The 72,089-nt window shown below is 43.0% G+C and overlaps 3 protein-coding genes across 3 annotated transcripts; 1 reads left to right on the top strand and 2 right to left on the bottom strand.

The window, feature by feature from the left end:
* The first annotated feature begins 15,778 nt into the window (after positions 1-15,778).
* bcl2l16 (BCL2 like 16) lies at positions 15,779-18,214 on the top strand. The gene is made up of 3 exons (XM_079221902.1): positions 15,779-15,791; positions 16,385-16,902; positions 17,764-18,214. Exons 2-3 carry the CDS (start codon positions 16,438-16,440, stop codon positions 17,890-17,892), a joined length of 594 nt encoding a protein of 197 aa, XP_079078028.1. The 5' UTR covers positions 15,779-15,791; positions 16,385-16,437; the 3' UTR covers positions 17,893-18,214.
* A 120-nt stretch (positions 18,215-18,334) lies between these two features.
* tubb2b (tubulin, beta 2b) lies at positions 18,335-20,858 on the bottom strand. The gene is made up of 4 exons (XM_079221903.1): positions 20,755-20,858; positions 19,773-19,881; positions 19,585-19,695; positions 18,335-19,492 (listed from the first exon to the last, which is right to left on the bottom strand). The coding sequence occupies exons 1-4, from the start codon at positions 20,809-20,811 to the stop codon at positions 18,432-18,434; spliced, it is 1,338 nt and encodes a 445-aa protein (XP_079078029.1). The 5' UTR covers positions 20,812-20,858; the 3' UTR covers positions 18,335-18,431.
* A 14,298-nt stretch (positions 20,859-35,156) lies between these two features.
* LOC306740134 (Golgi-associated plant pathogenesis-related protein 1-like) lies at positions 35,157-37,293 on the bottom strand. The gene is made up of 6 exons (XM_079222243.1): positions 37,251-37,293; positions 37,065-37,091; positions 36,575-36,784; positions 36,282-36,359; positions 35,829-35,978; positions 35,157-35,332 (listed from the first exon to the last, which is right to left on the bottom strand). The coding sequence occupies exons 2-6, from the start codon at positions 37,069-37,071 to the stop codon at positions 35,328-35,330; spliced, it is 450 nt and encodes a 149-aa protein (XP_079078369.1). The 5' UTR covers positions 37,072-37,091; positions 37,251-37,293; the 3' UTR covers positions 35,157-35,327.
* Between the last annotated feature and the right edge of the window lie 34,796 nt (positions 37,294-72,089).

Here is a 72,089-nt window from a genome sequence, read left to right on the forward strand (position 1 = left end):
ACGCAGATAGTTTAGGTTTTAATTGTTCAAGATATCTTTCAGACACATTGTTGTCCGCTCCAATACATTTTGAGGTGATGTTGTTTTAGGTGCTCACAGTGTTGAACAATTATATTTAAACCTGCATCACGCGTTAACTTGTTGTTTCTGGGGCCAATTAGAGCAACACAACAAGCTATAAACACAACATCCTGACTTTAAGGATTACATTCAGTAGACTGAGCACCATCACATTCATTAAAGTGTGTTTCTGTCCACCTGTTGGTCAACAGTTACTCTCCTTCAACTACTAAACTCCACATCTCTAAATGCTAAATACTCCACTAGGTTCACCAGCTGCTAACTGAGTTAGGAAAGTGATTTAATGTTAATGTATTTTCCTCAATGTAATTATTAGTCATATTTTATAATTAATTATTACTTTTGATCGCCCTCAATATGATCCATATTTATTAAAAGTTGTATTAATATACATGTTATTGATTTGTAATGATTAATAATTATCTTTAATATATATATATATATATATATATATATATATATATATATATATATATATATATATATATATACCCAAGTCCCCAAGAACGGTTAACACTGCATTCTGATTTCTACCACTGGTAGTATTGTTTTAGCCTTTGCTGAATTTCCCAGCAAAATGTTCTTCCACCTACTGAAATATGTTCTGCCATATATTTAAGATGATAAACTATAATTCTAGACTCTAGCGAGCTACAACACCTGCAAAGCATTTCAGAGATGAAGAGAAAATATAGCTAATAGTAGCCGTGCATTAAGACGTTATATTTGACTCATTTAGCGACTGCTAGTTAGCCGGCTAGCTTTCCACCTCTATCATTCTGGTCTTTGGCTTCTCTCCTTCCGCTGAAGTAGTCTGAAAGCATCAGGGAGCCGGGCAGAGACCCAGCAGGGTCCGTTTCTGTAACCAGTGTAGCGTGAAAGCTTGGGGGAATTAGCACGTTAGCTACCTATCTAGCCAGCGGCTAAATAAGTCGAATTTAACAACTTCCATGCTTCCTTTACACACTGAGGTGTGTTTTCCTCCAGTCTTTCCTTTGTTTTCCCTCCAGCTAACACTGTGACTGTGGCTCAGTGGTAGAGCGGGGTCGCCCTTCAATCAGAAGATCGGTGGTTAGATCCCCAGCTATGCTAGCCCGCGTCGATGTATCCTTGGGCAAAACACTCAACCCCAAAATATACATGTCAAAAACAATAAATAATACGTAATCATGTTTGCAGAAAAGACAGAAAAGGGGTCTATGGTTGTACGTTTTCTTGATCCAGGAACTAGATAGGTTTTGTTAGAATCTCTTGTCTAAACAATGCCATTGTTACTATCAGTTTGGGATACATACAGTGACACAGTGACAGTTACAGATGCTCAGGTAGAACAACTTACTTCATACATCATGATGGTATTTACTGGCCAACAAGCTTCTGAGAGTCAAATGGGATTAAACACTGGGAAGGAACTGGGAGTATCGACAATGGCTTGCCGTCAAAGCTAAAATGTTTTAACCGGATAATTTGCTATTGAATATTAAGAGAAAACTTCATGTTGTAGCTACAAGCATTACTAAAATAATTACATCCAATAGTTTTAGGTTATATATATTTATATCACCGAAGCTTATTGTCATGTGAATCACTTTGCCATCCTGCCACTTCTTTGGACTGTTCCTTCGGTGTGTGAATGTCCATGTGAATGCAGCATAGAGAAGACATGGCTTCATAACAGCTAGTGACTGCAATACATTATCCCTTTACCATCTGACATGACAACAATAAAGTTACATTTCCAAAGTCATAAGCTCCATTAACCTTTGCTTAGTTTAAACTCAAATACTGGCACATTTGCCTGGTTCCACTCTGTGGGGTCCAGACCTGTTGGCACCACTTCCCCACCTTTAGCCTCAGATCAATCCCTGCACATCCTGCTTGCTCTGTTTGCACAGCTTGCTGCTCAGTGCTCATACTAATACAATACATCACCTCAAAGCAGAACAAACTATCACAACCTGTCATAACGTGAAGTGGCTGCAGCTGGATGATCAAACAGGTGAACCTGCTGGCTCTGGTGCTCAAGGCTGGATTTAATGCGACTTTGAAGTCTGATGTTAGTAAAGTTAACGGACTGGGTTTACAGTATAGTTGTGTTTCTGACCTCGCTACGTTATCAGCACTACATATTTGGGTTGTATTGATATCCGTCTGTTGAGCATGGCCACATTGACTTAGTAATGGGCCCTGCAGGAAAGATGGTGTTAATTCCCTGTTCCTCCCAGTCTCCAAGGTTTGCTGAGAGATCACAATGATTGCAAAGTAATTAATTCATGAATATGCTAAATGCAAACCACAATACTGAAATAATGGAGGTCTGGAAGTAGACACAAGATCTCAAGATCAGATATTGAAGCAGGGCAGCAGTGGTGATGAAGCCAGTTGTACTTCAGTGATGCATGTTCCCAATTTATGTTATAATTACAACAGCATTAAACCCACAGACACAGTGTTTATAGTTCTGGAGTGTTATCAAGGACATGACCAGAGTTATGCGCTACAGTAATGTGATTACATTAATGCATCAACAATAGAGTAACTTATCCAGCTGGGAACTTTACCTGAAAATAGCTCTTGCCTGAGTTTTCTTTTTTGTGAACAGAGTACAGTGTAATATTGATGATGCTCAACACTAATTGTTCCGTATGTATAAGGAAAGGTGGTCATCAGTGGATGTGAAGCACTCTATAACCTTTGTTACATGCAGGCACACTGCCATCAGCCATAGAAACAGGCAGGCTCAATCATCTGCCTGAAGACTTTGTACAACATATTATTCCTTTACTTTTTGTACAATGCACTGATGCTAATTTCCTCCAGTCAGATTATGAAATAGTTGCTTTTACTGTAATGTTTCTGCTTGATGATTCTTGTCGGTTTCACCACTGTAATGGTATTTTTGATGTCTTATAAGTAATAAATACATATATTTGTTTTGCGTTCCAGTCTAACTAATGCTGTGTTCAAACAAAAAGAGACTGGGTTCAGTAACAGTGGAGCTGTGAGGATGCATGGACCTTCTGTATGTCTGAATACAGGATTGTAGTCTTACAATACCTCTAATTTATGTGATCCAACCATGAGTGACACCCCATTACCCTCCGAGTCCCTGAGGTCGAGATTCCTGCTGGAATAACGTAAAAACAAAGAAGGCGAGAGAGAGAAGCCTCCACTAACAACTGTGTGAGGGTGACAGGCGCTGAAGTGAGAAAACGGGGTGAGCAATTTCATTCCCATTCATTTTAGTAATAGCTGCGGTGTTGTGGAAGGTTTCCACTAATGCATCACTTGCAGGTTACTGACTGACAAAAATAGATTTTTAATCTCATTATCTCTAAAACAGCTATGCGGAGAGAGAGAGAGAGAGAGAGAGAGAGGGAGAGAGAGAGAGAGAGAGAGAGAGAGGGAGAGAGAGAGAGACTCTTTGTAAATGAGTGTGTTTGAGAGGAGGTGGGAGGAGGGAGGGAGCCTGAAGGGTGTAGATGTGCACCCTCGCTTCCTCCCACCCAGGTGCTCTAATTGAGAGGAGGCCTTTGTTACATAAACAAGAGGTACACCTCAAGTTGAAAATTAAACATTTGGAGAGCAGGCGTCATGCTATTGAAAGGGATATGTGTTTCAGTGGGTGAGCCCGGTGTCAAAGGGATCGTGATGAGAGGAGGTTATTGGCATGGAGAGCCTGCTCCTTGCACTATAGAGGCAATCCTCACCTCGCCGCTCCTTCACAACCATGAACACAACATCGCTCTATTTCTGCTGATGATTGTTCTGCATCTCAATAGGCTGTTAAAGTGGGAACCTGAAAGTTCCTTGTCATTTTCCTTTTCCCTTTGTCTCCCTGTTTGGTGCTAAGCGCTCATTACTGCTCTGCACACCCCAGAGATCCATCAGCGTGGCTCGTACTCCAACGGCTTTTACTTTGGGTTTTTTGAAGTTTGAGTTTCTGTAAGTAGCACACTTTTGTGTCTTGGCTATCGCTGCTCATGATCATTTGTGTTACCGAGTCTGACTTCATGTCATGGAAAGTGCAGCAAGTCAGAATTCCAAGTAGTGAGGATGAGCAAAAGGAATTGTAAAGGTAAGATTGTACGATCATGAAACGTTCCCTCTATCAGGCTTTTAAAGGCATTATTTAAATATACCTCAGAGTGATATTTGATCATGGATGTTCAATCTAGACATGAGCAGTTTGTGTGGCAATAACATCTCAACTCAAAGCTCCACGTACGAGCTCTCTGAGTTCAATGTGGGGATGGACACTGGCCGATGCTGAAAGCTCTTCATCAAGTACGTAGAGTATGAGATGTTTCACACAGTGGAAAGCTGCACGGACCTTTGTGAGCGCCACCAGGAGAAGATACTTCTTATGTTTGGATCAGAGATGGAGAGTAACACATTAATAAGGAGTGTTTCTGGATAAATGTAGTAAATCCTCATCATAATGGGGCCAAACTGAAAACTTTTGCTGGGGAAAAGGAAAATATCAGCCTTCAGTTTCAACGCCCACGTTTGTTACTTTGCCTTTGGAAAGATACTGAACCCCGAATTGATCCCCAAGACTGAGCCATCATTGTGGGAGTGTATATTATAATCTGATGACCAGGTGGCACCTGTATGGCAGCCTCTACCATTGGTGTAGGACGATGCAACAATGACGTATTATAAAGAGCTTTGAGTGGAAGTCTAAAATAATGAATATAAATGCAAGACCATATTTAAAAAGTACAGTGGTGATCTAACTATTTCTAATTAAGAAATTGGCATGTCTGTATGAACCAAGCGACGATGCCCTTGCAAAATAGACTAATACACTAACATTAGACTAATACACTGCAGACTTATACCCACAATCTTCATCCTGCCAGTCAAAGGAAGGTTACCATATTTTAACCCCAGTTCTCGAAGCACAGGCGGAGCCCTCTTCTGGATTCTGTGTGTAATACTCTCCACTAATCACAAGCATACATTTGGTCTCCAAAAAGAAAATTATTGCCATCATGTCAGAGGAGAATTTAACCTATGAGAGTTCTCACTCATATTCAATTAAATTAAATACATGTTGTATAGCCCAAAATCACAAAGTACAAATTTGCCTCAGAGGGCCACACATACCCAGAGCCATTTCTGAGACGTCAATCCGATTGACACAGAGCTTTCCTTCCTTCACCTCAACCTCGAGGACGGCGATGGTCCGGTTCCTCTGCTGAGGCAACCTGTGAAGGGTAGAGGTCCTCCCTCGCCAGCGATCTGCTTAACTGTGATTTCTCTTCATCCAGAAGTTTAAAGCGCTGAGTGACAAACGAATCCGATCCAAAGAGCCTCTCCGTTGCGATGGCGTCTCCCTCCTGTCATGGGAGTCCCAGCTACACATGGCGAGAACCTACTATGGCCCAACACACACACGTTGTTAGCAGCTGCAGCTAGCCGTCCACGCAGTTGAAATATTTTGTCAAAATATACTTGAATGCTACACAGCAGTACTTTCATCATTCAATATTTCTAAATGTGTGCTAAGATAATTGTTTCACAACATAAACATACATTTCTAAATGCTAATGTGCACTAAAATTGTTAGCACTGAATGCTAACTGGCAAACTGTTAAAATGTTCCACAAAAACATTGGTGGCTAATGTCGTACTACATAATCCCAACATGATGTCCTCAACAGTTCTGACATATTGTTCAGAGTCCGATACGTCAACAAGCTAATTCTGGACTGACTTTTGAATAAAGCAAAAAACTAAACTAGAAATCATCTCCCGATGAGATCACAACATCCGCAACGCCAAAAAGGTCCCTTTGCTTGGACCACTATCATCTTTGGATTTTGATCAGTGTGATAACATGTATCAGGCTTTTAGGAAAGCTTTGAGATACAAGATTTAATTATTTTTTTATTGTGACAAAAGATAAGCGACTAGCAAAGGTTTGAGCAAAAAAACACGTAAAACACCTTTAATGTTCAGTTCCCATCATATCTGTGGGACCCTGAAATGATCAGTGACATCTTTTTTTTTTAAGTCTCAAACCAACAATTTATCGTATTCTTTAGCTCTGACTTCTCGTTTCTGAGTCGACTCAGTGGCGTTAGGCAGAGAAAATGGTGGGGCAACAACTACTTTGGGCAGACGCAGAACCAAGAAATTATAAAATTGTCACGGTTCAGCGCCACACGTTTCTCTATTAGTTGTTTTCATCCTGTCTACCTGTCTGTTTACTAACTGTCCTGTCATTTCAGATCCTGCTTCACGCCCCCTTCATCAGTCACTCCCTCCTCGTCAGCCCTCATTCCTTGCACCTGGTCTCACCTGGTCTCACCTGGTCTCACCTGTAGCATACTCCCTCATTAGTCGTCACTACTTAGGTCCCCTCACTTGCACTTGTCCCCTGCCAGATTGTCTTGTGTTTTTGAACCTAGCTCTCCAGCGTTCCCTGTGTGCTACCTGTAGTTACCTGTTGAGTAAAGGAATTATATTCTTTACCTCTGTCTTCCTGAGTCGTGCTTTTGGGTCCTTGGGTTATCGGGCCGTTACATTACAATCTGGCCAGTTATGGACTCAGCACAACCTTCTGCAGCAAGCCGGTTCGAGAGGATCGAGAATGCCCTCCAGCAGCACGAGGCGCAGATGGTCCACTTCGCTGCGGAGACACGGCAGTCTGCAGCAGTCCAGGAGCAGGCTATGACGGCGATGACCGCCCAGATGCTACAACTGACGACGGTCCTGACCCAGCTGGTAGCCGCTGCGCCGTCTCCGGCCTCTCCACCTCCGGTCTCACCGGCGCCTGTGCCAACACACGGCGCCTGTACCCATACATCACAAACTGCTCCATCCTGTTCTCTCTGCAGCCCCACACTTTCGCCTCGGAGGAGGCTAAGGTAGCCTTCACCATCAACCACCTGACTGACAGAGCGCGACTGTGGGGTGCTGCTGAATGGGAGAGACGCACGCCAGCCTGCTCTTCGTTCCTGTTGTTTTCTGCAGAGCTTCGTAAAATTTCCGGGGCAGTTTCCAAGGGCCCAGATCCAAGCGGGGGACTAGCGGAGCTGCGTCAGGGAGACCGGACTGTGGTTGATTATGCCTTGGAGTTTCGAACAAGAGCACACCTTAGCGACTGGAATGAGGCAGCACAGTGCGAGGTGTTCTTGACTGGGCTAGCGGAGTATGTTAAGGATGAACTGATCTCTTTTGATTTGCCTGCCAGTTTGGATGGCTTAATAGAATTGACTTCCCGAGTGGACAGACGCATCCAGGCAAGGCGACAGGAGCGACGCAAGGGGGAGACAGATCGCCGCGCTTTCACCCGACGTCGAGCCCCTCCGGCAGCCACCAGCTTCACCTCGGCCTCTCAACCAGTGGAGGTTGAACCCATGGAGGTAGGGCGCACCAGTCTCACCCGCGAGGAGCGGGAGCGCCGTCGCCGGGGAGGTCTTTGCCTGTACTGTGGCCAGGCTGGTCACTTCGTATCCCGGTGCCCAGTAAAAGACATGGCTCGCCCGTAACAGGGGAGGTACTGGTGAGCCGAACCACAAGACTCTCTCCCAACCAAAGACCCCTTTTCCACGCTCAGCTGCTACTCGCGAACGGATCACAGACCCTAACTACGTTCATTGACTCTAGTGCTGATGACAGCTTCATTGACGAGGACCTAGTCCGTCAGCTGGGTATCGAGCGGGTACCGCTGCCATGCCCTGTTCCTGCTAATGCTCTGGACAGCCACCTACTGGGGACAGTGACTCACCAGACCGCACCAGTTCGTATGCTCCTGTCGGGTAACCACCTGAAGACCATTCGGTTTCTTATCCTGCGGTCACCCCAGCATCCACTAATCCTGGGACACCCCTGGCTCCGCCGCCATAACCCCCACATTGACTGGGCCACAGGGGCCATCATGGAGTGGAGTGCATCATGCCATCTGATCTGCCTGAAACAAGCTGCTGCAGTTCAGCAGTCAGCTTGCCCCAGCTCTGCGTCGGACCTGTCAGGCGTACATCAGTTCCTCCCTAGCTGCTGGGATCATCCGTCCCTCTTCTTCACCTGCAGGTGCGGGGTTCTTCTTCGTAGGGAAGAAGGACAAGTCACTTAGGCCATGCATTGACTACAGGGGCCTCAATGACATTACCATCAAGAACCGCTACCCACTCCCACTCATCTCTTCTGCCTTTGAGTTGCTGCGAGGGGCTACCATCTTCACCAAGTTAGACCTACGTAACGCCTATCATTTGGTCCGGATCCGAGAGGGGGATGAGTGGAAGACAGCTTTCAACACCCCCACTGGACATTATGAGTACCTGGTGATGCCCTTCGGTCTGACTAATGCCCCAGCCGTCTTCCAGGCCCTGGTGAACGATGTGCTGAGAGACATGCTGAACAAGCAGGTATTTGTCTACTTAGATTCTCATTCTCATTTTCTCGAGGTCCCGAGAGGAGCACATCCACAATCGGTCAATCGGTCCTCCTACGCCTTCTGAGGAATTCCCTGTTTGTGAAGGCAGAGAAGTGCGAGTGTCACGCCTCTTCTGTCTCCTTTCTGGGCTACATCGTGGGACAGGGGATCGTGCAGATGGACCCTGCCAAGGTGTCAGCGGTGACGTCCTGGCCCATCCCTGACTCGCGCAAGCAGCTGCAAAGATTCCTGGGGTTCGCCGATTACTATCGGCGGTTTATCCGCAGCTATAGCACCGTGGCTGCCCCACTCACGGCACTTACCCCCCCTAGAGTGCAGTTTCGGTGGTCACCTTTGGCTGAGGAGGCCTTCCAGAACCTGAAGGCCCGGTTTACGTCGGCCTCCATCCTGCAAGTCCCTGACCCAGAGAGACAGTTTGTGGTGGAGGTGGATGCCTCCGATGTAGGAGTGGGGGCCATCCTCTCCCAGCGGTCTGCCAGTGACCAGAAGCTCCACCCATGCGCCTTCTTTTCCAGGCGGCTCTCACCGGCAGAGAGGAACTATGACGTAGGGAACCGAGAGCTGCTTGCCGTTAAGCTGGCCCTTGAGGAGTGGCGTCACTGGCTTGAGGGGACCAGTCTGCCATTTTTGTGTTGGACTGATCACAAGAACCTTGAGTACATTCAGTCCGCTAAGAGACTGAACTCTCGGCAAGCCAGATGGTCTCTGTTTTTTACCCGGTTTAACTTTTCCCTCTGTTACCGGCCCGGAACCCGTAACGTCAAGCCGGACGCCCTGTCACGCCAGTTTGTGGACAAGGGGGATTCCACCCCTTGCACTGACAAGATCCTGTCTGCCCCTGTTCTGGTTGCCTCTATCACCTGGGAGGTAGAGGAGAGAGTCAAGGCTGCCCTGAAGGCCCAGCCAGGGCCGAGCTCGTTCCCCAGACCCTGAGGTCCGAGGTCCTCCAGTGGGCCCCATAGCTCCAAGCTCACTTGCCATCCTGGGAGCCAGCGTACTAAGGATGCCTTGCAGCAGAGGTTCTGGTGGGCTACTCTGGAGAGGGACACCCAGGAATTCGTCAACGCCTGTCCTGTCTGCAACCGGCACAAACCTTCCCACCAGGCTCCCGCTGGTTTCCTGCAACCTCTGTCTGTGCCTCATCGGCCCTGGTCTCACATCTCCCTGGACTTTGTGACTGGTCTCCCGCTGTTCAAGCATGCCACCATCCTAACGATGGTAGATCGGTTCAACAAGATGGCCCACTTTGTCCCCCTGCCCAAGCTCCCCTCGGCCAAGGAGACTGCTGAGCTGGTTCTGCTGCATGTCTTCCGGCTTCACGGTCTTCCCACGGATGTAGTCTTTGACCGGGGTCCTCAGTTCACGTCAGTCTTCTGGAGGGAGTTCTGCACACTCATCGGGGCCACAGCCAGCCTGTCATCTGGATTCCACCCACAGTCTAATGGCCAGACGGAGCATAAGAACCAGGAGATGGAGACAGCTCTACGGTGCTTGGTCTCTGAAACTCCAGCATCCTGGTCCCAGCAGCTCCTGTGGGTGGAATATGCTCACAACACCCTGACCAGCTCTGCCACTGGAATGTCCCCGTTCCAGTGTGCCTACGGGTTTCAACCTCCATTGTTCTCGGCCCTGGAGAAAGAGGTTTCCTGCCCCTCGGTCCAGGCTTTCGTCCGCCGCTCCAAGGCCCCCATCTACCAGGTTGGCCAGAAGGTGTGGCTGTCGACCAGGGACCTACCCTTGCGAGTGGAGGCAAAGAAGTTGGCACCCAGGTTCATCGGACCATTCGAGGTCCTGAAGGTCATCAATCCTGCAGCAGTGAGGCTCAAGCTGCCCCGGGCCATGCAGGTCCATCCGTCATTCCACATCTCCAGAGTGAAGCCGGTTCGGGAGTGTCCACTGGTCCCTGCAGTAAAGCCTCCGCCACCACCGCGGTTCATCGAGGGAGGTCTTACCTACACGGTTCGTCGCCTACTTCGTTCCCGCCGTCGTGGGAGAGGGTTACAATACCTGGTGGACTGGGAGGGCTACCGCCCAGAGGAGAGATGCTGGGTCCCGGCCCGACACATTCTGGATTCCCCTCTCATGAGAGAGTTTCACCGCAGCCACCTTGACCAGCCCTCCAAGGGGCCTGTGCCCACGGGGGCTACCCAGCCGAACTCTGCTCCCTCTCTTCCTTCGGCAGCATCAGACATCGAGGAGGAGCCGTCCACCGACCAGGACAATTCACCCGCCGATGAGGAGAGGGCGGAGATAATGCTATTTCACACAGGCGATATCAAACCGGTGATAATCCATACTTGTAATCTTCAATCTACTGTTTTACTTCTTAATTCCCTGAAGTTGGTCGCTTCAGGAAGCTCTGTGTGTTTGCTCTGCTGACCGATGTCCTGCTGGTTCCATGTTTGGTAATCCTCTCACAAGGTTGCTTGACATCCTGAAAGTGTTTCTTGACCAGGTACCATCAAGCGGCTCTTGACCAGGTACCATCAAGCGGCTCTTGACCAGATACCATCAAGCGGCTCTTGACCAGGTACCATCCCTTCAACAGACACAGGTCTTTGGCAGGCAGCGTTCTGTGGTTTTTCTTCTCTGTGGGACTTGACAGACTCACGTACAGCCACTCCAGCCAGGACAATTAAAATACCATTTAACGTTATTCAGTAACTGACCTTGAATTGCAAAATAATAATATACAACAGAAACTGGTTCTAACAGTTTTTACATTTTTGTCTCTAACTTAAAACTCTTTTAACAGCAATGATATTTTCTTAAACCTCACTGAGTTGTGTGAAAAATGTCAAATGTAAATTCATCAGTCAGGTTAGTTGTAAAAACGTTTGTGTGTGTTTTAGTAACTGTCTTTTTTTAATTTACATTACACAACCAACATTACACAACCATTACAGGAACATGTCCTCAACATGTTCCTGTAGTGGTTGGATGGTTGTGTACATAGTTGTGTTATAAATAAATATGGAGGCTGTTTATTTCTTATTATAACAGATGCTGCAATTAATGAGACATTTGAGAGTAGCGCAGCTTTCATTTATTTGAGATGCAGAGAGATCACAACATTTCCTTCCGGCTGCATCGATCAGCCGTTCGGGAGAAGAACATGTGTGCGCATGCTTGGGTAGAACTGAGTAATAGCTCTTAACAATAGGTGTCTCTGCAGAGCCGCTGTCTAAAAAGCGTGCACGCCGTAGCAGAGGGTAAATGGAGCTGCAGAGTCTAGTGTGAATCAATAAAAGCCATCAAACACCTGAGGGGTCCCCCAATTTTCCCACAAACCACTCCACCCCCTGGGCAGGCAGAAACAATGGCAGGGCATCAATACCTGCAATTGGGAGAAGGTGGGCAGGAGACAGCGAGCAAACCAAGTGGGTCACCGCTCCTCCAGGCGCTCAATCGTTTGCATCAATTCAGTCCATGGAGGGCAGGATTGGGAAGGGGTGCCATTAGGGGAGTATTGGTATAGACGGTGGGCGCCGGGCAAACAGGGGTGTGGAGGTGTTTAGAGCAGGTAGAGATGGAGACACAGGGGGATGAGCTGCTTTCAATTACCCACAAATTCAGAAGTAACAATTTCCTCCTCTTTCTGACCACACCTCCCACTGCGAGGCTGATGGAGCCTGAACAAGAGGCGGGGAGATCGCGATTGTTTGACTGCGGGTTGGTGGGGAGGAGCAGTAGGAGGTCGGCTTTCATCCGCCGGCTTTGTTCAACCTTTCTCTGTCACCTTGCAGCTTCTATTGGAGCCTCTCTCTTTTTGCAGTGGGTAAGAACTTCAAAGTGCATTTCAACTTTTGTGAAGATGTTGATAAGCCACTTCCTTAGAGCGAGAGATACTCTTATGCTGCTTAAAGATAACACAAACACACACACACACACACACACACACACACACACACACACTGCATTGTTCCATTCAGCAGAACAAGTCCGTGCTGTACTGTATAGAGATGCACACTTCATCTCATATTATTGCAGCTAATGTGTGGGTGCGTGTATGTGTGCGTGTGTGTGTGTGTGCGTGCGTGTGCATGTGTGTGTGTGTGACTCATCAGACAACATCTCAGCAGGCGACAATCACAGAAAAGGAACCATTGTGTCCATTAGAAGGGGGTGTGGCCTGTCTGGTCCTTATCAACTCATTCTTTGTTGTGAGAAACTCTTTGATTGATTATTGTTACACTCAAATAGATTTATGTATTTTTTTATTTCATTTTCTTCAGGTAAAAAGCCATAAGAAGAAAATGTCATCATTCTTCGACTAATCTTAATTTATTCATCAATGAATCATTTAATACAATGTCAGCAACCTTCCACAGAACCCAAGTTGAAACATTCAAACAGCGTTTTAGATTTTAATTGAGTTTACATTTATGAGAAAAAGAACATGTGTGAATATTCTCATTATTCATGGTGAGAAGCTTACACTGGAGCCTTTTTGCTTTAAAAGCATGTCAGTGGTGAATCGGTGATCATAATGGCTGCTGCTGCACGGCATGAGGCATGACGTCGGGTCAGCGGCGATCAGCTGGAACGCCTCTGTGTTTTAGGGGGCGGCTTCAGTTAGTTGGCTCTGAGCAGACGTTCACGATTCCCAGATGATTAATCCTACGGAGTTTGTAAATCCCCTGAATTGTCCTCTAGCGCCTCCACGAGGTTGAAGTTTTGGGGTTTTAGTCAAATGCCTGAACAACTATTGAATGGATTGTCATGAAATTAGTATGTCCTCCAAAAAAGTACTTTGTGGTTTGTGCAATTTAGCAACTTTTAGCATGCAAACATGCTAAACTAAGAACATGATGAATATAGCAAACATAACACCTGCTAAACAGCACCATAGTACTAGTACTTAGTAAACTAGTACTTAGTAAACTAGTCCGTAGTAACTGGTACTGACCACTGGAGCATGTTAGCCCAACGTCATGAGGAAGCTCTGTCTAAAAGTAAGGAAACAATTTGTTTCACATTACAGACAAAGTTGGTCTAATATTCTTGTTCCGAACAGATATAATAAGGAGAGAAATTCAGCAGCATCATGAACTCACTTTAATTTTATGAGTTTGTCCATTAACTTTCTTCAATAACTTTATGATTTTGCTCAATTTAACTAAAAAAAGGCAGCCATTTTAAAAGCTCAACCTCCTCAAGTGTAAGTGTAACGTTATTACTGTGAAACATATTTTAAGTTTTGGTGCAACAGAACTAAGTTAAATAGGTTTAGAGTACAAACAAAACCAAAATTCCGGTTTTACGACATCACGTTTCCTAATAATCCTGCACGTTGCTCTGCGATGCAACCGTCTGCACATCGAGACGCTCTCTGCAGGAGACAGGAAGTTGCAGATGTTGCCACATGAACATGTGAGAGGCCTGATAGGAGCCGCTATCAACATGTCACTTCCTCTGCTCCCAGGCGCAGCAATGACAAACAAGTAGGTAGCCATTTTGTGTGTGTGTGTGTGTGTGTGTGTGTGTGTGTGTGTGTGTGGTAGGGTTCTTTCTGGATGGTTAGCCTTATCTTCCCTCCCATGCACATTCACAATGTATGCTGCGCCAGATGGCCAGAGAACACAGAGCTGCTAATGGTCCCACTTGATCATGTCTTCGCTCTGCTATAAATCAGTTTATTAACAGCGGACATAAACTCCATACGCAGAGCAGCTGATTGATCTCTATGTGACGCATACAGCCATTTCATAAAAGGAGAGTAAACACTTAAAGGACAGATTTCATCATGGGAGACTTCTCACAGGCAGCATCACACTTTACATGTTTACTTGAATCTGACTCAAATGGCTCTTCATCGATATTATATTTCCTAGTTCATAGAAAGGTACTGATGAGCATGTGGTTCATTGTAAACAAGTGGTTATGAGTTCAAATCCAAGGGAGAGCTATCAGATTCCATGTGTGTGTCGGCCTCAGTTACACACACACACACACACACACACACTAGGGTGTCTCTAGTGATACATTACTGCTCCCATGTGGTGAAAGACAAGTCTTGCTGCACTTTTAAAGGATCATTTCACCCAAATAGGAAAACGCATCTTCAATGTCATGACTGTCATGACTTCCTGCCAATAGCTGACAGTAAAGAACCACCCAAAGCATGGATGTGTGTGGCGCCTGGGTTTGTTCACCAGGAGGGAAGATAACCTCTGGTCTCTGGTCTATAGTTGCCCTCTCTCTGGTTTATAGTTGCCCTCTCTCTAGTATATAGTTGCCCTCTCTCTGGTCTATAGTTGCCCTCTCTCTGGTCTATAGTTGCCCTCTCTCTGGTTTATAGTTGCCCTCTCTCTGGTTTATAGTTGCCCTCTCTCTGGTCTATAGTTGCCCTCTCTCTGGTCTATAGTTGCCCTCTCTCTGGTCTATAGTTGCCCTCTCTCTAGTATATAGTTGCCCTCTCTCTGGTCTATAGTTGCCCTCTCTCTGGTCTATAGTTGCCCTCTCTCTGGTCTATAGTTGCCCTCTCTCTGGTTTATAGTTGCCCTCTCTCTGGTCTATAGTTGCCCTCTCTCTGGTTTATAGTTGCCCTCTCTCTGGTCTATAGTTGCCCTCTCTCTGGTTTATAGTTGCCCTCTCTCTGGTCTATAGTTGCCCTCTCTCTGGTCTATAGTTGCCCTCTCTCTGGTTTATAGTTGCCCTCTCTCTGGTCTATAGTTGCCCTCTCTCTGGTCTATAGTTGCCCTCTCTCTGGTTTATAGTTGCCCTCTCTCTGGGCAACTATAGAATTCCCGAATTGACGTATGTGTCACAACGGTTTTTATCTGATTTGTTTTGTATCAGTTTCTTCAAGAAACGTCCTCACAGCAGGTTCAATATATTGAAGGACATGTTGATTAAGCTTTATGATTCTTAAACGGGTGAATCTTACCTTTAACAACATGAAAAACAAGCTTTTTAAATTTAGCGTTTCCTTCAGATCTGTCACAACCTGGAGCAGCCATCTTGGAAAGGTTGTTATGGGAACATAGAATCACATGACCTGTCACATGACCCACCGAGATGTTCAGTAGGCGTCACTTAGGGGCTTCATGAGTTATAATCAAGGATAAAGCTGGTTATAAAGCTGTTTATGGAACTTTCCAGAGCATTTAAAGGACGTGACACCTGTCACCGTGGGTCCTGACGGGTAAAGAAGCCTCTGCTCTCAGCCCTTCCTCTCGCGTGCCGGTGGCCATGATTGTTCATACAGAGATCAGTTTCCTAGCTCTATATTTAGCCGGGGGACTGGGTGACCAGTCTGACTGCCGCTCTCGTTCTCCTTCTCCTGGACGCGGAGGACGAGGTGAGTTATGAACGGCTGATCTCATGTGTGTATTCCCCTCTTCTCTATTCTGCAGTGGCTCAAACCTTTTCTGTCACGTCCCACTTTGGAGGAAGAAAAATGAAAATGTTTCTTCCTCCAAAGTGGGACGTGACAGTGAAAGTTTGAGAACCACTGGTTTAGTTCAAAATGGTCCATGCTAACTTTTTATTGAAATAACTTTTTGTGACTCCTCCTCTGTGCTTTTCCAAATAATAGAATGAAGAAAATTTAAATCACTTTCAAGTAAACAGGATTGCTCCATCAGACAAAAACTATTAACACGTGCAATCACTTTGCAAATGCAAATAAAGTTCTAATCTGTGCAAAGAAATACTAATATTTGGCAAAAAAAAAGCCTATTGTGGGCTGCAATTAACCTGTTTTGGACTAAATATAAAATCATAACAATAAGGTTCAACTTGGGCCAAACAAAACAAAATGAGTGCAGATATGTGTGAGGATGGGTAAAATATATTTAAAAAAGAAGAAAAAATATCTCCCCGCCCCACTAGAGGGTCGCGCCCCACAGCTTGACCCCTGCTCCACTGTGACGTAGTCTTTTTATCTCCCAGCAGAGGAGGGAATGCCGTCCTGCGTGTCCCGCTGACGGGTCAGTGAAGCGGCCATGAGTCCGCCGGAGGGCCTGAACAGCCCCGACCCGCTGGTGCGGGAGGCCTTCCTGATGGCCCACGACTACGTGACCTACGTGACCTCGGGCGCGGCAGACGGCTGCGCGGGCCCCGCCCCCACGACCTGCACCGCGGCCCTGCGGCACGCCGGAGACGAGCTGCTGGCCCGCTTCCCCATCTTCTTCCGGCGCTGGCCGCGCGTGTTCCAGGACGTGACGGAGGCCACGGCCTGCCCGACCCTCGTGAGCATCCTGGACGAGCACTTCTTCGCGCCCGTCCCCGGGGGGCGCCGCAGGGACCTGGCCTGGAGCGCCGTGCTGTCGGTGTACGTGCTGGCGGGCCAGATGGCGCTGCACTGCCAGGAGAGGGACATGCTGCCGGTGCTGCCGCAGCTGAAGGAGTGCGTGGGGTCCTACGTGGAGAGGGTCATCTGCCCCGAGATACGGGACAAGGGAGGATGGGTAAGAGAACCAGCCGGCTGCCTTCACATGAACACATCCACCACCATGCCACTGGACTTCATTGATTATTAAGGAAGTCACCCTTTAACCCCTAACCCCTGCTGCATCAGGACAAACAAGGAAACCCTGTTCCCTTGAGGTGGCACTCCTATAAATATCCAGGGATGCGAGAGACGGATCAAAAAGAGAGGCAGACATGTCCTTTTAGTCTCTATAGAGGCCAAAACACCGGATCCTACACTTCCCATAATGCAACTTGGTAGCACCCCCATGGCCCCAAGTTTAAAGATTAACATTGCCATTTGTTGTCTGCATGTCAAGCAGAGAAAACTCAAGGGCCACTGAAGACATTTTATCAGAATTGTCAAAACTCCAGTCTCAGACCCGAGGCCCCGTCTGGTCTGGGCTCACGTCTGCTGGCCGGCATCGCTTCACGTTGCTCAGGATGAAAAACAATCCGTCTTTCATCTGTTGGCCCTCCTAGGATCAGCAGGTATAGCCGGTTTGTTCTGGTTACCTTCAGACAGTAGTTAAAGTGATGGTGCAAGCGCTGGAATAACTGGAATATTATTTAGGAATATGCATCATCCTGCACAATGAAATTGATGCCAATATAAATACTTCCATATGTAGTCAGAATGCTACATTAACGCTACATTTCACTTGACATTTGGACGCGATGTATAACATTTTCAATTATTCAAAACGCCACAGAGTGAAAAACTAAGTCGGTCTCCAAATCCAGAACTCGAAAATCAAGTTGAACAACGTCACCGCTTCATTAAACACGTCTCTTCCTGCAGTGAGGAAACTAGTCCCTCCCTGAACCTCATAACCAACTTCAGACTGGTGTTTCCACAGAGCGGCTTTGTGTCTCGCTTCGGGGAGAAGCCGGGCCTGGAGGGCCAGCTGAAGAGAGGCTGCTGCTGGACGCTGCTGGCTCTGGCCTTCAGCATCCTCACCTACTTCCTGTGGAAAAGGAGGCTTTAGCCAACACCGCCCCCTAGTGAGCGTTCTGCAGGATGACTGTCTGCAGAGGTATTTTACAGTGGATCATGTAACGCTGTCGAACTCAGTGACCCTAACATGGCGCCTTCACGGTGATGTCATAGCTGAAGCGTTCAGTCACATGATGCATGTTTGTGCTGCAGTTCATGAACTAATCTGTTCTGAGCTCAAAGTACACAAAGCATTCAGATTACAGAGCAGACTAACGTACTGCAGTTAGGGTACAAGACACGTCAAGTCAACTGACATGTTTACTTGGCCGGTTTATGCTTGCATGTAAAACAGTAAAGTTTATCATAATTGATATGTTTTTATGGGTCAACTCTTTATTTCAGTCACTCGCTGCATTTAAAAACAGTTACGCAGCTGCATCACCAGTATCTGTTCATCATCATATACCAAGTCATAAACCAGGAAAGCAGACTTCAAATATGCAGAAGGACTTTTATTAACATTGACAGTAGACAGAACACTGAAAACTGGAAAGAACTTGGAACATTACATTTCACTGCAACGAGCATTTATGCCAGCTCTTCCTCACCCTCCTCGTCGAACTCGCCCTCCTCCTCGGCGGTGGCGTCCTGGTACTGCTGGTACTCGGACACCAGGTCGTTCATGTTGCTCTCGGCCTCGGTGAACTCCATCTCGTCCATGCCCTCGCCGGTGTACCAGTGGAGGAAAGCCTTGCGCCTGAACATGGCGGTGAACTGCTCAGAGATGCGCTTGAACAGCTCCTGGATGGCCGTGCTGTTGCCGATGAAGGTGGCGGCCATCTTGAGGCCGCGGGGAGGAATGTCGCAGACGGCGGTCTTCACGTTGTTGGGGATCCATTCAACAAAGTAGCTGCTGTTCTTGTTCTGCACGTTCAGCATCTGCTCGTCGACCTCCTTCATGGACATGCGGCCACGGAAGATGGCGGCGACCGTCAGGTAGCGGCCGTGGCGCGGGTCGCAGGCGGCCATCATGTTCTTGGCGTCGAACATCTGCTGGGTGAGCTCCGGCACGGTGAGGGACCGGTACTGCTGGCTGCCTCGGCTGGTGAGCGGGGCGAAGCCGGGCATGAAGAAGTGCAGGCGGGGGAACGGCACCATGTTCACCGCCAGCTTTCGCAGGTCGGCGTTGAGCTGTCCGGGGAACCGAAGGCAGGTGGTGACGCCGCTCATGGTGGCGGACACCAGGTGGTTGAGGTCGCCGTACGAGGGGGTGGTTAGTTTGAGGGTGCGGAAACAGATGTCGTACAGCGCCTCATTGTCGATACAGTAGGTCTCGTCTGTGTTTTCTACAAGCTGGTGGACCGATAACGTGGCGTTGTAGGGCTCAACGACTGTGTCTGATACTTTTGGGGAGGGCACCACGCTGAAGGTGTTCATGATGCGGTCGGGGTACTCTTCACGGATCTTGCTGATGAGCAGGGTGCCCATCCCAGACCCCGTACCGCCACCCAAAGAGTGCGTGAGCTGGAAGCCCTGAAGGCAGTCGCAGCTCTCGGCCTCCTTCCGCACCACATCCAGGACAGAGTCCACCAGCTCGGCTCCCTCCGTGTAGTGACCTTTGGCCCAGTTGTTGCCAGCACCGCTCTGGCCTGCGAGACAAGAATTAAGAATGAGTCAAACACTGCTGCGTGGTTATTAGCATTGGAAGGTCTCTTTAGGAGCACACCAAAATTAAAATTACCAAAAACGAAGTTGTCTGGTCTGAAGACCTGGCCGAAGGGTCCAGACCTCACAGAGTCCATGGTTCCCGGCTCCAGATCCACCAGCACAGCACGGGGCACATATTTACCACCTGCAGAAAGCAGTCACAGGTGAGGGAAAATATATAGAAAATAGTCCAGTTAATCGCGAGGGCAGCTCTGAACATACCTGATGCTTCATTGTAGTAGACGTTGATCCTGTCCAGCTGCAGGTCGCTGTCCCCGTGGTAGGTACCGGTGGGGTCGATGCCGTGCTCGTCACTGATCACCTCCCAAAACTGGAATACAGAGAGCGCAAACCGTCAGTTAGCAGCCAACACACCCCGGAGCCGCGGCCAGCCATTAGCCAGACCCAGCGTTCACAGCGTTTAATGCGCATGCTCCCGTCGGCTGCGAGTCTGTGGCGCGGTGGGAGGGGAAGCTGGATTTCCCGCCGTGTTTGCTTCGGCGCGCGCGCGGCCTGGCTGCCTATTGGCTGCCACTCGGTGGTTATGCGTTCGAAAACGCTTACGTCACTAACCGCCAAGACCGCCTACTTCAGGCAATAGCCGGGCGCAGCGCAAACCGGAGCCAAGAAGAAGGCCTCACCGAGCCGGTTACTGACGTTTAATCATCCTCTGAACAAAAGGTGAGACGTGTTGTCCACACACACACACACACACACACATACACACACACCGTTCAGACTGCAATGGGGAATAAACGATGCCTTCCGGCTCCTTTTTTAGCGGAGTCTCACTTCCTTTTTTCGCATTGCAGTAATTACGTAAACCGTAATAGCAGTGATTTCACGCTTACGTTAATTTGACAACGTAAATCACGTTAGTAGCGTCTGAACTTAACCACATTGTTCACGTTTTAGCGCGTTTTCTAGCACAGATGTGATGACAATTTAAAAATTCCAAAAATTAGTTTAAATTGTTTTTAATCGGATACACTTCGGACATATTACCACCCTCAAAATGAACGACCGGGTAATTTTTTTTTTATTAAACATAAAGTGTCAGCTTCCAGCCGGACACATTGATATGCACAGGGTGTGGTCTGGGACGCGATGAACACAAAGCACGGGCTCAAAGACCAGGGAACACGGCGTTTCTCAAATAAATCACTCCATTTTCCACTGAGAAGGTACATACTGCTTTACTTACCTTAGCACCAATCTGGTTTCCGCACTGGCCGGCTTGAAGATGTACAATTTCCCTCATTTTTCTGTCTGGATGTAGCGGATAGACCTTTTCACTGAATGACTGCCTTTCTTTGTGCGCGTGCTCGAATGCTCAACGCTCTGTTTTATACTCAAACAAGCCCCGCCCTTTACGTCTCAGCTCGACTGTGTATTGGCTGGTTGGCGCAAGTATCCTTTACAGACACCAATTTAAACCAATCAAACGTTCGCTCACTTATCCACCATTGGTCTATTCCGCCTGCCAATCACATTCATCTGAAACGTGTGACTGAAGTCTAATCTGTAGACGTTGGCCTACTTCCTCTCATGATGGCGGAATAGAAACGCAACAGCGACCACCGACTTTATTCTGCAACTCACAGGCGAGCGGAGGCGTCCGAGGAAGAGAGGGACACATTTACTTATGTCCAATAACGGAACATATTTATATTTGATCAATTCTCAAGCAGGAATGTGATCTGCCTGCTAGTTAGCCGCAGTCCACGTGGCTGACTGACTGCATACAATGGTCCAGTACAGCAGAAGCTTTGCTAGCGGAAACTGTCGCAACACAACTGGACGTGACCGGCGTGGCTCCAACATGGTGTCTGTCATGTGTCCTGTCCGAGGAGCAGCAGCTCGTTTAACTTATCATATAGTTCATCTGTCATCTTGTACATCCATTACAATGCCTTTTTGTTGTGTTTTCTACAGAGACTCTCATACATTTGTGTGGAGTTATGACAAAGTCAAGAAAACAACAGACACACTTCTCCACATTGTGTGTGACTGTGAACACGTCTACACAACTATTTCCAAGGCAGACGCCCAAAAAGATCCCTGCATTGCTCTGAGAGATATAAAGGTATTGATCTTGTGTGATACGGATATGCCAATGCAGTATTGACTTAGAAAACAATACAATATAATAATTTGACTCTGATGTGCATCACACACACCCCTGTGTCCAGAAGAGCTCTCCTCCCGTCTGCATGGGGTCCGTTAACCTGTCAGACTCTTCTACTCATGCTCAGACGCAGCGTCTTGCAGAGCCATAGTCGATTCTTAATATAATGAATGCAGCTATTAGCATTCAGCTTCAACGCTAGGTTTAAACTCAACAGAAGCTTTCTTAGACACAGATCACGTCTGTGGGCGTTTCTAATGTATTGTCTGCTGCAAAGCAGAGATATGGAACGATTGCTGATGGGCTTATTAATATTGCATGTGAGTGGCATGACGTCAGCGCTCCTGCATGAGCCGCGGCCGGGGAAACCACTCCCAGGTGGTTGTCGCCACGACGATTAGGCTTTAGGCCTTGTGGACCTCTGAGTACAGGCTTTATATAAGGTTTAGCATACTATGCATACCACACATTTTTATGTAGATTAGTTCTTAAGAATCAGAAACACTGTATTGGTCCTCAGGGGACATTGGTACATCATTGTTCTTATATAGAAGATTAAGGAAATATAAACGAATAGAAGTAAAAGACTATTAAATAACAACATTTCTCAAAATGTACAGTATACATGCAGTTTCAATGGCGGAGAATCGCACAGTTGAGTTCTTGTACAATGTATTGTGCGGCTTAGTGCAGGCTGCAGAATATTAAGACTTTCTGGGGGCGTGTGAATAGTAATTCATTGAGTGAGTCTCATTAAATCTAAATAGCTTTAATATGAATTTGTTTTCACACAGCGTGGGCCTCGATATTTGTAGAGAAACACTGCTATGCTTATCATCGCATACAGTATGTAGGTCACGCTATAGTCTCTTCTGTGTGTGCATTGTGAGCTGACACACAAAGGCCTCCTATGTACGCTCCATGCCGGTCAGAGAGGATGAGTCGCCACCAGCAGCTATCAGCTAGTCTGTGCTCTCTACGTCTCCATGTTGGTTCCAGTGGAACTGTGGGGCAAAATTCGGCAACATGCAGACGTTTGGGCACACTGACCTGGAGGTGCGTAGCTCTGGTACTTTGCACTGTAATCAGTCACTCATGCCTTACTCTCAGGTAACAAGTCAGGACCCTGAGATGTAGTCGTAGTGGGTCAGGACTCTTCAGGGAAACTACATTCCCCACTGGCTCAGAGGATGCTGCTCTGTCATTGGAGTTCACACAGGTCAACCATGCTCTACCAATTGCATAAGTCAGCGCAGATAAAAAATGAATATGATTTGTTTTGCATACATATTTTCGTAGCGCTGTTTCCTCGTAATGTAGCCACGAAGGTTGTAAACGAAGGCGACAGCAGCTTGATTGAAGGGGAACATCCACTACCAGCATATCAATGTTGTTAGCTAAGGTTAGCACATTATTAGCACATTGGTTAAAGCTGTTACTATTTATTTAGTTCGGTACAGAGTTCTTGTTTTTCTTCTTGTGAGATCTGCTCATATCTAAACAATGTCAAAAGATAGGCGTGGCATATATTTGGATCTGTCCAACCTTTAAAAAAACAGATATTTATAGAGGAAACACTATATCATAACATTTTAAAGATCTGCTCCATTCTGTTTTTATGATGCTAATCTGAGCATAAAGTGCGGGCATTTTTCTAGAGTTGTGGGGTCTTTAACATTACGAGTAGGAGTTTGGACTTTTAAACATGATTCTGATCTACAACATTGTTCTTAGGATGCGTTAATAAGTCTGTTGGTCTGTCCCCCACTTGGGTATCATCAAGTCAAAAATCCAAATAGCTAAATTTGTTTCATACTAAATTCCTGCAAAACAAATGACACACCATCAGCATAAGCTGCTTTGTATCGGCCTTCTGCACGTTAAACAGTTACAGATACGATGGTGAACATGGTTAACTCTGCTGCTAAACACAAGTATTGTCCCTGTGAGATTAGCCAAGTAGCCAACTCTGAATTATGTTATTGTAGAGGCATTTTACCACTTTTAGGACCTAATGATTTAAAGAAAGTCTCTAGAAGTGTTCCTACTGGGAGGTGCTTCACCTAAAAAGGACATGCTTTTTACAGACTTCCATAACACGTGTTGGACCGGGAAGTTGTAAATACACCATTTGGCCACTATGTCAAATGTTTCTGCCTCAAAGCTCTTCCTGGGGGCTTGATATTAGCCGTTAGCATGTAGCTCAGTGCAGAGCCTCACAGAGCTAGTGGTGAGGTCATGACTGCATGACTCTTAGACATTTGACTGTTTTAAGAGCTGAATGGATTAAAATGAAGTTAGCTGTCTTTTTCTTGAGATAATAAAGTAGGCTAAATGTTGAATGCATGAATGAACTTGAACATTCTGGGATTTTACAGAATTTGCTTGAACACATTATGGGTGAGGGACTTGACTATACTGTTTAACATGTTAGCATGTCTGAGTACTAATACTGCAGACACGTGTTACGGACAGCCTCAGGACGTACTGGGTCCTCTCTTTGATCTCAGTCACCTTTGTCTCCCTTCAGTCGGTTCCCTTTGAGCTTTTACAAATCAATCATTCATCTCTTTCTCTGGTGATGTGCATTGAGTGGCGGTTTGAAAATGCTTTCTCTGCACTGAAGGGAGATTTTGCTGTTTGATGCTTTGTGTAAGTACAGTACCTCCTGATGAAGCACTTCCCACACTGTGCTTACAGCGCGCTGCAGAGGAGAAGCAGTGAGTCCCATGACTCAGCATCTCTCAGAACACTGCAGCATTCAGCGCTCAGCCTCCAGCAGCTGCTGGGACAGACACACCCGCTTCAGATGCTAGCACTAGATTCCTTGTAGGCGCTGATGCCAATGTTCAGGAAGACCATGCCAGAAACAGTCTGTTGAAGAGGAGAAAGAAAATATTCATTCCAAAGATGTCCACCATTCACTGCATCTGTATCAGCGCCACACGGTTTGGGCCTTCTGGGCTCCGCTGGCAGTCAGAATGGTATTGACCAATCACGTTGGAGCAAATACAGTCTTGTGATGACTTGTTTTTTTATTGGTTTGAAATGAGCTTGTAATTTAATTAAAGCAATCTGGTCGTACACGTTGCTTCTCAACTCCAGTCTCACGTCACAGTTGCTAGTTGGACTGAAAACCAGCAGAGCAGGAAGTCTTGGCCCGGAGGTCTGCCGCTGCACCGGACCCCCAAAAGCTCCGGGACCAACCAAAGCCCCGGGACCCCCAAAAGCCCCGGGACCAACCAAAGCCCCGGGACCCCCAAAAGCCCCGGGACCCCCAAAAGCCCCGGGACCAACCAAAGCCCCGGGTCCCCAAAGCCCCGGGACCCCCAAAAGCCCCGGGTCCCCAAAGCCCCGGGACCCCCAAAAGCCCCGGGACCAACAAAAGCCCCGGGACCAACAAAAGCCCCGGGACCCCCAAAAGTCCCGGGACCAACAAAAGCCCCGGGTCCCCAAAGCCCCGGGACCCCCAAAAGCCCCGGGACCAACAAAAGCCCCGGGACCAACAAAAGCCCCGGGTCCCCAGAGGCGTAGCCGGGGGAGCAGATGGGTTCAGACTTGGCGTCTCCTTCGATATACAGCTTGGTGTTCATTTAGTACATTTTGCTCCTATTGAGGGTAGAATAGGACATACAGCAGGGTATGCTTTAAGGCGGGGCTACCCTGTGATTGACAGGTCACTACCAGGGCGTTGTCTATGTCTGGGAGCTGTCTGTGTTTTCTTCTTGCAACGTTAACCCTTTCAGTGTGTTTTCGCTTCATGCTCGTTCATTGTCACATGTTGGTCATCAGGAGATGATCAGAATGAATAACACAACACAACAGCATGCACCACAGACATAAGACATTGTAAAGCAGTCGCTATGCAGACAAGCAAACCCAAACACTTCAATGCATTTTGAGGACAGTCATGCACCAGCTGGTGCATTGTCCTTCAGTGGGCCACTGCTGTGCTATAGATATTGTGTGGAATGGTATCGGGGAGGACAGGTGTGAGACAGGAGCAGCTGGGCTCATGTACAGCGTGTCTGCTGAGGGAACCACTGATTCACTCCGGGCTCAGGTTACAGACTCCTCACTGCCGCAGCATTCAGCCTCACATTCTGCTGCAGCCACAACCCTCAGCAGAGGCACAGGCCGGACCAGCGGGCTGGTTGGGCTGCAGGTACATGCTCAGCTGGTTGTGTAGCAGATGCTGGAAAATGCAATGGCTCAGAAAGCAGAAGACTGAAAAGAAAAGACTTTTACAGAGAAGGTGGATTCAAGCCACTGATAGCAGATCTTTAAGGAGCATTTAGACGTGCATGACATTCCCAACCGCTCCACTGTGACCAGTCCTGTCCTACAAAGCCATTCACGCATTTAGTCACAAACATGTCGACACATCCCTTGTATACTAGATGTAGCGCATCATTGAATACACTTAGCATAGAGTATGTGATCATCATACATGGGATTGAAATAAAAAGTAAGGGAGAAATCATATTGAAAGTCACAGATGTCTGACATTGAATGATTGAAAATAGCAGAAGGCATTATTATCTATTTCTAAGAGCAGATAGGTTCATTTTAAAACGTCTAATATCTAAGCAAAGCTAAGTTTCACTGATATAGATGCAATGTTAGTTTGCAATGAGTCTTAAAGATGTTATTGTTTAGTTCAATGTCAATTCATTCAATTGTATGATAAATCTCATGATCCTGGTCAATTTCATAAAGACAAATCTAACGTTGTGGTTTCTTCAATAGATTGTATTATGCCTCTAAAACATGCATCAAAACCAATTATTTGGTCAGCTGTCTAATACATCATTTAAAATGCAGTTTATTTGTCTTCACCTCCCTGATGTTTATTTCAGTTTGTCTTTACGATACGGGAAGTCTATTCTTTGTACTTGCTTTTTTAATAAAGGTGAAAAAATAAACCATACAAGCCAATTTGTGCATTCAAATGTACTATAATGTAGATTATTTATCATATTGATTTGAATTCTACAAATACATACTAATAGACACACAGAAAAACATTTGGCTAATTCCTGTGGGCTGTCAATATGAATTACATGTTCTTAATCAAATGGAAAAGAAAACAGAAAGAAGGCGTCATGTCCAGAGCTATCGATGACATCATGCTCCACTCACACACCAGGGCGTGGCAGAACACGGCAACTCCTCTTCACGCCACCAGGGGAACCTCAGCGTGTTCTACTTATTCACCGCTGTGTACGGAGCAGCATGAGGACTGAGGCAGGAGATGTGGATGAATATGACATAAAAAGTCACATTGTAGCATAATACAGCATATATGGTCATTATTATTAATGTCATATTGGAGCATAATACAGTATATATGGTCATTATTATTAATGTCATATTGGAGCATAATACAGCATATATGGTCATTATTATTAATGTCATATAGGAGCATAATACATAATACATATATTTTTTGGGACCGATTAAGTGAAATTGGACATTTTCCCTCGGCACACCTGACCATCTCTCACGGCTCACTGGTTGAACACCACTGGTCGAGTGCGTATGTTTCCTGCTTTTGCAGAACACAGAAGGAGAAATGCTTCCCAACATGTTTTCCCCCATCGTCTCCCTGCGTTGTGTGTCTTTAAGAGCTGAGTCTGTTTGGCTGCTCTCCAGGGAGTTGGACCAGGAAGCATCTGATGATAATTCAGCCAGACAGTCACCAGCAGGCTATGCACGGCCAGCCCACAGTGGACTGGGCGTGCTGGTCAGCGGGGTGCGGGGAAGTCCCCATGCATCTGCCCTCGACAAAGAATATCATGTTACAAAAATACAGCAGTGTCACAATGCTGCAGGCCCAGCTAGCATTAAGACTGTGTCTATGCTGTGTCTTCATCTCTTTTACAGGCATTAAACATACTACATATATATATATATATATATATATATATATATATATATATATATATATATATATATACACATATATATATATATGTATATATATATATATATATATATATATATATATATATATATATATATATGTATATATATATATGTATGTATACATATATATATATACATATATATATATGTGTATATATATGTATATATATCAATATATATATGTGTATATATATATATATATATATATATATATATATATATATATATATATATATATATATATATATGTATATGTATACATATATATGTATATGTATATGAGGCCTGCAGTGCAGACTTCCTGTCAGGCGGCGGCTGACAGGAAGTCTCTTCCAGCATTACAAAATGCCAGCAAAAGGGGGAGGGACCAGGAAGTAGTAGGGTTTATGGGGTTTACTTAGAACTTGAGTTGTCTCTCTTCTCTCAAACAAACTGCATGACATAAGATGTGCTGATCCCTTGACTGTCTGAGTAGCGCCATCATCAGGCGCCGGACAAGTCATCTAATAGTTACATCTGTTGGGAGACGGATTGTTTGTCTCTACGTTGGACCAAATGGTTTCCAGAAGGAACGACAGAAATGACAACAAAGTATCACTATTGTGGGACTTTATTATATATTTCTTATTGATGTTAGATTTAAATGTATGCAACAATGCAATTATTTAATGTTTGCAGATTAAATGAACTATATTGGATAGTAGTATAGTGGATGAAGCTGTTTCAAAAGGTTTCACCCGGAACGCAGAGAGGGTTTCAGTTCCAGAACAGCTGGTCTGAGTTCATTCACTCTCACTTTGTTCACTCTGAGTTGAGCTTATGAATGAATAAAAACATCATCAATGGATTCACAATGCTGCAGGTAAACAACAGGCAGCCTCCATTTTAATTCAGTGGAAGTAAACATATGTATGCATATAAGATATTTATGGACTGCACATTTATCTTTAAAAAAGAGTCAAAGAGTGGGAAAATTAGGTTTTATTCCATATTGTTCATAATAAAATAAGAATATAATCGTTCATAATTTACCAGACTATGATAAAGTGGTGGAATCTGACTGTGTTTAGACTGTAGTCTACATTTTAAATATATATATATATATATATATATATATATATATATATATATATATATATATATATATATATGTGTGTGTGTGTTATCTTTAATCTTATGGAGAATAGCTATATAGCTATAGATCAATAGAGACATGCATGTAACCTCACAGCCTGACACCGTAATCATATTTTGACTGATTTAAAGGTTCAAATACATTTAAAATGTGTATTTATAATAATATAAATACACATTATATTCTATTTAGATCTCAGCTCAACAGCATTCGGTGGTTTTAGTTCAACAGAAGTAGTAAAGTAAAACCAGAAGTAATATAGATATAATCTCCAACATTTCAGTTTCATTTTGACTTGACTCTGTAATATTTAACTTAAAGGCAAATAGATTGTAACTTTGTAATTTCCTGGGTAATAAACTAACATAGGAAAAGGACCTGCAGACAGACAGTGAACCTCTGCTGATCGGTGCACTGAAACGGGCTGAATGGAGGAATGAGAGGATGAATGTATGTGTCTGTCTCTGTAAGGACTTTTCAGAAGTCTCACACACATGCACAGTGCAGTATTTCATATATAACACTAAACACAGAAGTTATTCCTGCTCTCATGTGAAATCAATAACTGCATGTTTTCACATCTTTTAGCATCAGATAACACAACTCTATAGAGAAAGCCTCACATGTCGGCTCTTTGTGCAAGTCCTGTTTCAACATGTTGTGTTATGCTGCCTCTTAGTGGTGACTTCTGGAATTATCTTCACATATACAATTACCTGTTTGTTTTATGAAATGAGCGATACTTAATGTGAATGATCAGACTTTATCACTATACCACATATTTATGATGTAATCAATGTCAGTGATCCTCAGTGTGAGTTAGTCAATGTAAGCCCCTCCAGCTAGAACACACATGGTAGCATTGTTCTGTGTGTTTTCACCTCATTTATAACATTTTTACCGAATAAAGCGTTCTACTTCAAAATATGAGTTCCCTCTTATTATTGACCCTTTCTCTTTGGAAATTAGTGGGAAATTCCTCAGACTATATGTTTTAAAAAAAGTTGACAATTAGCATCTCTACACATGTTATCTCTCACCGACAGTGACTAAACTTTGCTTATTGTGTACTTCTGATTTCATGAAGATGTGACACCAAAGGTTCCTATTGCCTAAAGAATGAGAACCATGTTTACACACACAGATTAAACATGTGATATTCAACGCACTAAATATAGAGTCAGTATGAGGCAAAGGAACGCTTGTTTCATGCTGTGCTGCACAGGAGGAGAGATTTAGATCTGGAGGAAGTGAATCACTTTGCTTCAGGATGGAAATTCCTGCACTCAAAGGATCTGTGAAGAAACAGTGTGTCACACGTCAGAATGCATCAAAGAAGAGGATGATCTTCAAGACTGTGGATCTTAAAAAACACGACTCGATTCAGCCAAAGTCAGGCCCCAAGCTTCTATTTAAGATGTGTGTGTGTGTGTGTATATATATATATATATATATATATATATATATATATATATATATATATATCATCAGGAAAGAGGAACCTGGGTACGAAGAGAATGGAGAAGAAACAGATGGTGATAAACTGTATCAAAGGATGGAAAGGGAAGCCTTTTACAGTATGTATCACAACTGATAAACCAGTGAGTCACGTTTCTAGTCACTAAACTTGAATCCTTCACGGCATCTACAGGGCTCCAGACTAACTTGTTTTACTAGGAGCACAGTGGCCCCGAACCTAAAATGTAGGGGCGCACACTATAAATCGACTTGCAAAGTTTTCCTATCATTTTCACTGAATTACTGATAAATACTTTGACAATAAATGCATAAACTACAATCTTATACACTTGTGCAATAGTTTTAATAACATGCACCAGTTATACACCTTAAAAATACAAAATGAATATTTATGCTCTACAGACAACAACAGAGCAAGTTGTAGACATAACTTGTGCATTAACACTTCCTACAAAAGATCGCCCCCTGGTGGGGGATAAGGTGCCTGTGTTGGCCAGCCCTTGTAATTAGGCCTCCTTGTCCTTGTACGTTGAGCCTGATTGAGCAAAATGTCAACAGCCTCTTTGGCATCAAAATCACCGATGCGTGGTCCCTCCATACTAATTCTGATTAAGTCCTCAACAGTGTCCACATGAAGTGACCCCTGACATCTGACTTAACCCTCTTCTGGGAAGAGAATCCTCTCTGACACACAGCAGAAGACACTGGGAGTGCAAGCATCATGTGTACAGGATGTAGGATGTTCTACAAAGAATAGAATAATAGTTTAGGTTTCAGTCAATCAAAAAGTCATATGCCAATTAAATTAATGAGAATATCATATTTACTTTGTAGCATTTTGGTCAGCATCTTCCCCCACAGGGCATGGTATGACTGGTCCATGTAGTTGGTAACAATGAACATGCTCATTGACTGATACTCCTCTCTTAGTATCACAGCCATTTCTGAAAACAGTGAAAGGAAAAACTTATCAAACTAAGTTTCTGTAGGATCAAGGTAAGTGTTTGAAATGCTGTTCTGTGTTATAATGTTTATATGTTGTCATGATCATTGATGAGAGCTACTAACCTTGTTATGATGGGGGAGAAGTGGTCCAGCAGGAAGTCCAGCTCCTCTGCACCATAACCTGTCAGGAGATGTCTTTGTTCAGGCCAGGAATCCTGATTGAATATGTTGAATGACCTCACTGCCCTCGTTGTTGGCATGCAGTGAAATGGGACAATAAAAGCCCCTGCCTCAGCTGGGAGAAGGGCTGTTACACCTCCTTCATGCCCAGACTGACAGCTGCACCGTCAGCTCCCATGGCAACTGTCTTGTCTAGCCACCCTGTTTCTGTCCCTAGTTTCTTGAAGGCCTCTTTGGTGGCATCATATACACCTTAAAATTAAATCACATATTGTGCACAAGTATTTATGTGTTAGTCCTACCACCAGCCTACCAGCTTAATCATTATGGTGCCTGTTTGCCTTCATGAACTGCAAAACATTCACAACAGAGAACTCTTCAGAAGTGACTTTATTGAGCATGTGCATGTTGCACTTCGATGTGGCCAATCAAAACATTTGTTGGTTTCGCTTGTTGCAGGATCCTGGCATATATGATTTCACACTCTTTTGTTGACGTATGCCCATCAATCATGATGGACAGATAAGGAGCGTCCTTAATCTTCTCGTGCGTCTTCCGTTTCAGTGTATCTGCGATGATGCCAACAGACTGTGCGCATGCTGTGTCGTTATTGTATGTTGCGTTTAGCTTTACACCATTTTTCCTTTGTAGATGAAGTTGGCCTTTAATTTTCGTAAAAGGCAGTTCTTCTTTGGCAATGAAATATGCCGTGTTGAACTTCAATAGCAAGTCGCCCCCCCCCCCCCCCCCCCCCCTTAAAAATGCAATGATTCACTTCCTGTACTGCGAGATGTTTTATATGTAGACTTGTAATTGCATTTCATAAAAAGTGCTCAAACAGCTGTTAAACAAGTCAGTGTTGAGGGATCACTGATGAGAAAGCAAGTTTATATATATATGAAGCTCTGAGGGATTTCCTGTTCCTTCTGGTTAAGTCACGCAGTGCATCATCTCAGGGCTTTTATTGTGAAAGGTAAAGGAAGAAGTGGACCTATGTCAAGGTGGAAAGGAATAACAAAGTGTGCTGTCTTGGTTCGGGCTGCAGCGCCTCTGTGTTTGGACACTATACGGTCACTGTGATTCTTCTCATTATTACCTGTAAGGCGCTATGCTAACATTCAGCCACTAGGTGTCGCTGTCTCGCTTACTTTAGGCAAGGCAAGGCAAGGCAAGTTTATTTGTAGAGCACATTTCAACAACAAGGCGATTCAAAGTGCTTCACATGAAAGCATTAAAAGCATCAAAACATAATGCAGATTTAAAAACAGTTAAGAAAACATTAAAACAGTCAAAAAACAAAATAAAAGTAGAAAAAGCAACTTAAAAAATAAAAGTTGAATAAAAGTTGCAGTGCAGTTTAAGAAATAAAATGCAGTAGTGAGATGCAGTAATTGAATCTGGTTCAGTTAAAGGCAGCAGCAAACAGAAAGGTCTTCACTGTGGACTTAAAGGAGCTGAGGGTCTATGAGGGTCTATGAGGGTCTATGAGGGTCTCAGCAGACCTGCAGCTCTCAGGACCTTGTTCCAGATGTGTGGAGCAGAAAAGATGAACGCTGCTTCTCCATGTTTAGTTCTGACTCTTGGAACAGAAAGTAGACCCGTCCCAGACGACCTGAGGGTCAGGATGGTTCATAAGGTAGCAGCAGATCACAAACATACTTAGGCCCTAAACCATTCAGTGCTTTATAAACCAGCAGCAGGATTTTAAAGTCAATTCTTTGTTTGACAGGGAGCCAGTGCAAAGACCTCAGAACTGGAGTGATGTGATCCACTTTCCTGGTCTTAGTGAGGACTCCAGCTGCAGCTTCCTGATTGACTTTTTACAGAGGCCTGTGAACACACCGTTACAGTAGTCAAGTCTACTGAAGATAAATGACCTGTGAACACACCGTTACAGTAGTCAAGTCTACTGAAGATAAATGACCTGTGAACACACCGTTACAGTAGTCAAGTCTACTGAAGATAAAGTCATGGACAAGTTTCTCCAGATCCTGTTGAGACATAAGTCCTCTAACCCTTGATATATTCTTCAGGTGGTAGTAGGCTGATTTTGTGATTGTCTTGATATGGCTGTTCAGGTTGAGGTCTGAATCCATAACTACACCTAGATTTCTGGCTTGGTTTGAGGTTTTTAACATCAGTGATTGAAGCTGAGCGCTGACTTTCAATCGTTCGTCCTTGGGACCAAAAACAATTACTTCTGTTTTATCTTGATTTAATTGAAGAAAATTCTGGCACATCCAGTTATTGATTTCTTCAATGCATTTAGCCAGCATTTAGCCCTTGTATGGGACTATAGTCCCCTGGTGATATAGTTATGTAGAGTTGTGTGTCATCTGCATAATTATGATAACACACTTTGTTGTTTTTCATAATCTGAGCCAGTGGAAGCATGTAGATGTTGAACAGAAGAGGCCCCAGTATTGAACCTTGGGGAACACCACATGTCATCCTAGTCAGCTCTGATGTGTAATTAGCTACCGACACAAAGTATTGTCGGTCCTTCTAGTAGGATTCAAACCAGTTAAGTGCTGCGCCAGAGAGTCCTACCCAGACTTCAGTCTGTCTAGTAGTATGTCATGATCAACCGTGTCGAATGCAGCACTGAGATCCAGTAATACTAAGACTGAGATTCTGCCACTGTCTGTGTTTAAGTGATGTCGTTGAAAACCTTAACAAGAGCAGTTTCAGTACTGTAGTGCTGATGAAAGCCGGACTGGAAGACATCGAAACAGTTATTTTCAGCTAAGAAGTTGTTCAGCTGTTGAAAAACCGCTTTTTCCATTATTTTACTTAAGAATGGGAGGTTTGATATTGGTCTATAGTTTTTCAATATTTCAGGGTCTAAACTAGCCTTCTTTAGAAGTGGTTTAATAACTGCAGTTTTTCGGGCTTGTGGGAAGACACCTGAGAGAAGGGATGTGTTTACAATTTGTAAAAGATCAGCGGTCATGCAGTGTGAAATATTTTTGAAAAAGTGTGTTGATAGAATATCCAAGCAGCAGGAGGATGTGTTCAGATGTTGTATAATGTCTTCGAGGCTTCTTTGGTTAATTGAGTGAAATTGTGTCATGATATTTGAATGGATGCTATTTAAAGATGGGGCCAACACATATCCTGTGGTTGGTGTGGAGCCACCGACTGCTTGTCTAATTTTCTGAATTTTATCAGCAAAATAGGAGTCAGATTGATTGCATGCCCAGGTGGATTGGAGCGTAGCCGTTACCGACACCGGAGGGTTTGTTAGCCTGTCCACGGTAGCAAATAAGGCGCGTGTATTGTTTTTGTTTTTGGTTATGATGTCAGAGAAGAAGGCCTGTCTTGCATTTCTAAGTTCCAAATTATAATTGTGAAGTCTCTCTTTATAGATACCACAGTGAACCTGGAGATTAGTTTTTCGCCACCTGCGTTCAGCTTTCCGACCCTCTCTTTTCTCTATTCTGACCAGCGTGGCATTTCTCCAAGGGGATCTTTTCTTACCCGAGACAACCTTCACCTCAGTGGGTGCAATGGCATCAATAACATGTTTAACTTTATAATTGAAGCCATCCACAAGCTCATTGACTGAGATGCAAGAGAGGCCTGGTGTGGAGCAGAACTTCTGAATAAATAGTTCACTGGTGTTTTCAGTGATGTAACGCTTTGTCACAACCTTGGTTTGGACATTTGTGTGCAGGGAGATTGCACTCAAAGAAAACACAGGAATGATCAGAGAGTGCAACATCAATCACAGCAACCTTGGAAACGTCCAGACCTTTGGTGATGATTAGGTGGAACATCAATCCATTTAAAATCATTACATTAATCCAGACAATTTTAACGTGTTTTATTGGATTTTATTTACAACATGGAACATTTAGCAACAGTGTGTTGGGCTGCAGGGATGTCGTGGTTGTCTACAGGAGTGTGCACTTTGTCCTCGGGCTCCCTCCACCTCCCTCACTGGAGGTTTCTGCTCCACCAGCTGTAAAATGCACAGCCTTTATGCTGGAAAGTGACAACAAATGGTGATGAGGCATACAAGTGTTGAACTGGCAAAGCTAGAGCATAAGAAGCCATTGCTGCAGGGAAATGTGAATATTCTTAAAACCTGACTGGAAAGAAAGAGTAGCCGCAGTTAGCTGAGTAGCCGCAGTTAGCTGAGTAGCCGCAGCAGCTAGCTGAGTAGCCGCAACAGCTAGCTGAGTAGCCGCGGCTAGCTGAGTAGCCGCAGCTAGCTGAGCTGACGGAAAAGAGGCTGATGAGAGGAAACGTGTGCTTTACACACAGGTTGTGGTCAAGCTTAAATTAAAAAAGCTACTTGTCCTGAAATGAGATACAATTACCTCAAAAGAACAGTGCTTGAGTATAAATACACGGTGTTACTTTCCACCACTGGTTTTAGTGTGAAGTCGCCCTGTAAAGTGGACGTGTGCAGCCTCGTGAGGCAGTGGGCTTCACCTATTCAGACAATAATACATGCAAAGTAGTGTTAGTGTGTTACCTAGCGGGAGCACGTTTTGCTCAAAGTATCCCGCCATGTTCATGTTGCCAGCGGCCCGGTACTGCCCGACCACAAAGACCTTCCTGCCGTCGGTGGCCAAGCCGACGCCCAGTTCAGTGCTGTCTTTCCACACCACCTGAGTGAAGTGACCTGCAGGAGGGAGCCAGCGGAGCGGCGAGGTCAGAGGGGGTTAGACGTCTGTCAATGTTGTCTTAAATGCATCATGTAAAACTACATACAACGTCCATGAGAAACTACAACATAAGGTTGATACACCTTGCTTTCCCCATTTAACTTAACAAATTATAACAGAGCATCACAAGGTAGTTACTTTAGTTATTCCAATGCATCTTTACGTGATGCACATAGTAGGGATGCAGATAGGCCGATGCATGTCTCTAACATGAACTTTGTTACGGACATCTCAGATTTCTCTGTCCTATTGAACTTTACCAGTATTGCTGCCGAATCCAGGGCTGCTCCACTTGTAATCCTTGATCTCTCCGTACCACGAATCTACAGCTTCTTTCCCTGAAGTGTAAGAAAGAGAAAAACATAGAATGAGCGTTTAATGAACATCTGAATTGATGGTTGAAGTTTGAGTTTCTCATAATAAATCATCTTTTATTTATAAGTGGAGCATAGTTCTTTTTCTTGCCTTAGCAGGTGAACAAATAAACCAATCAGCTTGGAATAATGTGTACATTTACATTGGATGAATGACACGATGAAGGGCTTGTCTGTACCTGTCAGTTTGATGGGTGCTGAGCTGCTCATGTTGTAGATGTTCTCTCCGTCCTTCGTGGCGCTGTGCTGCAGGGCGCCCAGCGCCAGCAGGTGGTCGGCCCATTTCTGAGCCGCGGCCGTCAGCTCGCTGCTGAGCGTCATCGGCGGCGTGTTGTGCTTGCTCCTGTAGGCGTTGTGGCTTTCCAGGAACTCCTTTTGAAAGCTTGCATCTGTCCAAAAATACATTATCAATTGATGAGCTTTAAGTGCTTGGGCACTTTACATCTTCCATGTACAGTGCCTTGAGTTTATTTAAAGCGCTATACAAATAAAATGTACTGTTATCATTAATATTAGTAGAGGAAACGTGTCTTGTGCAATCACTGAGGCTGGCGTTTCTCAACATCGTGGGTGCAGACAGGATGGATCCTGCCCTGTGATATTATGAGGCTCTCCTCGATGATAATGTCTCTTCCTGGAAAATGATTCCTGAGCTAACGATGCACTAACCTGCCATTGTGTCCGGGATTATGAATGCTGCAATGGAATAAGAACAGTTCTAAATGATTAACACAAATACACTCCCCACAAATTGAAAACAAAGAAGAAAACATGCCTTGAAATGATTACAAATGAAATGACCAACATGTTATGAAGCAGGTCTATATCTACCGCCTGTGAATGCAGTGGTCTCACCTGGTCCTGTTCTGGAGGGATGTGCTGATCAGAGAGTTTCCTTTGCTGTCTGGAAGTCTGTATTTATACACATGAGCCTCTCCCTCCTCGTGTAGGAGGAGACCGACAGCCAGCCTTACATTTCACTGTGACACTTATCCTGGTAGAACATGCTTCTCGTGTTGTTGTTTTGCAGGATATTCCACATTCTTCACATGCAAATCTAAATTCCAAGATACTGAGTTTTTTGATTGGGAAATCAATGTCTCTCCAGATATACTACCTGGTAATGAGGAGATGTTTCTGTGTTAACCCACAGATAATAACAGCATGCATTCTCAGTCTGGGTTACCACCATGGACCTATAGCTGTCTGTCAACACAAAGCAATTAATAAGGCAATTAAAGAGCCACAGACAGTTGTTTTGCTGAATGAATAAAGAGAGATGAGTCAAGGCTTGTTCCGTCCAACAGGTTGTTTCCTTGCTTGCTTCCTGCCACCCGGCGGCACTTGTCTACAGCTCACAGGTTGAGGCCTGAATTAAACACGGACGGACGGAGGACTTCAAACGCACATGGATCTCATTAGCCCACGATTAAACTCTTTACTCCCACCGACCACATGCTTATGTTTACCACAAATACAGCAAGTGGCATCCTAATCATACTGACACAACGAGTTGCTCACCTCAAAGATTCACTGTGGACTATCACTACATAACCTTTATTTTTAGATCAAAAGACCATGATAAGCCTTTATACAGCGGCTCAGTGGGAGAGCGGGTCGTCCTTCAATCACAGGGATTGGGGGTTCCATCCCCGTCTCTGCTGTTTGAAGTGACACCTTGCATGCAAATTCTGTTTTGTCATAAAGTCAGAAGACTTTATTTGCATGTAAGACGACGGACAGGATCCTGTTGTGATGTGCCTCAGAGTGTTTCATTTAATGTCACCCATACCTAAGTATAGAATGCATACATTCCTCGTTGTGTTCAAAGACCGTCATCTGAAGGGATGTACAGAGTTGTCAAAAGACCTTGAAGGAAGCTCTGCTCCTACGCCCTGAGGGAGCTGTAGCATGTCCCTTTATGTCTGGTGTGAGCGGCATTGTGCAATACTGATCTCCCGGTCTGTAATTTGACAGAATATAATGTGTGTCTGTGTCACAGCTCTCTGCCTTTAACCATTATCATTCCTCTGCCCTTTACGTTGGCCGACACTGACACTCAGGTCCTAAACCAGAGTCGTACCTGTACTGTTTTGAGATTCTCCCAAAGATACACACAGGAACACTTTAACACACACACACACATACACAGTATGCCGACCCATTGTTTTTTTCAGCCAAAAAGACTCATTGTTGTGGTTTGCATGTCTGTGGGCTGATGCAAATGAGTGGATTGATAGATATTGAACGCCACGTGAAGTCATAATGATAATGTGGCTGATGATAATGTATTGCCAAATGTAGAGAGCTTTAATCTATTTGACTCATTCTGATCTTGGCCAACAACCACACAAAGCCTCTTTGTCCGTTGGGTGTTTGCTGAGTGACACAACATCACATCACATCCAGTGGCGGTTCTACATGTAATTATGCCCCGGGCGAGACACACATGTAAAAACACACTAAAGAAAACCTAATTATTACACTATTGCACTAAGAACAGAAAACACAAACCAAAACTAAAACTAAAACTTAACATCAATAATGTCATCATATGAAATCTACTGACTTAAGCCCACTAATTGCATTAGAGTAGCGGTCCCCAACCCCCTGAACCACCGGTCCATGGGTCCCTTGGTACCAGGCCGCAGAGAAATAATTTATGAAAAAATAAAAAGTCGGAAAGGTTTTATTTTGAAAAAAGACTGGAGACATCCGTCTGTGCGTATCCTCAAACGTAACACATGTCAAGAGGTTCAGAGATACGTTTCCCCAAAAATGAAACTTAAAAGTCCGTTTCGTTGTTTTTGTGAAGTGGGTTTTAATGAAGTGACAGAGTGACAAAAAGGTTTAAGTTACGGAGTAGAGTCAGTTGACTGGACATAAACAACAGACATCGGGGCTCGGTCTTTTTCTCCCGTCACCCCGAGACGGACCGGCTCGTAGCAGAGAAACAAGCTCAGGGCTCCACTAATGCAGCGTCATGGTGATGTGTATCTTTATGCATTTTATAATTGTATTCATGCCGGTCGTATTACGTCATATTTATTACGTCTTATTTTTCGCCCACACTGTGAAGGCCGGTCCACGAAAATGCGCCCTCTCCCGTCCCCACACATGATCTGTAGACGGCACCTTCTTAGCAAGCAGGGGCGCTTGCAGCTGCAGGGGGCGCCAATTTGCCAATTCCCCACACAGTGATATGATAGATAATGGAAAACCGCTTCACGGCCTAGATGATATATATATATATATATTTTTTTTTTTAAAGTGGTTGTGCGGCCCCCCACGTGACATGAAAAAGTGCCGCCCTGGGCGGCTGCCCGGTTCGCCCGTGCTCAAAACCGCCCCATGTCACATCACAGCCAGCCCAGAGGAGCAACGAGTGTCAAGAGTATTTAAAAAAGAACGGTTAGAAGTTTGCATGTCATTTTTCCTTCGAGTATAATGTTATAATGAGACAGGAGGCAGGAGACAGGAGACAGGAGGCAGGAAACAGGAGGCAGGAGGCAAGAGGCAAGAAGCAGGAGACAGGAGACAGGAGACAGGAGACAGGAGGCAGGAGACAGGAGACAGGAGACAGGAGGCAAGAGACAAGAGGCAGGAGACAAGAGTGGCTCCAGACAGCGACGATCCATGGAAACTTGAGGCCTGATAATAAGGAGTTACAGTAATCCAGTCTTGAAGTAACAAATGCTGGATCAGTTTTTCTGCATCACTTTGAGACAAGATGTGCCGGATCTTTTAAATGTCACGTAGGTGAACAAAGACAGTTCTTGAGATCTGGTTCACGTGGAAGTCTTGATCAACGATAACTCAGAGATCCCTTACGGTGGTGGTGGATGCCAGAGCGATGCCATCACGAGAAACCATATCATTAGATAAGAGGTTTCTCAGGTGTCTGTTCCAAGTAAAATAACTTCAGTTTTGTCAGAGTTCAACATCAGGAAGTTGCAGGTCATCCAGGGTTTAATGTCTTCATGACATTGACGTTTAGTGACCTGGTGGATTTCCTCTGGCTTGATCCACAGATATAACCGGTCCAAAAGATAAAGCGAAACAACAATAATTGACGTTGCGGTTGGTCCTCTATCTATATAATTATGAACTATTAGTGGGTTTTGCCGAAACAGTCCAACTCAAATTAAACCGGGTTTCTCTCAGCGGAGATCCCTCCTGCTGGTTCTGCTGCCACGGAACCAACAGAAGCTTTTCTTGGTTCCCTTCCCCTCACGGTTCACCTATTAGTTCAGCTGAAGGGAATCAGATAGGCAGAGCTAGATCTCTAACCGGCCGTTACGGTATTCCTTTGTGTATCTTTGTGAGAATCTCATCAACAACTTAATAAGACTGCTCATCCAATCACATTTCACCTCTGTTTCTCTATGCAACCGAGAGCTGGTTAAACTATATGGAGAGGCCTGCTAGCATTATGAAACGTGTGTTTGGCCACAGGGCCGCGTGATCATTAACGTGCGCTGTGAATGGTCAGTGGGCAGCCTGACTTCTGTCAATGGAAGAAGCTTCTAGGTTCTAGGTTCTAGGTTCTAGCTTCTACCTAGAACCTAGAAGCTAGAATCTCAGGCTGAAGCCTGAGAAACTGACTTGCTGGCGGATTTACTGATGACGTCTTTCGCACAGAGGGTTACGGAGGGTTATGTGCATCTGGTGAGTGAAATGTTGCTTATGTTACTGTTTTTACATCTGCAGTATTTAATCATAAACAAGCCACAGCGCTGTTGCTGCTGCTGGTCGAGTTGGGGCTGGTCCCGCCTCTCCCCTCACTAAGGTGCAGCAGCTGCTGGAGATGTCTTGTGTGTGCAGAGCCGCGGTTTTGTTGGATTGTTTTGTTTTAGCTAAAATGTGACTGGTTGTTGATTTGGACTTAATGACGTGGAGCAAGCCTCCAACCTCGCCGTTGCTGCGTCGGAGTGTCCACTGTTTGCACACCAAGCCCCCAGACTCAGAGCCTCATTTTCTGAGAAAAAGAAGAAGAACGTTTTTAAAAACGGCACCTTAATTATCTCCGCAACCACATGGTTGTTTAACTTCATTTAAATTGCTACAATGCCGTAACCCTTGTGAGAAGAATTTTGAAGAGGTTTCATTTTTATTATTATTAAGTAACCGTTAATAAAGCGTCTTTTTTTCTCGTCTTAAATGGTTAAAACAGCTCCGCAGGTCGGTCCACACCCCGTGTGACCTCCATGCCCGTAATAGTGCACAATTACGTGGATAACGTACGGCCCACCACTGGGCAGTGTAGGCCAACGTAAAGGGCAGAGGAATGATAATGGGTAAAGGCAGAGAGAGTTGTGACACATACACACATTATATTCTGTCAAATTACAGACCAGGAGATCAGTATTGCACAATGCCGCTCACACAGCTATCATCACACCAGACATAAAGGGACATGTTACAGCTCCCTCAGGGCGGACGAGCAGAGCTTCCTTCAAGGTCTTTTGACAACTCTTTACATCGCTTCAGATGACGGTCTTTGCACACAACCGAGGAATGTGTGCATTCTATACTTAGGTATGGGTGACATTAAAGAAAACACTCTGACGCAGGATCCTGTCCGTCGTCTAACATGCAAATAAAGTCTTCTGACTTTCTAACTGACAAATTAAATCCAAGACAAAACAGAATTTGCATGCAAGGTGTCCCCTGCCATTCAGGACTATCTAACATTCAACAATCACCACAGGAACTGTCTACAGTAGCAACCTGGGGTTAGTTGTCTTGCCATCTATGGACCAGCCATCGAACCGCCGATCCTCTGAATAGGGACGACCCTGCTCTACCACTGAGCCACAGTCGCCATGAGTCACGGGTTGTTTTGATGCTGGTTCTGACAGTACATGCATTCCTAATGGAGAAGGTCTGTTTTGCTCTTATTATGGTTCTTGATTGGTTGTGTGGGAGAAGGAGACTCTCCTCTGTCTACTGCCATGCTAGTACCCCTTCTCTCCTCCACTCTATAATTACATTGTTCAGAGATGGTACAACGTGACATGTTCTTCCATGCGGCAGCCACCACGGCCACCATGGAAGAACTGACACATCCAGCCAGTGTCACCGCCAGAGGATCAACGAGTGTTGTCTTCATTCTTTATGAAATGTCCTTAACTTTGTGCCTATTAGCGTTTGTTCAAAATTTCCCAACCCTTGTCACATCCTTGTTTGTCCCATTTCTAATACATTGCATTTTAAACAGTTTAGTCACTGCCCTCAAGCAAAGAAACATGCGTACAGCATCTGAAATTGGACACATATCGAGCCTGAGACTATTCAGAATGTTACACCTCCGTAAAAGCTGATACTGGTTTAAAGTTATGAGGCTGATGGTTTGGGACAATATTGATCAGTAAGTAGGATAAGGGGAGTTTACTTGCAGAACTGTACTATGTATTAATTTGTATATATTCACCTGAGTCCACCATGTTTCTACAGAAGCCCAGAACGGACAAACAAAACAATGGCTCCTGAGAGTTTTTTAACACGTCATTCATGTCATATATGATGGATTGTGGAGGATACACGTTCATCCATCCTGGGAGATTGATCCCTCCTCCGAGTCTCTCTGTAAGGTTTTCCTATTATATTCTTTTGGGGTGAGTTTTTCCTCTGTTGTTGGGTTTGGTATTGTCCTTTAGCAATCTTTGGACTGTGTGGAATTGAAATTGACAAACTGCATCATATCTGTGGCTTTATGCAGATCCATCTGCTGCAAATACCACAAGTTTCCTTTCAGAATAGACTCATAAAAAGTTTCTGTTAAACTAAATTATCGCACATTTCTTTGCACATAGCTGTGGCTCAGAGTTAGAGCGGTTCAATCGAAAGTTTGGGGTTAGGATCCCCGGCTCCTCCAGTCCATTGCTATGTTGCTGTGAATGGGTTTGAATAGTTAGTTATTCCTGACGGACAGGTGGCACCTTGCATGGTAGCCCCATGTTTGATTGGGTGTGAATGGTGAATGGGTGAATGTGGACATGTAGTGCTGAAGGGCTTTGAGTGGTCGTAAGGCTAAAAGGCACAATAACACAAGTAGAGCCCATCTGCCATTATTATTAATAAACTCTCTGACACTGCAACCGACTTGAGCTTGAGAGATATTGACATAGAAATGGTGTCACCAGGTTCCAGTTGGTTTAACAGTTTACAGCCTCATACAGACCATGCTGTCAGATACTGAGCAGGGCCACAGTGCAGTCTGCAGTGTCATTTAGTTCTGTGTGTAGGTTCAGCCCAACAGAAGCATGCACAGACCCCACCAGAGATAAACAGATCAGAGACACACCTGCTCCTAGTCGACCAATAACCACAGGAATAGTACAACATGCAGATTACAACCTGCAGTCTCCAGATAAGTAAACCTGCTCAGCCTGTGCTTCAGAACCTTCTCTCACCTGAATCCAGTGGTTATACCTCCCGTATCACGCGTTTGGGTCAGGCTGCCATCTTACTAGTTTGAAGGAGGGCCTTATCCAAACATCCTTTCATTCTCTCGGTCTGGCCGACGGGAAACTATCCTGTACATCCTCTAATAGCAGGTGGCCTCAAATAGTCCAGCTTCACTGTAAGGATCAGCCTTTTGATTGGAGCTGTATTAGATATGATATCAGTCGTGGTCATACTTGCTGTCATAATGCTGTTACAGCCTATAAAGTTGAACACTACATTTGCAGCATCATCCTCATAAAAACCTTCTACCTTTCTCCTTATTGTGAAACGTACAGATCGGCTTGTGTATAATCAGAGACCTCACGGTTCAGTGTGATTACAGCTGTCTCCATCTGCGGCACCAGGATGTTACGACAAAGTGCAGTTGACTGGGATTTTAACAAGTTTTATTATAATATATTGTTGAATTTGATGATTAAAGTAAATACTGCCAACTGCCACATGTTCTACATGACATACTGAGAATTTAGCGACCTGGTTTTCAAAGCAGCGCACCAAGCAGATCCCACAGCGTTGAGACGTGACATCAACCTGATGCTTCCTGTTCCACGTCAACGTGCTCTGTATACAGACGACCAGCAGCTTTCTGCAGCCGACAAACTACTAACTATTATAATGACATAATTAGCTGAATACATGCATATTACTAATTAGCTGAATTATATATTAATCAGACCTGATGAGAGCCATGACCGGAAATAATTGATATAAAAGGAAACAGTGAGCAGCAAAATAACTATTGAGCCAAAACTAAATCAATGCATATTGAGAATGTGGGCGGGCATGATTAAGGATCAATTTAGTAAATTTGTAAAAGTATGTACTAACATGCCAACAATCATAACTCATTATGCATAACTTTGAGTTCCTTGTTGTATTGTCCCGCCCTGTCCCGGTTGTGATTGGTTGGTTCACACAAGGTGACATTGATGAGCGCATCTCTTTGAAATAACTCAATATCCAGCTATCACTGGTATCACTGGTATCACTGGTATCACTGGGCTTACTGGGCTTACTGGGCTCACTGGTATCACTGGGCTTCCTGGGCTCACTGGTATCACTGGGCTTACTGGTATCACTGGGCTTACTGGGTTTACTGGGCTCACTTGTATCACTGGGCTTACTGGGCTCACTGGTATCACTGGTATCACTGGGCTTCCTGGGCTCACTGGTATCACTGGGCTTACTGGTATCACTGGGCTTACTGAGTTTACTGGGCTCACTGGTATCACTGGGCTCACTGGGCTCACTGGTATCACTGGGCTCACTGGTATCACTGGGCTCACTTGGCTCACTTGGCTCACTGGCATCACTGGGCTCACTGGTATCACTGGGCTCACTGGGCTCACTGGGCTCACTGGTATCACTGGGCTCACTGGTCTGGGCTGGAGCTAATCCAAGTGGCTGGCGGGTGTTCGGATACTGGGCTGCTCCTCGGCCCACAGGACTTCTCTCTGATGCTATAAGGGTCTCAGTCCATGTTCTTTTGGCCACAGCTGTGGTGAAACACTGCAGGTCTGCTACAGCACAGCTAATACACTCAGAGAGATTTGATGAAGAAGCCAGTCAATAATCTTCCCTTTCCATTATTCAATGAGACTCCCACACAGCAGCAGCAGTATTTTCATCTGTATTCTGGACCATTACACAATACAGATGAAAGGTTTCATAATGCAACGAGCCCAAAAACCCAGCCTGATGCCATGCTGCACATCGAGCGACGAAACAGGAAACCAAGGTGCTAACCTTGTGGATGAGTTGGAGGCATATTTAAAGCGAACCTGAATAGCAAACACACATCTGGCCCATAAGTCCTGTGTTTGCCCCGTCTAACTTTGTCGCGTTGGAGTTAACGAGCCCCTGCTGTGTGACCTTTACTGGGTAGATTAGAGGGACATGCACACTTGTGCAGAACTCTGAAGCCTGAGGTTACAGCCACATCAAAGACTCATGGCGTCCATACTGAGAGGTTGTGATGTGCATGTTGCTGCGTGAGGACGCTTTCCTTCTAAAAACCCACAAGACCTTTTTGTATGATGCTTGAAATGTGAGATTCACACTGCATGAGATAGATGTCAGGTTTACCCTTCTTTGTTTTTCATGAAGGTATCTGTCTTCAAAGAGGCATAATGTATTTGATACATTAAACATATAGACATAGTTATAAAATGGCTTATAAAAGTCCCCAAACAGTGACCCGAGTGGCTCATAAAGGTTTTATTGCAAACCAGTCAGTCATTATCCTCATTAAGACTCCTGTTTCAGTCAGGGAATGAATGCTGTAGCAACTATAGAATGACTTAAGAATAACATTATAACACATAACACACTGCCTGGGCGGGAGGAAGCTGCCATAAATGAACATGTTGATGCATTTACCACATATTTAGAGATTTGGCATATAAATACATTTGCAACAATTAAAATGAATGAAAAGAAAACCACTAAAATGTTTCTGTCAATCACCAACTGAACGGACATCACCTGCAGCTTCTTTTGGTAGATGGTTTACTCGTATTCACAGGTTAACCTTTCCACATTGGAGAGGAACTAAGGCCATTTTTAAAGTTTAATTTTCTAAATGTTCTACAACATTCCACAAATATTACTAGCACTGCTCATACACAATGAATTGGTGAAAGCTAGATGGCACTATGGGTCTGCCAGTCATTGTCTGTGGAGCAGCTCACTGGGAGCACCGTGTCTTACGTGATGCTTCCAACGCCCTGAACACTGAGCGCTGAACACTGAGCGCTGAACACTGAGCCCTGAACACTGAGCCCTGAACACTGAGCGCTGAACACTGAGCCCTGAACACTGAGCCCTGAACACTGAGCCCTGAACACTGAGCCCTGAACACTGAGGCCTGAACACTGAGCCCTGAACACTGAGCCCTGAACACTGAGGCCTGAACACTGAGGCCTGAACACTGAGGCCTGAACACTGAGCCCTGAACACTGAGCCCTGAACACTGAGGCCTGAACACTGAGCCCTGAAAACTGAGGCCTGAACACTGAGCCCTGAACACTGAGGCCTGAACACTGAGCCCTGAACACTGAGCGCTGAACACTGAGCCCTGAACACTGAGGCCTGAACACTGAGGCCTGAACACTGAGGCCTGAACACTGAGGCCTGAACACTGAGCGCTGAACACTGAGCCCTGAACACTGAGCCCTGAACACTGAGCCCTGAACACTGAGCCCTGAACACTGAGCCCTGAACACTGAGCGCTGAACACTGAGCGCTGAACACTGAGCCCTGAACACTGAGGCCTGAACACTGAGCCCTGAACACTGAGCCCTGAACACTGAGGCCTGAACACTGAGGCCTGAACACTGAGCCCTGAACACTGAGGCCTGAACACTGAGCGCTGAACACTGAGGCCTGAACACTGAGCGCTGAACACTGAGGCCTGAACACTGAGCGCTGAACACTGAGCCCTGAACACTGAGCCCTGAACACTGAGGCCTGAACACTGAGGCCTGAACACTGAGCGCTGAACACTGAGGCCTGAACACTGAGCGCTGAACACTGAGCGCTGAACGCCTAGCGCTGAACGCCTAGCGCTGAAAAAAAGATCATTCATGTGATTAACTAAATAAACTCCTTTGTTCGTGTATAATCTTGCTCTTTCCTCCCTACCCATCACACCACCAGGCTTCCCTGACATTCTACGTTTTCTTTGTATTTCATCTTATTGTTCTTTAATACTTTGATATTTAACTTAACTTGGTGCTAATCCCGAATCTCTTTTCCTTAATTCACTGTCACACGTCTGCAGAGTCTCTGTTTGTGAGGGAAAACAAATACCAGGCGACAGCTTTTGTCCGTTAAAGCCTGAGCTCTCAGTGAAACACTTAAAAGCATTCTCAGACTCTAGTAAACACACCCAGCTATTTACAAGATGTAGGCTACTGTATAATTAAGTTGTCGTGTTTAGGTTCTTTATATTTTCTTTACATACTATGAAGTCAGCAAGTTATCTAAATAACGAAGCTGCAAAACCACTGCAGCTGCACAGGAACCATGAATCTGTGAGGGTCCAACAATATCCCTCCCACCCGCCTCTGTGCTACCTGCCTTCCCACCGTATGCTTTATGTTGTGCTATTTACTGGAAATGACCATCAATTCAGCCAACAGCAAGAGGGAGACGTTCATCACCTCCATCAGCTGAAAAAGCTATAAAAAAAAGCTAAAAAAGAGCTAGTTAACCCTTCATCCATCGCGGGGCTTGAAAGCAAGAAACAAACCAAAACAAGGCGTCTGTTAAAGGGTTAGCTCTGAAAGACGTTGCACAGCGCTGCATCCCTCGCTGCCAGTCATCACGTTTCAATAGAAAGCAATGCGATCAAACTTATGCTAATGATGCTCGCGTCTCATTCAGTTCAGAGTTCTTGGTAGAGTTGGTATTGACTTGGATCAGAGAGGAACATCTACAACAATACATGTTGGACATTGAGCTCCGACTGTACTCTTGGTCTGTGGGGACATTTGGGGGCCAGCTGTTAAAATATAAATATATATATATATATATATATATATATATATATATATATATATATATATATATATATATACATACACGTATATACTTGTTAACCAGAGAGGTTGGGGGAGGTATACCTTTTTAAACATGAATCCTTTGTCCCTGACATCTTTAACTAGTGTTAGCATGTATGTGTACACAACATACTTTAGCTATACTGAATGTTTTCTACACAAGCTGCTTCAGCTTTTTTACGGTTGTAGCAGTGAATAAAGACACCCGGCTCTACAGGAACAGTTGTTCTTTATTTGATCGTCTTCACTTCACACTGCATCTGGAGGATGCAGTGTGAAGTGTAATATAACGAACGTAATAAGGTTTAGTTGAGTTACTTTGAGGTGAGAGGAGTCGGTGGATCAGTGTGCTTTTGATGCAACATGCATTACCATGAGAGGTGTAGTATAATAATAATAATAATACTAATACATTTACAAAGTACACACAATTGTGAAGTACAAAGAAAATTATACATGTTTTTATTTTTTTTTCACAAATAAAAAACTGAAAAGTGCAGTGTGCAAAATGATTCAGCCCCCCTGAGTCAATACTTTGTGGAACCGCCTTTTGCTGCAATTCCAGCTGCAAGTCTTTTGGGGCATGTCTCTACCAGCTTTGCACATCTAGAGACGGAGATTTTTGCCCATTCTTCTTTGCAAAACGGCTCAAGGTCAGTCAGATTAGATGGAGAGCGCTTGTGAACGGCGGTTTTCAGATCTTGCCACAGATTCTCGATGGGATTTAGGTCTGGACTTTAACTGGGCCGTTCTAACACATGAATATGTTTTGTTTTAAACCATTCCATTGTAGCCCTGCTTTATGTTTAGGGCCGTTGTCCTGCTGGAAGCTGAACCTCCGCCCCAGTCCCAAGTCTTTTGCAGACTCCAACAGGTTTTCTTCCCAGATTGCCCTGTGTTTGGCTCCATCCATCGTCCCATCAACTCTGACCAACTCCCCTGTCCCTGCTGAAGAGGAGCACCAGAGCATCATGCTACCACCACCATGTCTGACAGTGGGACGGTGTGTTCAGGGTGATGTGCAGTGTTAGGTTTCCGCCACACATAACGTTTTGCATTTAGGCCAAAAAGTTACATTGTGGTCTCATCTGACCAGAGCAGCTTCTTCCACATGTTTGCTGTGTCCCCCACATGGTTTCTGGCAAACTGCAAACGGGACTTCTTATGGTTTTCTTTTAACAATGGCTTTCTTCTTGCCACTCGTCCATAAAGGCCAGATTTGTGGAGTGGAGCCCAATAGTTGTCCTGTGGACAGATCCCTCACCTGAGCTGTGGATCTCTGCAGTTGGTCCAGAGTCACCATGGGCCTCTCGGCTGCATCTCTGTCAGTGCTCTCCTTGTTCGGCTGTGAGTTTAGGTGGACAGCCGTGTCTTGGTAGGTTTGCAGTTGTGCCGTACTCTTTCCATTTCCGGATGATGGATTGAACAGTGCTCCGTGACATGTTCAAAGCTTGGGAAATCTTTTTATAGCCTAACCCTGCTTTAAACTTCTCCACAACTTTATGTCTGACCTGTCTGGTGTGTTCCTTGGACTTCATGGTCCTGTTTGCTCCCCAGTATTCTCTTCACAAACCTCTGAGGCGTCACAGAACAGCTGTATTTGACTGAGATTAGATGACACACAGGTGGACTCTATTTAGTCATTCGGTCAACATTCAATCATTCAGCAGTCATCAGGCAACTTCTGGAGGCAATTGGTTGCACTCAGAGAAAAGGGGCTGAATAATTTTGCACACTGCACTTTTCAGTTTTTTATTTGTGAAAACAATTTAAAATCATGTATAATTTTCTTTGTACTTCACAATTGTGTGACACACTGTGTTGGTCTTTCACATACAATTCCAATAAAATATATTTATGTTTGTGGCGTATAATGTGACAAAATGTGGAAACGTTCAAGGGGTATGAATACTTTTGCAAGCCACTGTATATGGATGAACCTGATAACCTAATAAATACACTTTTGGTGACTCAGATTCAAATTAATGTAAAAAGATGCAGGACAATAGGAATAAACTACGAGAGACAAGCAAAGCCCGCAGATTATGCTGGAGGATAGGAAAACATGGCGTTCAAGTATACAAGGAAATAAATAATACAATAATTCGATCCAGCATTGCATGACTACTGGAAAACAACAGTTACCACTGAACACGTAATTGTAGGCTGACACTGAAACTGAGAATCACACAGAGGAGAACTCAAAGCAGATAAAGTCTCACATTACACAGTCGGTTCAGCAGCGTGGTCTCTGGGTTAAAAACTCTTCTGTGATGAAGCCGCTGAGACTCTGAGACTCTTTCCTGTCTGTCCCGACAGGACCAGGAGGAGCTGGTCCTGTCGGGACAGACAGGACCAGGAGGAGCTGGTCCTGTCTGTCCCGACAGGACCAGGAGGAGCTGGTCCTGTCGGGACAGACAGGACCAGGAGGAGCTGGTCCTGGTGGTCTGGATGGTGGGAGACACAAACGCTTCAATCACCTCCCTGCACCTGCCGCTTTAGACTGGAGAGCACAGAGCACAGAATATATCATCAACATCTCCAACCACACAGGAAACTATATGAAAATAATCTGGAAATAAAGGGAAGAACTTGATGGATGTATCAAATAGTTGGCCTGAAAACAAATTGATGATGAATCCTTTAACGTTTAAATCTTGTCAACTTTCTTAAGTTGACAAGATTCTGTGTTGTTGTTTTTGCTTTGCTTTAGATACTGAACATGTAAATAAGATGTGTGACCAACGCAGCGATCTCTGGTGTGGAGAACCAGAAGAGTCCATGTTCTGTGGGATCAGTCTCCAACATGAACGAGACCAAAAGATATCAAACATCAGGATGTTCAAGTTAATGAAAACATCCACTGAAATGTAGATTTGACTGTTCTTACCCAGAACACACTGAGATGAATAATGGGATAATAGTGAAGTAAATAAACTGTTTATATCTTTGAATAGAGGCTCTTCATGTCAGGATATAATGTACTTTTATCACCTCATCATATCTTCATAATCTATGGAATGATTAATGAGTCACTGTTTGCCTCCTGCCAACTTGGATATGCTACTTCATTTAGCAATAGTTAGCTAGCCGACAGGCTCTCTGGCTGAATTATTTTGTAGTTCTTGTAATATTTATATTAAGTTAAGAGAGACAAACATCCAAACTTAAATTGTATTAAATGTATTATTATTATTACTTTCTATCACAGTTTGAGTAGCTCTAGGGAACAACACTACTTAGTTAAGGTTGAGTGACACTAATGCAGCTACAGGGCTACAGATGCACACACAGTATCTAATGAGTGCAAATAGTATTTTTTAGGGCTATGGACAATTTCAATTCTATTTAATTTGTGTACCCAGATATCATAAATATCAGAGGGCGTTATATAATCTGGAAAACAACAACATCTCTGTTCTGATGAGACAGAAGCTAAAGCTCCAGATCACAGAGTGACAGTGAACACAACATCACCTGAAACAAAGAATACAATACACACACTGATCATCTAGAGGTACTAACTAAAGGTACTACTATGAAGGACGTGTACATGTCAGTAAAGACACACTGATAGAGGTACTAGCTAAAGGTACTACTACGAAGGACGTGTACATGTCAGTAAAGACACACTGATAGAGGTACTAGCTAAAGGTACTACTATGAAGGACGTGTACATGTTAGTACATACACACTGATAGAGGTACTAGCTAAAGGCACTACTATGAAGGACGTGTACATGTTAGTACATACACACTAATAGAGGTACTAGCTAAAGGTACTACTATGAAGGACGTGTACATGTTAGTACATACACACTGATAGAGGTACTAGCTAAAGGTACTACTATGAAGGACGTGTACATGTTAGTAAAGACACACTGATAGAGGTACTAGCTAAAGGTACTACTATGAAGGACGTGTACATGTTAGTAAAGACACACTGATAGAGGTACTAGCTAAAGGTACTACTATGAAGGACGTGTACTTGTCCTGTTAGCATCATCATGACTGACGAGTCGGACAGAGAACAGTAAACATAACAGTGAACAGAAAATAAAACACGTTTTCCTCCATGACAGAATTTAAAACAGTTCTCAATTTGTAAAGTTATGAGATACATTTATATATTTATACATTTCTGCATAACTGAGTGAGGATTCTTATAAGTAACAATTTAAACACAATTTTTTTCTCAGAAAATTCTCAAGTTAAGTTTACTTACTAGTAAGAATAGTGTTTTATCCTAAACTTTCAAGTACATTTTACTTAATCTCTTCCTTGAACATAACTCCTCAGTAATCTTTACATGTCTTATTTTAGTCCTGAAACCTTCTTTGTCCAACATATTGCCAGTAATCTGGCCGTGGTTCACTCCAGATGATCACACTGATTATTATATTTTCCATGTACTCTGATATGAAATGTTGTAAAGCTCAGAAGAGCAAATGTTTATGAATCCATACATTTATGAATGCTTCTTAACCTGAATTTAAATCTCATACAGCTTCACTGAAATGAAAGTCTGCCTCTCTTCCTTGCTCAACCCCAGTGTGTGCGTGAGAAACCCCGAGCAGATTGAGGAGCTTGAACGCAACACGCCCAACAGATCACCACCAGCGCCCTCTGGTGGGCGGCTCTGTGCGTCACAGCTCGAGGTGCTCTGCAGCGTCAGCGCCCTCTAGTGGAGAAGACAGAGAAAAGCGATGCAGTCATCCTGGACCCTGATCACTGAGTCCTGAGAGGAGAGTCTCTGTACCATGATCACATGATCACATGATCACATGATCACATCTCAGCCTGAAGCATCTGAAACATTCTCTCCACTCAGAGAGGACCACCAACTGTTTACATGTTCTCTCTCTGTTACTTAACAACAACAACAACAACATACTGTTTACATGTTCTCTCTCTGTTACTTAACAACAACAACAACAACATACTGTTTACATGTTCTCTCTCTGTTACTTAACAACAACAACAACAACAACAACAACATACTGTTTACATGTTCTCTCTCTGTTACTTATAAACAACAACATACTGTTTACATGTTCTCTCTCTGTTACTTAACAACAACATACTGTTTACATGTTCTCTCTCTGTTACTTAACAACAACAACATACTGTTTACATGTTCTCTCTCTGTTACTTAACAACAACAACATACTGTTTACATGTTCTCTCTCTGTTACTTAACAACAACAACAACAACATACTGTTTACATGTTTTCTCTCTCTGTTACTTAACAACAACATACTGTTTACATGTTCTCTCTCTGTTACTTAACAACAACAACAACAACAACATACTGTTTACATGTTCTCTCTCTCTGTTACTTAACAACAACAACAACAACAACAACATACTGTTTACATGTTCTCTCTCTCTGTTACTTAACAACAACAACAACAACAACAACAACAACAACATACTGTTTACATGTTCTCTCTCTGTTACTTAACAACAACAACATACTGTTTACATGTTCTCTCTCTGTTACTTAACAACAACAACAACATACTGTTTACATGTTCTCTCTCTCTGTTACTTAACAACAACAACAACATACTGTTTACATGTTCTCTCTCTGTTACTTAACAACAACAACAACAACAACATACTGTTTACATGTTCTCTCTCTCTGTTACTTAACAACAACAACAACAACAACATACTGTTTACATGTTCTCTCTCTCTGTTACTTAACAACAACAACAACAACAACAACAACAACATACTGTTTACATGTTCTCTCTCTGTTACTTAACAACAACAACATACTGTTTACATGTTCTCTCTCTGTTACTTAACAACAACAACAACAACATACTGTTTACATGTTCTCTCTCTCTGTTACTTAACAACAACAACAACATACTGTTTACATGTTCTCTCTCTCTGTTACTTAACAACAACAACAACATACTGTTTACATGTTCTCTCTCTGTTACTTAACAACAACAACAACAACAACATACTGTTTACATGTTCTCTCTCTCTGTTACTTAACAACAACAACAACAACAACATACTGTTTACATGTTCTCTCTCTCTGTTACTTAACAACAACAACAACAACAACAACAACAACAACATACTGTTTACATGTTCTCTCTCTGTTACTTAACAACAACAACATACTGTTTACATGTTCTCTCTCTGTTACTTAACAACAACAACAACAACATACTGTTTACATGTTCTCTCTCTCTGTTACTTAACAACAACAACAACATACTGTTTACATGTTCTCTCTCTGTTACTTAACAACAACAACAAAAACAACATACTGTTTACATGTTCTCTCTCTGTTACTTAACAACAACAACAACAACATACTGTTTACATGTTCTCTCTCTGTTACTTAACAACAACAACAACAACATACTGTTTACATGTTCTCTCTCTGTTACTTAACAACAACATACTGTTTACATGTTCTCTCTCTGTTACTTAACAACAACAACAGACTGTTTACATGTTCTCTCTCTGTTACTTAACAACAACAACAACAACATACTGTTTACATGTTCTCTCTCTCTGTTACTTAACAACAACAACAACATACTGTTTACATGTTCTCTCTCTGTTACTTAACAACAACAACAACATACTGTTTACATGTTCTCTCTCTGTTACTTAACAACAACAACAACAACAACAACAACAACAACAACATACTGTTTACATGTTCTCTCTCTCTGTTACTTAACAACAACAACAACATACTGTTTACATGTTCTCTCTCTGTTACTTAACAACAACAACAACAAAAACAACATACTGTTTACATGTTCTCTCTCTGTTACTTAACAACAACAACAACATACTGTTTACATGTTCTCTCTCTGTTACTTAACAACAACAACAACAACAACAACATACTGTTTACATGTTCTCTCTCTGTTACTTAACAACAACAACAACTGTTTACATGTTCTCTCTCTGTTACTTAACAACAACAACAACTGTTTACATGTTCTCTGTTACTTAACAACAAAAACAACAACAACAACAACAAATGTTTACATGTTCTCTCTCTGTTACTTAACAACAACAACATACTGTTTACATGTTCTCTCTCTGTTACTTAACAACAACAACATACTGTTTACATGTTCTCTCTCTGTTACTTAACAACAACAACAACAACAACATACTGTTTACATGTTCTCTCTCTGTTACTTAACAACAACAACAACAACAACAACAACATACTGTTTACATGTTCTCTCTCTGTTACTTAACAACAACAACATACTGTTTACATGTTCTCTCTCTGTTACTTAACAACAACATACTGTTTACATGTTCTCTCTCTGTTACTTAACAACAACAACATACTGTTTACATGTTCTCTCTCTGTTACTTAACAACAACAACATACTGTTTACATGTTCTCTCTCTGTTACTTAACAACAACAACATACTGTTTACATGTTCTCTCTCTGTTACTTAACAACAACAACAACAACATACTGTTTACATGTTTTCTCTCTCTGTTACTTAACAACAACAACAACATACTGTTTACATGTTCTCTCTCTGTTACTTAACAACAACAACAACAACAACATACTGTTTACATGTTCTCTCTCTCTGTTACTTAACAACAACAACAACAACAACAACATACTGTTTACATGTTCTCTCTCTCTGTTACTTAACAACAACAACAACAACAACAACAACAACAACAACAACAACATACTGTTTACATGTTCTCTCTCTGTTACTTAACAACAACAACATACTGTTTACATGTTCTCTCTCTGTTACTTAACAACAACAACAACATACTGTTTACATGTTCTCTCTCTCTGTTACTTAACAACAACAACAACATACTGTTTACATGTTCTCTCTCTGTTACTTAACAACAACAACAACAACAACATACTGTTTACATGTTCTCTCTCTCTGTTACTTAACAACAACAACAACAACAACATACTGTTTACATGTTCTCTCTCTCTGTTACTTAACAACAACAACAACAACAACAACAACAACATACTGTTTACATGTTCTCTCTCTGTTACTTAACAACAACAACATACTGTTTACATGTTCTCTCTCTGTTACTTAACAACAACAACAACAACATACTGTTTACATGTTCTCTCTCTCTGTTACTTAACAACAACAACAACAACATACTGTTTACATGTTCTCTCTCTGTTACTTAACAACAACAACAAAAACAACATACTGTTTACATGTTCTCTCTCTGTTACTTAACAACAACAACAACAACATACTGTTTACATGTTCTCTCTCTGTTACTTAACAACAACAACAACAACATACTGTTTACATGTTCTCTCTCTGTTACTTAACAACAACATACTGTTTACATGTTCTCTCTCTGTTACTTAACAACAACAACAGACTGTTTACATGTTCTCTCTCTGTTACTTAACAACAACAACAACAACATACTGTTTACATGTTCTCTCTCTCTGTTACTTAACAACAACAACAACATACTGTTTACATGTTCTCTCTCTGTTACTTAACAACAACAACAACATACTGTTTACATGTTCTCTCTCTGTTACTTAACAACAACAACAACAACAACAACAACAACAACAACAACAACAACATACTGTTTACATGTTCTCTCTCTCTGTTACTTAACAACAACAACAACATACTGTTTACATGTTCTCTCTCTGTTACTTAACAACAACAACAACAAAAACAACATACTGTTTACATGTTCTCTCTCTGTTACTTAACAACAACAACAACATACTGTTTACATGTTCTCTCTCTGTTACTTAACAACAACAACAACAACAACATACTGTTTACATGTTCTCTCTCTGTTACTTAACAACAACAACAACTGTTTACATGTTCTCTCTCTGTTACTTAACAACAACAACAACTGTTTACATGTTCTCTGTTACTTAACAACAAAAACAACAACAACAACAAATGTTTACATGTTCTCTCTCTGTTACTTAACAACAACAACATACTGTTTACATGTTCTCTCTCTGTTACTAAACAACAACAACAACTGTTTACATGTTCTCTGTTACTTAACAACAACAACAACAACAACAACATACTGTTTACATGTTCTCTCTCTCTGTTACTTAACAACAACAACAACATACTGTTTACATGTTCTCTCTCTGTTACTTAACAACAACAACAACAACAACAACAACATACTGTTTACATGTTCTCTCTCTCTGTTACTTAACAACAACAACAACAACAACAACATACTGTTTACATGTTCTCTCTCTCTGTTACTTAACAACAACAACAACAACAACAACAACAACATACTGTTTACATGTTCTCTCTCTGTTACTTAACAACAACAACATACTGTTTACATGTTCTCTCTCTGTTACTTAACAACAACAACAACATACTGTTTACATGTTCTCTCTCTGTTACTTAACAACAACAACAACAACAACATACTGTTTACATGTTCTCTCTCTCTGTTACTTAACAACAACAACAACATACTGTTTACATGTTCTCTCTCTGTTACTTAACAACAACAACAACAACATACTGTTTACATGTTCTCTCTCTGTTACTTAACAACAACAACAACAACATACTGTTTACATGTTCTCTCTCTGTTACTTAACAACAACAACAACATACTGTTTACATGTTCTCTCTCTGTTACTTAACAACAACATACTGTTTACATGTTCTCTCTCTGTTACTTAACAACAACAACAGACTGTTTACATGTTCTCTCTCTGTTACTTAACAACAACAACAACAACAACAACATACTGTTTACATGTTCTCTCTCTCTGTTACTTAACAATAACAACAACATACTGTTTACATGTTCTCTCTCTGTTACTTAACAACAACAACAACATACTGTTTACATGTTCTCTCTCTGTTACTTAACAACAACAACAACAACAACAACAACATACTGTTTACATGTTCTCTCTCTCTGTTACTTAACAACAACAACAACATACTGTTTACATGTTCTCTCTCTGTTACTTAACAACAACAACAACAAAAACAACATACTGTTTACATGTTCTCTCTCTGTTACTTAACAACAACAACAACAACAACAACATACTGTTTACATGTTCTCTGTTACTTTACAACAACATACTGTTTACATGTTCTCTCTGTTACTTAACAACAACAACAACGACAACAACTGTTTACATGTTCTCTCTCTGTTACTTAACAACAACAACATACTGTTTACATGTTCTCTCTCTGTTACTAAACAACAACAACAACTGTTTACATGTTCTCTGTTACTTAACAACAACAACAACAACAACAACAACAACATACTGTTTATATGTTCTCTCTCTGTTACTTAACAACAACTGTTTACATGTTCTCTCTCTGTTACTTAACAACAACAACAACAACAACAACATACTGTTTACATGTTCTCTCTCTGTTACTTAACAACAACAACAACAACAACAACAACAACATACTGTTGACATGCTCTCTCTCTGTTACTTAACAACAACAACAACATACTGTTTACATGTTCTCTCTCTGTTACTTAACAACAACAACAACAACAACAACAACAACATACTGTTGACATGTTCTCTCTCTGTTACTTAACAACAACAACAACATACTGTTTACATGTTCTCTCTCTGTTACTTAACAACAACAACAACAACAACAACAACAACAACAACAACAACAACAACATACTGTTTACATGTTCTCTCTCTGTTACTGAACAACAACATACTGTTTACATGTTCTCTCTCTGTTACTTACCAACAACAACAACAACATACTGTTTACATGTTCTCTGTTACTTAACAACAACAACTGTTTACATGTTCTCTGTCACTTAACAACAACAACAACAACTGTTTACATGTTCTCTCTCTGTTACTTCACAACAACAACAACAACAACAACAACAACAACTGTTTACATGTTCTCTCTCTGTTACTTCACAACAACAACAACAACAACATACTGTTTACATGTTCTCTCTCTGTTACTTCACAACAACAACAACAACTGTTTACATGTTCTCTCTCTGTTACTTCACAACAACAACAACAACTGTTTACATGTTCTCTCTATGTTACTTCACAACAACAACAACATACTGTTTACATGTTCTCTCTCTGTTACTTAACAACAACAACTGTTTACATGTTCTCTCTCTGTTACTTAACAACAACAACTGTTTACATGTTCTCTGTTACTTAACAACAACAACTGTTTACATGTTCTCTCTCTGTTACTTCACAACAACAACAACTGTTTCCATGTTCTCTCTCTGTTACTTTACAACAACAACAACAACAACATACTGTTTACATGTTCTCTCTCTGTTACTTAAAAACAACAACAACAACAACAACTGTTTACATGTTCTCTGTCACTTAACAACAACAACAACAACTGTTTACATGTTCTCTCTGTTACTTAACAACAACATACTGTTTACATGTTCTCTCTGTTGCTTAACAACAACATACTGTTTACATGTTCTCTCTGTTACTTAACAACAACAACAACAACAACAACAACAACAACAACAACAACTGTTTACATGTTCTCTGTTACTTAACAACAACAACTGTTTACATGTTCTCTGTCACTTAACAACAACAACAACAACAACTGTTTCCATGTTCTCTCTCTGTTACTTCACAACAACAACAACAACAACATACTGTTTACATGTTCTCTCTCTGTTACTTAACAACAACAACAACAACTGTTTCCATGTTCTCTCTCTGTTACTTAACAACAACAACAACAACTGTTTCCATGTTCTCTGTCACTTAACAACAACAACAACAACTGTTTCCATGTTCTCTGTCACTTAACAACAACAACAACAACTGTTTACATGTTCTCTCTGTTACTTAACAACAACAACAACAACAACAACAACAACAACAACAACAACAACAACAACAACAACAACTGTTTACATGTTCTCTCTCTGTTACTTAACAACAATATTTCTATAATGTATCTGGAGAGATCATCTGTTAAACTCAAGACTCAGTTTAGTACTTTTTGTAATATGTTGTCTCTGTGGTATCACAATATACAGTAATTATATAGTAAATGTTCTATTTTATAATCATCATCATCATCATCATCATCAAGTTGGGGCTTGAGGTTTGCAGATGAGTTCTCATTCAAATTTGAATTCACTTATTAAGGAAGATAACTTTGGTTTAATTGAATGGTTTCAATATGAAAACAATCTTACTTTTATTTTCAGTGGCAACAATCATAACATTAACATTGTTGTCTAACATTCCTGGGAATTATGGTTGATGAGAGTTGGAGAGAACTTATTGACTGCTTTGTAGGAAAATAAATACTGTTCCTGGTTTATAAGGAGCGTTTGGACATGTTGGTCCCAGGAGAAGTTTAGTTAGGATCTCATCTCTCCTCTATTTCAGACACTCCATATTCTTATTTGTGTCATCAGTATTTCTCAAATATGTGTTTTATTCATAAGGTATGTTCAGGTGAAGGGAATATACCTGAACAGGTCAGAACTACTTTAAAGAAAACACGTCAATCTTAGGATCTTCATCATAAATACTTACTAGCAGAAGTCATATTTAGGGAACCAGATTATGGGAAAAATATGTATATATTCTATAAAAGGCACACACACACACACACACACACACACACACACACACACACACACACACACACACACACACACACACACACACACACACATACACACACACACACACACACACACTCCATAATGTATTGCTGTATGTCCAGCATCTTGTTGAAGTACTTTCTTATCAATATTACAGTCATATCTTAATGTGTAAATATTGTGTCCCCTTCATACTGTGCCATTAATCTTTGGGTCTTCTTTCTCTTCTGCTGTGTCTTTGAGCTTCACATACCTCATGTGTGTTCTGTAGCATGTGAACATGTCTCCTGTGACACAGACTATAATACAGTAGAGTTGAACAACAAAGACATTTCTGTCTCCTGCTGTGAATTCCTCGTAATGTCCGAGTTAAGCCGGGAGACAGACACAGTCTTAAAAACCACATGCAATGCAATGTTTTACTATTATATTCTTCCAAATATGACTGAAGGATGTCTGCGTTCATCCTTCCTAGCTTTGTTCCAATCCCTTTCATTACTTGAGCATTTGAGCGTGCATACTTCAGGCGGCTTTGGGGGATGAAGGGTTAACTGAGGATGTTTGCGGAGGTCGTGGGCCCACCGGGGGGGCCGTGCTGGGAGCAGCTGTGTTTCTGGCTTATTAGCCCCTTATCAAGATTACTGCAGACAGGAGGCCAGCGGATGGGACAACAGGTTGAGGCCCGACGACCACTTTACACAAGACAGAGAACACATCACTAGAGAGGTCAGCTGATGGTCTGAACCAGACATCTCATGGTATACATCTGCCTGCTTTATTGGAAACAAGTAGAGTGCAGTACTCAGCATGGAGGACATCTCAATAAGAGGACAAAGACCCCACACAGACAAGTAGTGCGTGTAAATCACTTTATTGAGCTAATCAGGTATTAGAGACAGCCGGAGCAATTAGTGAGTCACAACAGAGATTTGTGTTGGCGAGCCTCTGTCAGGCAGCAACTCCCTCAGTGAGGACCCTCAGGGATTTGGTCATCATCTAGCGCCGCCGCTCTTAAGATGCTTGAGAGAATCCTCTTACTGTCCCTGCCTGTCTCCACGATAATGCTCAGTGGAGGACGAGCACGCCTCTTACCACAGCCTCTTACCACAGCCTCTTATCACATCCTCTTACCACAGCCTCTTATCACAGCCTTGTATCACAGCCTCTTTTTACAGCCTCTTATCACAGCCTCTTACCACAGCCTCTTATCACATCCTCTTACCACAGCCTCTTACCACAGCCTCTTATCACAGCCTCTTATCACATCCTCTTATCACATCCTCTTATCACAGCCTCTTACCACAGCCTCTTATCACAGCCTCTTACCACGGCCTCTTATCACATCCTCTTATCACATCCTCTTATCACAGCCTCTTATCACAGCCTCTTACCATGGCCTCTTACTACAGCCTCTTATCACATCCTCTTATCACAGCCTCTTATCACAGCCTCTTACCACGGCCTCTTGTCACGCCTCTTATCACAGCCTCTTATCACAGCCTCTTACTACAGCCTCTTATCACAGCCTCTTATCACAGCCTCTTACTACAGCCTCTTATCACAGCCTCTTATCACAGCCTCTTACTACAGCCTCTTATCACAGCCTCTTATCACAGCCTCTTGTCACGGCCTCTTATCACGACCTCTTATCACATCCTCTTACCACAGCCTCTTATCACAGCCTCGTATCACAGCCTCTTTCTACAGCCTCTTATCACAGCCTCTTATCACGGCCTCTTATCACAGCCTCTTATCACAGCCTCTTACTACAGCCTCTTATCACAGCCTCTTATCACAGCCTCTTGTCACGGCCTCTTATCACGGCCTCTTATCACATCCTCTTACCACAGCCTCTTATCACAGCCTCGTATCACAGCCTCTTTCTACAGCCTCTTATCACAGCCTCTTATCACGGCCTCTTATCACAGCCTCTTATCACAGCCTCTTACTACAGCCTCTTATCACAGCCTCTTATCACAGCCTCTTGTCACGGCCTCTTATCACGGCCTCTTATCACATCCTCTTACCACAGCCTCTTATCACAGCCTCGTATCACAGCCTCTTTCTACAGCCTCTTATCACAGCCTCTTATCATGGCCTCTTATCATGGCCTCTTATCACAGCCTCTTATTACAGCCTCTTGTCACAACCTCTTATCAAAGCCTCTTGTCACGGCCTCTTATCACATCCTGTTATCACAGCCTCTTATTACAGCCTCTTATCACATCCTCTTATCACATCCTCTTACTACAGCCTCTTATCACAGCCTCTTATCATGGCCTCTTACCACGGCCTCTTACCACGGCCTCTTATCACATCCTCTTACCACAGCCTCTTATCACAGCCTCGTATCACAGCCTCTTTCTACAGCCTCTTATCACAGCCTCTTATCACGGCCTCTTATCATGGCCTCTTATCACAGCCTCTTATCACGGCCTCTTACCACATCCTGTTATCACAGCCTCTTATTACAGCCTCTTATCACATCCTCTCATCACAGCCTCTTATCACAGCCTCTTATAACGGCCTCTTACCACGGCCTCTTATCACATCCTCTTATCACGGCCTCTTATCACGGCCTCTTATCTCAGCCTCTTATCACAGGCTACAGGATTCTGTTGGTGCTTGCTCTCTATCCAACAGGCGCTTGATGTGGACAGCATGCAGCTCGTTCTAATGTGTAGTTCTGGAGACCAATATCTCTAGGTTTTGGGTCAAGGCAATGCAAGGACCTTTTTTCAAAAACTTTATATATAACGCACCCTTATAAATAAACAAACATATGCAAGACCAAAAGAAGGGCAACCTATTTATACTGACACACACACACACACACACACACACACACACACACACACACCACACACACACACACTGATTCGTCACGCTGCCGTAAGAAAACAAACAACAGTCTTGATTACCGACCGACCGCCAGGTTAAACCAACATGGACGACGGAGTGCAGGCCTGGCTGACCTTGTTGCCGATACTAGCAGCTGTTGTGCAGTTACATCCATCATTTATAATTCTACTACTGACTGCATGCGGAGGAGCAACTAATATCTGAGCGGTTAGCGAGTGGCGTGTCCAGCGGCGTTATCAGCCTTTCCTTTTCTTATATGCTTATTTTGTTCTGCACAACTATTCTGAAGTTTACACAGAAGCTGTAAAGGAACAAAAGCAAAAGAAAACCTTTGCATTCGGTATCGTGGACACAGCCTCCTCTCCATCACAGAGCATAGCTAGTCCTCTCACTGGATGACTTTACTGAGGTTGCTTTGGCCTGGACAGATTCTCATCTGGCTGCCATTGGCCTCGCCCCCTGCTGGTGGACTTGGGTGATGTAGCTGTCCGTTTCCATCTCTTGCAGTTTCTCCGCTATCTTCTCCTAAAGTGTGTTGAGCTGTCGGTTAACAAGATGGAGCACGGCCATTACGTCTGAGTTCATTTAGATTATTCGTTTTTACCTGGAAGTGTTCCAACGGTGCACATCAGTTCTGGGTAATCATCCATTCAATTCAATTCAGTTTATTTTGTATTGCCCCAAAATCAAAAACATACAGAGCTTTACAGTCTGTACACATAAGACATCCTGTCCCAGGACCTCACATGGGATCAGGAAAAACTCCCCAAAAAACAGAAGAAACCTTCAGGAGAGCAACAGAGGAGGGTTACAGCACATGACATGAATATGAGAGACATGATTCATATATGAGTCGTAGGCACGGACCACGATCCAGATAACCGTGATCCACGAGCAGAACATTCCAGCTGTCTTCGGTCTCTCGCCCGCTGTCAGCAGATAAGACGTATTCACCTCCTAGAGCTCACTCTGCTTGCTGTGTGTCCACCAGGTCAAGCTCTCTGAGCTTCATTGTGAGGTCAAGTGCAGCCTGTGAATGGAGTTCAGTTTAGTACCATCTTACAGACCTTCAGCTCTCCTGTGCATTGGTCTCTGATAACTGCTCAGTTTTATTGAGTTGTATTTTGCAGCGTCTAATATTTATACCTTCAGAAATACGTCAACTTCCAACGTATCCTTGGTTTGTATGAACATACAATGACAAGTTGTTTTCTGCCGACCGGGTTGAGTGTTTACATTTTTCAACCTCACTTTATTTTAGGCTCGCCGTTCAAACAAGCAACTTTTTTCCAAATGCATCAAACTAAATACTGACATTTAGTGCAGTCCAGAGCTGAGCTGTTGTGGACACTTAAGGTGACGTTAGTAACGATGGGTGTTTGAACGCCTCCCCGTCTGAGCTGCAGCAGCATTCTTTGTTGGAGAGTTTAGAAAAAGGGGAGTGAGGGTGAAGCTAAGGGTCACAAGGCAATCGCACTCTTTTGAGATGCCATTGTACTGGAGGCTCATGTTAAGATGTGCAGGGGAAGGAAATGTGTGTGTGTGTGTGTGTGTGTGTGTGTGTGTGTGTGTGTGTGTGTGTGTGTGTGTGTGTGTGTGTGTGTGTGTGTGCGTGTGCGTGTGTGTGTGTGTGTGCAGGGGAAAAGAGAGAGCGGATGAGATGGAGTACCCACAGCTAACCCCCTGTCTGGACCTTTATAAGGAACCCCATCAATGAAACAGCCCAGTCTCTCGAGGGAAAGTGTGAAATGTAAACTGACATTTTCCTTGAAGAAGATCCCGAATGAGAGGCATCACAGTGTTACACTCTCTCTTCTAAAGAGCCATTAACCTTTTATTCCAGGTGCTTTAATGTTGCATGTGTCTGACAGATGAAGTGCTATTTGGACATTAGCACACCGCTGTGGTCAGTTGTTAATGGCATCACAACGACTGACGGTCATAAACGTCTGTCACCTTTCAATAGCAGGATTAGCATTAGCGGCCCATTAGCAGACAGCTGCTGCTTGTAAAACACCACCAGTGGTGCTGCTCTGTCTGCTCTGTCCCAGAGGGTTCCACTGTACACACATTGTGTTAGCAGAACAGGATGAACATGCACACTGTTGTGTCTGTCGGTTCAACAGAGATACAGACACAACAGCAAGTGCATGTTCATCTCAGTTATACTACAATAATAATGAAGATATGTCAAACATAAGGCTGGTATTTTATTTGTCCTTATTTTAACAGATCACATGGAACGACCAAAGCCAGCAAAGTGTTTGTCATCTCTCACAACGTCCTCCACCCGTCTGTGTCCACCAGTTCCAACCCCATTGGTTTGGCTGAAGATATACATCTTTAAAAACAGGTCAAGCAGTGCAACAGCGAGGCTCATGGATTTGTTTTCATGAAGCTCTATATGGCTCAGAGGAAGAAGAGATATCAGGCTGTGACACATACTGGTGGGTTCAAGTCGGTTGGAATATTAGCAGCCTGAGTCCTGCTGATTCTGTTGCGGCTTTATATCCTCCTTGTTGTTTGTCAGTGTTTTTCTTGCTAACATTTGGTTTCTTGGTAGTTAGTATTTGATTGTTTTAATGGAAAAATTATGACCGTAGTTAAAACAAAGTAATGTTGGTGATGGGACGCAAACATGGTAAATGGACTGTGTTGTATTTCTCTTTTCTAGTCTTTGACCACTCAAAGCTCTTTAACACGACATGGGAGGAGCTACCATGAAGGTACCACCTGTCCATCAGGACTAACTAACATTCACACTGATGGGAGGAGCTACCATGAAGGAACCACCTGTCCATCAGGACTAACTAACATTCACACTGATGGGAGGAGCTACCATGAAGGAACCACCTGTCCATCAGGACTAACATTCACACTGATGGGAGGAGCTACCATGAAGGTACCACCTGTCCATCAGGACTAACATTCACAATGATGGGAGGAGCTACCATGAAGGAACCACCTGTCCATCAGGACTAACTAACATTCACACTGGTGGGAGGAGCTACCATGAAGGTACCACCTGTCCATCAGGAACCTCCGATCCTCTGATTGAAGGACGACCCGGCTCTACCACTGAGACACAGTCGCCCACATCTGTGGTTTCAGTTAACTGTTTAATATCAAAGCAATGACAATAGAGATTGTTGAAAGAAAAAGAACAGAAGAATAAAACAGTTGTTCCTCTTCTTCCACACAGTTCATGAAGTAAAGCTGAGTCTCCTGTGTTAGCACACAGTGCAGGTGTAAAGAGGAGGGGTGTTGGCTTCCTCTGTGCTTCCAGGTGTGAAGATGATCATTCTTTGCAACTGTATTTTGTATTGTATTGTAATGTCTGTTCCCCACACAGACCCTCTGACCACATGCAGGACGCAGAGGATGTAGTGGGTTGTTGTAGATCATTAAATCCTTGTTTTCAATGATTAGTTCAGCCAGTGACACTGAGGCGAATATTCATTGCATAATTAATCAGTACGCTAGCACATTTGGTACCATGAAAATATTGACTTCTTATAATACTCAGTATTGGATTAACTGGCATTAGAAAGACCCACCATGCCGGAACGAGCTTTTCAATACCATCAATATGAATTTTCAGTTTCTGCAAAGATTAGGAGGACATATACGTCGGTGAAGTGGAAAAATACAGCCTACAGTTCAGCATTAAAGGTGTTTGAAAAGTAATTCTGTGCATAATTATTGCCTCCAAATGTCTCTCAACCTGGCACCAGCTCAGCCAGAGACTCACAGCTAACGGCGCTAACGGCGCTAACAGCAACAACAGAGCTGCAGTGTTTACCTGAGCTCGGGTTACATCACAACAACATCTTTACAGCTAATGGTGGTTTGATGATGCACTGATGTGATTTTAAAGTATGAAAGCTCATTTAAAATAATCATAGGAAACCACTTATGTTACGCTACAATTAGGAGGTAGGAGGCAGGAGACAGGAGACACGTAACTCTTTTCAGATTGTCTTCCTGGACTCACAACAATATTACCTCAATTACCTCAATCTCAGTAGAACGACAGACACTTTATTCTAAAATATGACTAAAATATGACTCCTCCTGCCATCGACCTCTTCCAACACACAGGAATGCAGCACACAGGGCGGTGATGATGGCAGAACAGCTCTCTAGCAGCAGGGTTCTCTCTCAGACCCCCATCATTTACACAAGCCGTGACCCGGCCGCTCTCCAATAAATCAGAGTGAGGTATAGAGCTGCTCTGTTTACAACGTTCTCATGTGGAGTCATGAGGCCGTGAGGAGAGGAAAGCATGGCAGACTTGGGAGCTCACTTTCCCGCCACAGAAAGACGTCAGTGAGCTCCGATGTCTTTCACACTTCAGACAAACACAGAGCGGCCGGCTGTCTGTTTACTATTGTGTAGCTCAACGCTCAGCAGTCACTGAGGAATGTGGAGTGACTCACGACTCATTTGCATGCCGCTGGCTGAAGGCCACCCGGACACCTCAGTGTTTAATTAAACTTCCCTGTTGTTGTGAACGCAGCGGTCTGGACTTAAGCCTGGCACTGGGATCGGGCTCTGTGGGGGTGGGGTGCGAGGGAGTGGGAGGTGGAGGGGTGAGGCAGACATTCGTCAACTTTAGAGGCTCCACCAAGCTGCTGGGTGAGCGCCCTGCACCCAAAGGTGGGGGTGGAGGTGGAGCCGCCACTCACTGATCCACAAGCAGCTAAACGTGAAAAAGTTCTTTACTACAAAGAGACAGAGGGATGCGTCACTTTCTCAGTATTCAGTCTCAACCAAATCTAACCACACTTACTGAAACATCACAGTTTATGAAATGAAGGTTACTAAATCAATATATTCTAAAATGAATAATTGAAAGATTACTATGTGGAGCTGATGATTTAATGAACCCTTTATTAAAGGTATGATATGTAGTCACGGCTCAGCTGTTGCTCAGAAATACTGAAAGCTGAGAGAGAGAGAGATCGAGGGGGTAGGGGGAGAGAGAGAGGGGGAGAGAGAGAGAGATCGAGGGGGTGGGGGGAGAGAGGGAGGGGGAGAGAGAGAGAGATCGAGGGGGGGGGGGGGGAGAGAGGGAGGGGGAGAGAGAGAGAGAGGGGGAACGAGAGAGATAGATAGACAGAGTGGGGAGAGAGAGAGATATAGAGAGAGAGATAGAGACAGAGAGGGGGGGAGAGAGAGAGAGAGCGATTGAGAGAGGGGAGAGAGAGAGAGAGAGATAGAGACAGAGAGGGGGAGAGAGAGAGAGAGAGAGAGAGAGAGGGGAGAGAGAGAGAGATAGAGACAGAGAGGGGGGAGAGAGAGACAGAGAGGGGAAAGAGGGAGACAGAGAGGGGGAGAGAGAGAGAGTGAATCATAATAATAAAATGTTATTTTCTGATTCCTTGCTGCCGTTTCTTGAAGAGAAAGATCACTTCCACCAACTCCTAACCTGCATAATGAATGTGTAATGAATGTGTACTGCATGTGTACTGCATGTGTTATGAATGTGTAATGAATGTGTAAAGCATGTGTAATCTATGTGTAATGAATGTGTAAAGCATGCGTAATGCATGTGTAATGAATGTGTAATGAATGTGTAATGAATGTGGAAAGCATGTGTAATGAATGTGTAATGAATGTGTAATGAATGTGGAAAGCATGTGTAATGCATGTGTAATGAATGTGTAATGAATGTGTAATGCATGTGTAATGAATGTGTAATGAATGTGTAATGCATGTGTAATGAATGTGTAAAGCATGCGTAATGCATGTGTAATGAATGTGTAATGAATGTGTAATGCATGTGTAATGAATGTGTAATGAATGTGTAATGAATGTGGAAAGCATGTGTAATGCATGTGTTATGAATGTGTAATGAATGTGTAATGAATGTGTACTGCATGTGTTATGAATGTGTAATGAATGTGTACTGCATGTGTACTGCATGTGTTATGAATGTGTAATGAATGTGTAAAGCATGTGTAATGCATGTGTAAAGCATGTGTAATGAATGTGTAATGCATGTGTACTGCATGTGTTATGAATGTGTAATGAATGTGTAAAGCGTGTGTAATGCATGTGTAATGAATGTGTAATGAATGTGTAATGAATGTGTAATCTATGTGTAATGAATGTGTAAAGCATGTGTAATGCATGTGTAATGACTGTGTTATGAATGTGTAATGAATGTGTACTGCATGTGTAAAGCATGTGTAAAGCATGTGTAATGAATGTGTAATCTATGTGTAATGAATGTGTAATGCATGTTTAATGAATATGTAGTGAATGTATAATGAATGTGTGATGCATGTGTAATGAATGTGTAATGCATGTGTAATGCATGTGTAATGAATGTGTACTGCATGTGTAATGAATGTGTAATCTATGTGTAATGCATGTGTAATGAATGTGTAATGCATGTGTAGTGCATGTGTAATGAATGTGTACTGCATGTGTAATGAATGTTTAATCTATGTGTAATGAATGTGTAATGCATGTTTAATGAATATGTAGTGAATGTATAATGAATGTGTAATGAATTTGTAATGAATGTGTATTGCATCTGTAATGAATCTGTAATGCATGTGTAATGAATGGGTAAAGAATGTGTAATGCATGTGTAATGCATGTGTAATGCATGTTTAGTGCATGTGTAATGAATGGGTAAAGAATGTGTAATAAATGTGTAATGCATGTGTAATGCATTTGTAATGAATGTGTAATGCATGTGTAATGAATGTGTAATGAATGTGTAATGAATGGGTAAAGAATGTGTAATGCATGTGTAATTAATGTGTAATGAATGTGTAATGCATGTGTAATTCATGTGTAATTCATGTGTAATGAATGGGTAAAGAATGTGTAATGCATGTGTAATTAATGTGTAATGAATGTGTAATGCATGTGTAATGCATGTGTAATTCATGTGTAATGAATGGGTAAAGAATGTGTAATGCATGTGTAATGAATGCATCTTTTACATCTTCAGCACTAACACTCAGTCGTCATAAAGGATGAGGATTATTTTGTGTATCCGTCTCTACATGAAGCAACAGCCTAGAGGCCGGGGTCATTTGAGTGTGTCTTCAGAATTGTAATTGTTGTGGGAAGTTGGTTGAATAATTGACTGCCAACAAGGTTTGATAATTATTGCTCTGTATCTTATCTATTTTTTTTTCTCGTGTTATGATCACGGTAAACTGAATATATTCTTGTTTGGACTAGCTTCAGTATTATGATATCCCCATGGATTTATTAAGAAATTAATCTATTAATCAGGAACATAATCAGATGCTTGAAGCGATCAGCTCTCTTGACTGGTGTCCCTTTGAAGTAAACACAGCTCTGTGCAATGAAAACACCTTACTGCGGGAAAAACATTATTATTATACATATATATATATATATATATATATATATATATATATATATATACATATATATATATATATATATATATACATATATATATATATATATATATATATATATATACATATATATATATATATATATATATATATATATATGTATATATATATACATATATATATATATATATATATATATATATATATATGTATATATATACATATATATATATATATATATATATATATATATATGTATAATAATAATGTTCATCAACCATAACATAAAATAAAGTGTGGATGTCTATATATATATATATATATATATATATATATATATATATATATAAAAATATATATATATATATATATATATATATATATATATATATATATATATATATATATATATATATATATATATATTGGATGGATGTATACTTTATTCATCCCCAAGGGGACATTTTTTGTGGGAGTAGCAGCTTACAAACACACAACAATAACAGAGATGAAAGATTTTTACAGCGAAGAGAGTATTCATTTAGGAAATTTAATTTAATTTAACAATAGAGAAAGTACAACATGCAAAGTATCTGTAGTGTGGTAGTAGTGTATACACAGTATGTGTAGTAGTAGTATATAACAGTATTTCTAGCAGTAGTGTATAATGTCAGTGAGCGTTCTCCATCTCAGAGACCCGCTCAGTGAGTCAGAGTGGAAGGAGTCCAGTCCAGTACTCCAGCTCGTGTCTTCCTGCCCTCACTCCTCTGGGTGATTACTCTGCCTCCCT

This window comes from Taurulus bubalis, assembly GCF_910589615.1.
Source record: "Taurulus bubalis genome assembly, chromosome: 8".
NCBI classification, from domain to species: domain Eukaryota; kingdom Metazoa; phylum Chordata; class Actinopteri; order Perciformes; family Cottidae; genus Taurulus; species Taurulus bubalis.

What these genes read in the sequence shown, in the direction of transcription:
- tubb2b (XM_079221903.1), bottom strand. Translation starts at nt 20,811, where the DNA reads ATGAGGGAAATTGTACATCTTCAAGCCGGCCAGTGCGGAAACCAGATT. An exon ending in GAAACCAGATTGGTGCTAAG is followed by an intron (nt 19,882 to 20,754) that starts GTAAGTAAAGCA and finishes TCTGTATTCCAG; the next exon opens with TTTTGGGAGGTGATCAGTGA. An exon ending in CTACTACAATGAAGCATCAG is followed by an intron (nt 19,696 to 19,772) that starts GTATGTTCAGAG and finishes TGCTTTCTGCAG; the next exon opens with GTGGTAAATATGTGCCCCGT.
- bcl2l16 (XM_079221902.1), top strand. Translation starts at nt 16,438, where the DNA reads ATGAGTCCGCCGGAGGGCCTGAACAGCCCCGACCCGCTGGTGCGGGAG. An exon ending in TACGGGACAAGGGAGGATGG is followed by an intron (nt 16,903 to 17,763) that starts GTAAGAGAACCA and finishes GTGTTTCCACAG; the next exon opens with AGCGGCTTTGTGTCTCGCTT.
- LOC306740134 (XM_079222243.1), bottom strand. An exon ending in AGCACCCATCAAACTGACAG is followed by an intron (nt 36,360 to 36,574) that starts GTACAGACAAGC and finishes CTTACACTTCAG; the next exon opens with GGAAAGAAGCTGTAGATTCG. An exon ending in TGGATTCGGCAGCAATACTG is followed by an intron (nt 35,979 to 36,281) that starts GTAAAGTTCAAT and finishes TCCCTCCTGCAG; the next exon opens with GTCACTTCACTCAGGTGGTG.